Source organism: Choloepus didactylus, chromosome 20 (assembly GCF_015220235.1).
Source record: "Choloepus didactylus isolate mChoDid1 chromosome 20, mChoDid1.pri, whole genome shotgun sequence".
In the NCBI taxonomy this organism is placed as follows: Eukaryota; Metazoa; Chordata; class Mammalia; order Pilosa; family Megalonychidae; genus Choloepus; species Choloepus didactylus.
In genome coordinates this window covers 9,152,183-9,224,271 of record NC_051326.1, presented here as the reverse complement: position 1 = coordinate 9,224,271, position 72,089 = coordinate 9,152,183, and the positions used below count along the sequence as shown (strand labels likewise).

Below are 72,089 nucleotides of genomic sequence, written 5' to 3'. Positions count from 1 at the left end.
ATTCGTACAATTCTTGTGAAAACCTTTGTGGGTTTTCTGTTCATCACTTTACCATCTACTCCATTAGATAGAGTCTACACCCACAAATGTCTTTGAAATACATCCTTCTCTACGTTAGGCTCCTTGTGATGCTGCTTTGGAATAAAACACTTAGATCTGCATGGCATACCCTCAAGATCACTGGAAGGATTTCTGTCTATTTCAAAGGGTCTCTGGAAATCATCTAAGATATTTCTGTGGTCTTAACAAAGGGTTTTACAGTCACATCCACATTTCATTACATCTCTTTACTAATAGAGATGTTTTCCTGGCACCACTATGAATTTTATCTTTGTCCTGACCTGAGACCCTTTTAAAATTTGAGGATATTTTGCCACCTGGAGAGGCTAGGACTGAGAAACAGTTTTATTTTTGAAACCAGTGATTGCTGGCTCCTTAATATTTCTCTAATTTTTTTTCTTGAAAACTAAAAAAAAAAAAAAAAAGGCAAACAAATGGCTGATTTTTTTTTAGTTTCATTTTCCCTATCCATCTCTCATTATAAGAAAGAAATCAGATGGTGCTTTAAATGTTTTGCTTGGAAATCTCCTAACCCTGATTCCTCAGTTCATTAAATACATTTTCTATTTTCCATATTATGGTATGCAGCAGTTTAGCTAAATTCCTCCTACTATATAGCAGTGGTTTCCAGTATCCTTTTCTGCAGCTTCCAACATTTTCAACTTCCTTAAAGCCCTCACCGACAGCCTCCTTGAGGCCTGTCAGGTTTCCTCCAACAGTTTTTTCAAGGTCCTTCCATCCTCTGACCACTGCTTGGTCCAAAAGTCATGGCAGCACCTCATTTCTGGTACCAATAACTTGTTTCAGTTATTATTGCTACATAATAACCTATTCCAGAACTTGGTGGTAAAAAAATAACAATCTATCCAAACCTTCATGGTAAAAAATGATATTATACTCACAGATTCTGTGAGGCAGGAATTTAGACAGAACACAGCAGGCTTGGCTTCTCTCTCATTTACAATGCCTGGGCCTCACATCTAGGAAACCCAAATGGTTTTTAGGCTGGAACTATCAAACAAGTGGCTAAAAAATCCTGTCCATGTGACGTGGGGTTTCCTCACAGCGTGGTGACCTCAGGGTCTTTGGAATTACCACCTGGCATTTCAGTATTAAGCATAAGCATTCCAGTGAGCAAGGAATAGGTGAACATCTTTTAAGACACAGCCTCAGAAGTTAAAAAGAATCACCTCTGTGTTCTCTTTGTTAAAGAAGTCACAAATCTATTCAGGTTCAAGAAAAGAGGAATCAAACTCTTAATATTAAAGTGGCAAAGTCACACTGACGAAGAGAATGGGGAGAGGAGATATAGAGTTGTGGTCGTCTCTGCAAAACACAATCCACTGCACCAGTACAAGGAATAAATGGTGAAAGACACCAAGGGGCTGCTATCAACTTGGAAAACGACAGCAGGAAGAAGAAATAGCTTCAACACATGCATCTATCTTTGCTGCTCTCAAAAACCTATTAAAATAACAGGAAAACAGCAAAAAGATAAATTCCAGTGGGGAAAAAAAAGAGTGACAATGGAAATGACAGCAAATTAGCTGATGCCTATTCCGATGGTCTGATCTGGAGAGATTGTTCTGGTAGATAACTGTGAAGTCACTGTCACACCCTTTCCCATTCTCAATAAGGAGTTGCCGGCCACTCACAACCCCAAATTCACCTTCCCTTTATATCCCCTCTCCCTGTCCTAGGAAGGTGTAGTGGATTGAATTATGTACCCCAATCTAGACATACTCTTGGTCTTGATTCACATTCCTGTGGGTGCTAACTGAATGTAAATAGGATTTCTTGAAGATTTATTTTAGTTAAGGTATGGTCTAACTGAATGACCTTAATCCAGATTACTAGAGTCTTTTATAAGTAGAAGAAAGTCAAAGACAAAGAAAGCCACAGGGAGGAGCCAGAAACCAAAAGACTATGGTACGTGGAAGAGAAAGGAGAGGACATTGCCATGTGACAGAAAAATGAAATACCCAAAGATTGCTACTGGCCACAGGAGGAAGCAGGCCTTCTAGAGTCTGCAACTTCGTGAGCCAACACATTCCTAGTGTTTAAGCCAAAATCAGCTTGTGGTATCTGTGATCACAACCTACCAAGACTAAGACAGAAGTTTTCCGGATGCCATTGGCCTTGTTTTGATGAAGGTATACTTGTGTTGATGCCTTCATTTGGACATTTTCATGGCCTTCAGACTGTAACTTTGTAACCAAATAAACCCCCTGTATAAAAGCCAATCCATTTCTGGTATTCTGCATAACAAGCAGCATTAGCAAACTGGAATGGGTATTTACCCATGAGAAATGAAGATGTGTGCCTACATAAATACCTCCACTTGACTGTCCATAGCAACATTATTCTTAATAGCTAAAAAGCAGAAACAACCCAAACATCCACCAACTAGTGAATGAATACAAAAATGTGATATACGCATCAATGGAATACTATACAGCAATAAAAGGGAATGAATTACTGGTGTGTGATATGACAGATAAACAAATACTGACAGAATTATAATGAACAGACATCCTTACAAGAAATACTACAGAGTTCGGCTGAAAAGAAAAATCAATAGTTCAGCTGAAAAGAAAGTTCAAAGAAAAGAGAACCAACTAAATTGGTAAATATAAGAGTATATTAATATATGTTTTTAAATTCTTTTCATCTTTTAACTGATTTAAAAACAACTGCACAAAACAATAGTACAATTCTGTGTTAAAGGGCATATAATGTATAAATATATAATTTGTATAGCAATAATGGCACAAAGGAGAGAAGAGGAAAGGGAACTATAGAGGAGCTAAATTTCTATATACCATTCGAATTAAGCTAGTATTAATCTGAAGTCTCATAAATTAAGATATTATAATCCCCAGAATAACCACTAAGAAAATAACTCAAAAATATAGCTTTTTTGAAAGGAACTTACGTTATACTACAAAATATCTATTGAACACAAAAGAAGGCATATGGATGAACAGAAGGAAAAAACATGATATATAGAAAGCAAATATCAAACAGCATATGGTGTATGAATGAACTGTTAAAAATATCAAACAGCAAAAGTGAATCTAATCTTTTCAATAATTATATTAAATGTAAATGGATTAAGCATTTCAAACAAAAGGCAAAGTATATCAGACTGGAGAAAAAACAGGATCCACCTCTACAGTGTCTACAAGAAACACACTTCAGAATCAAAGACACAAACAGACTGAAAATAAAAGGGTGGAAAAAGATATCATGAAAAGAGAGCTGGAGAGGCTATATTAATATCAGAAAAAGATTTTAAGCCAAACAGTCAATTCAGCAGGAAGATGTAACAATTATAAACATATATGCAGCTAACAACAGACCCCAAAATCCATGGTGGAAAAAAATTGACAGAATTGAAGGGACAAATAGCAATTCAACAATAATAGTTAGAGACTTTAATACTCAATTTTTAATAATTTATAGAACAACCACAAAAATCAGCAAGGATATATGGGCTTAAAAAAAATGCTAACAACCAACTTAATATATCTATAGAACACTCCACCAAAATACTGCAGGATGCTCATTCTTTTCAAGAAAACATGGAACATTCTCCCAAATAGACCACAAAATAGGCAATAAAACAAGTCTTAATAAATTAAAAAAGACATATCATATGAGGTATATACTCCAATAACAATGGAGTTAAATTAGAAATATACTAAAGAAGGAATCCTGGGATCGCCACAAATAATGAAAATTAAATAAAACATTTCTAAACAACCAATGGATGAAAAGAATAATCTGCAAGTACAAAAGAGAAGGCATTTGGAACTGAATGAAAATATAAACCCAGCATACCAAAATGTATGGGTTTCAGGTAAAGAAGTGCTTAGAGGAAAATTTACAGCTCTAAATGCACATATTAGAAAGAAAGAAAGATCTCAAGTTTACAATTTATTAACCTTGGAAAGAAAGAAGAAACTAACCCAAGGTAGGTAAAGAAGAAAATAATACATTAGAGAAAAAAATATATAAACATAAAACATTAGAAAATTTGATGGAATTATAAGGTGGTTCTTGCAAAGGTCAACAAAAGGCATGAACTCACAAACCTTTAGCTAGACTCACTAAGAAGAAGAGAGAAGACACAAATTACTAAACAGGAATGAAAGTTTTCCATACTAAAGATCCAAAAGTTAAAATTATTAAAAGAGAACACTATAAACTGTACGCAAACATATTAGAAAACTTAGAGGAAATGGAAAAATTGCCTCTAAAGAAAATGGAAAACCATGAATAGAATTTTAGCAAGTAAAGAAATTGAATTAGCAATCAAAATCATTCCAAAAACAAACACTCAAGCCAGGTGGGTTCACTGTGAATGCTATAAAGCATTTCCAGAAGAAATTCAAATAATCTCCAAAAGCTCCCAGAAAATATATACAGACATAACACTTCTAAAATCATTCTTTGGGGTCAGTATCACCCTGATATCAATGTCAAGCACATAAGGAAAGAAACCTGGGAGCGAAACAACAGGATATCAGAGTAAGGAAACCCTGGCAAGCACACCCCCTCTCAGAAAATGTGAAAAACTGGCAGAATCTGTATGAACCAACTTTCCCAGAACTCTAGAATATGACTGAAGTTAGACAACAACTTAGCAAATGCTGAACCAGGAAAAAGCCTAAAACAGTATGAAAGCTGCAGAATGTATTCGCTTGCCCTGGCCCCTTTCCCTCCCTCAGTTTGGCACAGCAGGTTGTGAGACTAATGGCAGGTAGGTGGCCATGCTGTTCACAGTGGAGATTCCTGAAGTCTGGTTATTAGTACATCTAATGTGCAGATTTGGTGTGTTTGTGTGTCTGCCCCAACCTGCTACTTGGAGGACTGAAACAAAGCACAAATTTGGGTCACCTAGGGCAGAAGACTGAGACTGAGACACAGAGGCAGTGACTGGAGTTCAGGAGGAGAAGCTGGGGAGAGAACATCCTTTATTGGAAAGGAAATGTGCACATACTGGGGAATTCTTGAAAGCTAACACATATGCCTAGATAAAGGTGCATGCTCAGAAAGATCTGAATAGCACATAACTGTTCACCAGAAGCTGATTTATATATTCATTAAAAATTGAATTAACAACTGAAGCAAAACCTCAACACAAGGTCAATCTACATTAAAACCCTGGTGAAGGGGGAGAATGTGACTTCCAGAGTACAGACTACAACAAAAAATCAAAAGGCATACAAAGAAACAAGAAGAGCTGGCCCATTCAATGGAACAAAATAGAGCAACAGAAACTATCCTAAGAAGGCCCAGAAACTAGAACAACTCATCAAAAATGTTAAGTCAACTCTCCTAAGTTAGTTCAAAGGGTTCAAGAAAAACATGGACTAAGAACAAAGGAAATCATGAAAATGATTCATGAACCAAAGGTGTAATTAGAAATTTTAACAAGGACCAAAACAAAATCTGGACATGAAAACCAGAATAACCAAAATAAAAAATACACTAGAGGGGTTCAATAGCACATGTGAACAGGCAAAAAAAGAATCAGCAAACTAGAATATAGGATAATTAAAATTATTCAGTCTAAGGAACAGAAAGAAAAGAGTTTTTTTTAAATGAATAAAGCCTAATGGAAGTGTGGGACACTACAAAGCATACCAACATATGCATTATAGGAGTCCAAGAAGGAGACGTGAAAGAGAGAGGGACAGACATAATATTTGAAGAAATAATGGCTGAAAACTTCCAAAATGTGATGAAAGACAAAGGTATACATCCAAAAAGCCCAGTGAACTACAAATAAGATAAAACAAAAGGAGATCCTTGAGATAAATTAGTTAAACTATCAAAGGCAAAAAAACAAAGAGGGAAAAACCTAAAGGCAGCAAGAGAGAAACAATTTGTCACGTAAAGGGATCCTCAAAAAGATTAAGTGCCAATTTCTCATCAAACAGCATGGAGGCCAGAAAGCATTGAGATGACATATTTAAAGTGCTAAAAAAAAAAAAAAAAAAAAAAAAAAAACAGTCAACCAAAAATTCTATATGCACAAAGCTGTCTTTCCAAATAAGGGAAAAACCAAGATACTCCCAAATAAACAAATGCTAAGGGAGGTCATTCCCACTGGACCTATGCAATAAGAAATACCCTTTAGGGTGTCCCAGAGGATGAAAGAAAAGGGTGTCAGATAGAAACTTGATGTCATTTGAAGAAATAAAACCTATAGTAAAGGTAACTACATGGGTAAGTATAAATGCCAGTACTATTATATTCCCAATATTACCTTTACTTTTTATTTCTTATATGATCTATAATACAAATGCATAAAAATAATCATATTTCTATAATACTAAACACACAAAATAGAAAGGTGTAATTTTTGATGAGAACAACATTAAAAGAGGGGAGCACAGGAATATAGGAACAGAGATTGTGTACATTATTGAGTTAAGCTGTCATCAATTAAACTATATTGGTATAGGTTTGTTAAATGCAAACACCATGGTAAACACAAAGGAAATAATAAATATACCAAAAAGGAAATGAACAGCGGATCAATTTTTTTTCCTACAAAGGACCAACTATACACAAAAGAAGGTAGCAATGGAAGAAATAGGGAAACCTAAAAGGTATGTGAATTACAAAAAAAAAATGGAAAATGGCTGAAGTAAGCCCTGCCTTATCAGCAATAATTTTGAACATACATGAATTAACTTCTCCATTCAAAAGGCAGAGATGGATACAATGGATTAAAAAAAAAAAATGATCCAACTATATGTTGTTACAAGACCCTCAAAGACACAAATACTTTCAAACCGAAAGGATGGAAGAAAATATTCCATGCAAATATTAACCAAATAGAGCTGGGGTGGCTAAACTAATAGAGACAAAAGAGACTTAAGTCAAAAAATACTACAAAAGACAAAGAAGCACACTATATTTTAATAAAAGTCGATACACAAAAAGATATAACAATTATAACCATATATGCTTATAATAACAGAGCCCCAAATATCTGAAGCAAACATTGACAGAACTGAGAAACTGACAGTTCTATAATGGAAACTTCAATACACCACTATAAAAATAATAGAAAGAACAGCTAGAAAGAACATCAATAATGACACACAATGCTTGAACAGTACTATAAACTAAATAGTTGTAACAGACTTATATAAAACACTCCACACCCAACAACAGAAGAATACACGTTCTTATCAAGTGCATATGGGCTATTCAGACCATATGTTAGATAAGAAACCAAGACTTGAAAATTTAAAAAGACAGAACTCATGCAAACCCTCTTCTCTGACCACAAAAGAATGAACATACAAATAGTTGAAAAAAAATTTAGGAAAAAATGGAAAATTAACAAACATATATAATTAAATTGTTAACTAACAAATGGGTCAAAGGAAAAAATTCACAAGGGAAACAGGAAATTTTTAGAGATGGATAAAATGAAAACATGACCTAATAAAATTTATAGGCACAGCAAAGGCAGTGCTCAGAGGGAAATTTATAAATGTCTACATTAAAAAAGAAGAAAGATCTCAAATCAATATACTAACTTCAAATATTGAGGAACTAGGAAAAAAGCAAACTAAATCTAAAGTCAGTAGAAGAAAGGAAATAATAAAGATTAGAGTAGCTATAAATGAAATAGAGAATAGAAAAGTAATTGAATCAATGAAACCACAAGTTGGAAAGGGTAAATAAAACTGACACACCTTTAATTAGACTGACAAAAAAATAAAGACAGAGACAGATAATAGGAGAGAGAGAAGATACAAATAAAATCAGAAATGAAAATGGCCATTACTACTGATCTTCTATAGAACTGTAAGGGAACACAATAACAACTGTACTCCAAGAAATCAGAAATTCTAGATGAAATGGACAAATTCCTAGAAACACAATTTACCTAAACTGACTAAAGGTAAAACAGACTATCTCAACAGACTTATAAGATGTAAAGCTATTAATGAGGTAATCAAAATCTCCCAACATAGAAAAGTCCAGGACCAGATGGCTTCTCAGGTGAATTCTACCAAACATTCAAAGAAGAACTAAAAGCAAAAAATTCAAGAGGAAGTAACTCTAACTCATTTTATGAAGCTAACACTACTCTGATACTGATGGCAGATAAAGACATCAGAAAAAAAAGAAAACTACAGATGAATTTTCCTTATGAATTAGAGGCAAAAATCCTCAACAAAATACTAGCAAATCAAATCCAACAGCATAAAGGATTTTACACCATGACCCAGTATGATTTATTCAAAGAATACAAGGAGGTTTCAAAATAAAATCAATCAGTGTAACACCACATTAATAGAATTAAAGGAAAAAACTACATGGTCATATCAATTGAAACAGAAAAGGCTTTAACATAATCCAACACTCTTTAATGATATGAACACTCATAAAAATAGGAATAGAAGATAACTTCTTCAACATGATAAATGACATTTATGAAAAACCAGCAACTAACATTATTCTCAATGATGAAAGACTGAAAGCTTGCCTAGTAAGATTAGGAACAAGACAAGGATGCCCACTTTCATCACTCTTATTCAATACCACATTGGAAATTCTATTCATAGCCATTGGGCAAGATAAAAGAAATAAAAAAGCATCTAAATAAATAACTCTATTTGCAGATGGCATGATTATTTCTACAGAAAATCCAGAAGAATACACAAGAAAATTGAGTTAATAAATGAATTCAGCAAAGTTGTAGCCTACAAGTTTAACACTCAAAATTAATTCTGTTGCCATACACCAGCAACAAACAATCCAAACTGGAAATTATGAAAACAACTCCATTTAAAGTAGCATCAAAAAGAATAAAATACATAGGAATAAATTTAACCAAGAAGGTGAAAAATTTTACTCTTAAGAATTACAAAACCTTGCTTGAAGAAATTAAAAAAGACCTAAATAAGTGGAAAGATGTGCCATGTTCATGAATAGTAATCTACAAATTCAATGCAATTCCTATAAAAATTCTAGCAGCCTTTTTGAAGAAATGGAAAAGCCACAACTCAAATTTCTATGGAATGAGGGAGAGGACAGGGCAAGATGGCAAAGTGGTGAGGCATGGAATTTAGTTACTCCTTTAGGTTAGCTGGTAAATAGCCAGGAACTGTGTGAAACAGCCATTTCAAGGAAATCTGTGATCAGTCACACATTGTAGAACTGTCTGGAAGGGGTGGAATGACTGAGATTGCAGCAAAACATGTAAGTTTCCCCAGCCAGGGGGGCTGACACCTCTCCCCGCCCTAGCATGGCAGTCTATATTGCAGCTGGTTTCATGAGGGAAAAAGAAACAATCTGTGCTGGGAGCACGGAAGAAGGCTCAACTGGGCCCCAGTTGCAGAATTAACAAACTCAGACTGCTAAATAAAAGCTTCATGCACAGATGAGCTGAGAGCAGGCATGAAAGAATCTGGGAACAATCCACCTGACAGAGAGGAAGATGCAGGGCTAACAAAAACAGTAAAAAAAGAAAAAAAAGAAAAATCACAGACTTTTTGAGTTGGAGATGTTCAGAATTTCAGAATACTGGAAAAGGGCTGGTCTCCAACTTAAAGGGACACAGGTATCAACTCCTCTCTGCAAACTCAGCAACTTGGATCCAGCTCTGAAAAGTGGGGTTTTTTGTTTTGGTTTGTTTTTCCTTCCTCTTTTCTTGCTCTCTGACTCTTTATCTTCTTGCATTTCAATACCCCATCAGAACTCCTGCTTAGCCTGGCCCCCCTGCAAGGGCGGAATTAAAGTTGTCTCAGAGTAACCATTCAGGTGAAAGAGATAATAGCCTAAAGGGCTTATCTTTAAATAGTCTATAGTGGGATTGACAAAGCTTGGGGGCTGGGGAAGGGCTTTGAAAATGGATTTCTTTTTCTTTTTTTCAGGGGGGTGTTGATTTTTTGTTCATTTGTTTGTTTGTTTTGTTTGTTTTTTGAAATAACTATTCTAAGTAGCTCATTACAGTAAGCTACAAATATTTGCAATTGGCCATTGGACCCAGGAAAGAGCAGAGCAAAGACAGCTGAGAGACAAAGCAATGAGTCTAGTGAGGGAGACAATCCCCTGAAGGGCATAACATCTCCAAGAAAAGGGGAGAGCAGCGTCCAGCTCAAATGGCAGTCCTTCTTCAGAGAATTCAGTGTCCAGGGGCTGGAAAACAGAAACCAGCTTGAGTCAGTCACATCCCCAACAGTGACAAGGTCTGTGGAAAATCAAAGGCACCTGTGGCATCTCTTTAAACTGGTGGGGAGCTGTGGGCTGACACGTGCCACCTGCTGGACAGGATAGGAAAAGCACAGAGTCTAGAGGTTTTATAAGAGGGTTTGACAACCTGCAGGTTCATATTCTCAGGGAAAATCCATACACTCCTCCAGAGACCTAGGCCTGTCTGGTCTGGGAAAATCTGATTGGGGTCCATCGTATCAGGGGAGACCCTCTCACCAAAAGGTTACAGAGGCAGAGAAAGAACCAGAAAAACAAGAGGTGAAAAATTCTGACCAACTAAACAGAAGCTAAGTTAGAGGTCTAGAATAAGTTGAACTGAATGCCAAAGAATAGAGAACAAGAAAATCCTAGGTAAAAGAGTGAAAATGAGCTCAAGGATAAATTAATTAAGACAAACAGATGCCTAGACAGCTAAAGATAACAAGCCATAGTAGGAAACATGAAACTATGGACCTGCCAAAGGAACAAACTAACACTTCAACTGAGATGTAGGAATTGAAACAGCTAATTAAAGATGTTCAAACAAATCTCCTAAACCAAATCAATGAGCTGAAGGAAAATGTGGCAAAAGAGATGAAGGGCATAAAGACACTGGATAACTATAAAGAAGAATTTGTAAGCTTGAAAAAATCAAATGGCAGAACTTATGGGAATGAAGGGCAGAACAGAAGAGATGAAAAACACAATGGAGAGATACAACAGTAGATTTGAACAGGCAGAAAAAAGAATCAATGAATTGGAAGACGGGACATTCGAAATCATACACAGAAAAGAACAGATAGGGAAAAGAATGAAAAAATATAAGCAGGGTCTTAGGGAGCTGAACATCATGAAGCACATGAATATATGTGTTATGGGTGTCCCAGAAGGAGAAGAGAAAGGAAAGGAGGCAGAAAGATCAACAGAAGAAATAATCACTGACAATTTCCCTACTCTTTTGAAAGACATAAAATTACAGATTCAAGAAGTACAGCATAACCCAAACAGAACAGATCCCAATGGACATACTCCAAGACACTTACTGATCCAATGTCAAAGACAGAGAATTATGAAAGCACCAAAAGAAAAGTAATCCATCACATACAAGGGAAGCTCAATAAGACTATGTACAGATTTCTCTGCAGAAACCATGGAGGCAAAAAGGCAATGGTATGCTATATTTAAGATACTGAAAGAGAAAAATTGCCAACCAAGAATTCCATATCTGACAAAACTGTCCTTCAAAAATGAGGGAGAGTTTAAAATATTTTCAGACATGCAGATGCTGAGAGAGTTTGTGAATAAGAGACCGGCATTACAAGAAATACTAAAGGGAATGCTACAGGCTGATGGGAAAAGAGAGTAGAGAGAGGTTTGGAGAAGAGTGTAGAAATGAAGACTATCAGGATGGGTAAAAAGAGAGAGAAAAACATAATATATGACGCATAAAATCCAAAACACAAAGCGGTAGAAGAAAGTACTGGCCTTACAGTAATAACACTAAATGTTATTGGGTTAAACTCCCCCAATAAAAAGACATAGACTGGCAGAATGGATTAAAAAACAGGACCCACTTATATGCTGTCTACAAGAAACTCACTTTAGACACAAGGACAAAAATAGACTGAAAGTGAAAGGTTGGAAAAAGATATCTCACACAAACAACAACCAGAAAAAAAGCAGTAGTAGCTATATTAATATTAAACAAATCAGACTTCAAAAGTAAAACAATTAAGAGAGACAGAGAAGGACACTATATGTTAATAAGAGGGTCAATGCATCAAGAAAACACAGTCATCATAAATATTTATGCAGCAAGCCAGAATGTGCCAAAACACATGAGGTAAACACTGAGAACACAGAAAAGGAGAAGTAGATACCTCTACAATAATAGTTGGAGACTTCAATACACCGCTTTCATCAATGGATAGAACATTATCCTCACCATAAGAAAACAGATGTTGAATTGTATGATAAATGAACTAGACTTGACATACACTTACAGAAGACAACAACCCACACATTTTTCTCAAGTGCTCATGGAACATTCTCTAAGATAGACCACATGTTGGGACATGAAGCAAGTCTTAACAAATTTAAAAATACTGATACTATATAAAACACTTTCTCAGATCATAATGGAATGAAGTTGGAAATAAATAACAGGCAGAAGGTCATAAAATTCACAAATATATGGAGGCTAAGCAACATACTCTTAGAAAACAAATGGGTAAAAGAAGAAAGTACAAGAGAAATTAGTAAATACCTCAAGGCAAATGACAATGTAAATGACAATGAAAACTTGTGGGATGCAGCAAAGGCAGTGCTGAGAGGGAAATTTATTGTCCTAAATGCCTACATTAAAAGAGAAGAGAGAGTAAAAATCAAGGAATTAACTGTCCACCTGGAGGAACTAGAGAAAGAACAGCAAACTAACCCCAAAGCAAAGAGAAGGAAAGAAATAACAAAGATTAGAGCAGAAATAAATGAAATTGAGAACAGGAAAACAATAGAGAGAATCAACAAAACCAGAAGTTGGTTCTTTGAGAAAGTCAATAAAACTGATGGACCCTTATCATGGCTAACAGAGAGAGAGAGAGAGAGAGAGAGAGAATGCAAATAAATAGAATCAGAAATGGAAAAGGAGACATAACCACCGACCCCACAGAAATAAGGGAGATAATGAGAAGATAGTATGTGTAACTATATGCTAATAAACTAGACAACTTAGATGAAATGGACAACTTCCTAGAAAAGCATGAACAGCCAACATTGACTTAAGAAGAAACAGACGACCACAACAAACCAATCACAAGTAAAGAGAACAAGTCAGTCATCAAAAGGCTCCCAAAAAAGAAAAGCCCAGGACCAGATGGCTTCACGTGAATTCTACCAAGCATTCAAGAAAGAATTAGTACCAATCCTGCTCAAACTCTTCAAAAAAAACTGAAGAGGAGGGAAAGCTACCTAACTCATTCTATGAAGCCAAAATCACCTTAATACCAAAGTCAGACAAAGATACTACAAAAAAAAGAAAATTATAGACCAATCTCTTTAATGAATACAAACACAAAAAAAATCCTCAACAAAATACTCGCAAATCAAACTGGCAGAACATTAAAAGAATTAAACAGCACGACCAGGTGGGATTTCTTCCAGGTATGCAAGGCTGGTTCAACACAAGAAAATCAATTAGTGTAATACAGCACATCAATAAATCAAAGTGGAAGAAACACAAGATCTTCTTGATCATTGGAGAAAAGGCATTTGACAATATTCAACATCTTTTCTTGATGAAAACACTTCAAAGGCTAATAATAGAAGGGAATTTTCTCAATATGATAAAGGCAATACATGAAAAATCCACAGCTAACATCATACTCAATGGGGAAAGACTGAAGCTTTCCCTCTAAGATCAGAAACAAGACAGGGATGCCCACTGTCATCTTTGTTATTCAACATTGTGCTGAAAGTTCTAGCTAAATAAATTAGGCAAGAAAAAGAAATAAAAGGCAACCAAATTGGAGAGAAAGAAGTAAAGCTTTCACTGTTTGCAGACGATATGATCCTATATGTAGAAAATCCAGAAAAGTCTACAACATAGCTACTAAAACTAATCAATGAATACAGCGAAGTACAGGCTACAATATCAACATGCAAAAATCTGCAGAGTTCCTATACAAAAATAATGTGCAACAGCAGAAGGAAATCAAGAAGATATTTCCATTTACAATAGCAACAAAAAGAATCAAGTATTTAGGAATAAACTTAACCAAGGCCACAAAAGACTATACAGAGAAAACTACAAGAAACTGCTAAAAGAAATCAAACAGGACCTAAAAAAAAAAAAAAAAATGAAAAAACAGAAGGACATACCATGTTCATGAATTGACATCTACCTAGAATGTCAATTCTACCTAAATTGATTTATAGATTCAATGCAATACCAATTAAAATCCCAACAACTTAATTTTCAGGAATAGAAAACCAATAACCAAATTTTGTTTGGAAAGGCAAGGTGCTCTGAATAGCCAAAAATATCTTGAGAAAGAGGAGGGAAGTGGGAGGTCTCACACTACCTCACTTTGAAGCAAACTACAAAGCAAGTGGTCAAAACAGCATGGTACTGGCATAAAGATAGACATATCAACCAAGATAATCAAATTGAGTGTTCAGAAATAGACCCTCTCATCTATGCACAATTGATCTTTGATAAGGCAGTCAAGTCAAAGCAACTAGTAAAGAGCAATCTCTTCAATAAATGGTGTTTGGAGAACTGGATATCTATATCCAAAACAATGAAAGAGGACTCCTATCTCACACCTTATACAAAAATTAACTCGAAACGGATCAAGGATCTAAACACTAGTGTTAAGACCATAAGACTTTTAGAAGAAAATGTAGGGAACTATCTTAAAGATCTTGGGATAGGAGGTGGCTTCCTAGACCTTACACACAATCAAAGAAGAAATAGATAAATGGGATTTCCTCAAAATTAAACACTTTTGTACATCAAAGGACTTTGTCAGAAAAGTACAAAGGCAGCCTATGCAATGGGAAACAATATTTGGAAACCACTTATCAGATAAAGGTTTAATATCCAGAATATATAAAAAGATCCTACAACTCAACAACAGAAAGACAAACAACTCAATTAAAAAATGGGCAAAAGACATGGATAGACACTTTTCTGAAGAGGAAATACAAATAGCATAAAAACATATGAAAAGATGCGCAACTTCACTGGCTATCAGGAAATGCAAATCAAAACCAAAATGAGATATCATCTCACACCTACCAGAATGGCCATTATCCAAAAAACAGAAAATTACAAGCGCTAGAGAGGATGTGGAGGAATAGGCACACTTATTCATTGTTGGTGGGAATATACAATGGTGCAGCCACTCTGGAAGGTATTGTGGCAGCTCCTCAGGAAGCTAAGTATATTACTGCCATATGATCCAGGAATTCCATTACTAGGTATATACTCAGAGAAACTGAAAGCTAAGACACGAATAGACATTTGTAAACCAATGTTTATAGTGGCACTATTCACAATTCCCAAGAGATGGAAACAGCCCAGATGTCCATCAACGGACGAGTGGATAAACAAACTGTTCCACATACACACAATGGAATATTACGCAGCTGTAAGACAGAACAAAGTCACGGAACACATAAGAACATGGATGAACCTTGAGGATGTTATGTTGAGCGAAGTTAGACCTTATTGCTGTATTTTATATTATTTTTTACTTTTTCTTTTCTCCTTTTTGTGATTCTTTGGTTGCAATTCTTTTTTGGAGAAATGAATATACATAAGTGCTGTTGTGATGAATACACAACTATATGATGATACTGTAAACAACTGATTGTACACTGTGAATGACTGTATGGTATTTGAATACATCCTTATAAAATTGCAGGGAAAATACAGAGGGGTACAAGTGATGAAGAGAACTTGGAGAGAGAGATGTGTGTATTCACTGTTGGTGGGGAATTAGAATGGTGTAGCCTATCTGGAGGACAGTGTGATGGTTCCACAAGAAGCTAGGTATGTGGATGCCATAAGGTACTGCAACCTTTTCATGGGGTATATACTTGGAAGATCTGAGAGCAAGGACCATGAATAGACATTTGCACACCAGTGTTTATGGCAGCCATATTCACGAACTGCAATGAATGGAGGTAGCCTAAAGGTATATCGACTGATAAACAGAATGATGAACTCTGGTGTATGCATAATGTGCCAGTTTGAATGTACTGTGTCCCCCAAATGCCATTATCTTTGATGTAGTCTTGTGGGGCAGATGTTTTGGTGCTGATTAGATTTGCTTGGAATGTGCCCCACCCAGCTGTGGGTGATGACTCTGATGAGATATTCCCATGGAGGCATGGCCCCACCCATTCAGGATGGGCCTTGATCAGTGGAGCCATATAAATGAGCTGACTCAAAGAGAAGGAACTCAGTGCAGCTGTGAGTGATGGTTTGAAGAGGAGCAAGCTTGCTAGAGAGGAACGTCCTGGGAGAAAGCCATTTTGAAACCAGAACTTCGGAGCAGACGCCAGCCATGTGCCTTCCCAGCTAACAGAGGTTTTCCGGACACCATCGGCCATCCTCCAGTGAAGGTACCCGATTACTGATGTGTTACCTTGGACACTTTATGGCCTTAAGACTGTAACTGTGTAGCCAAATAAACCCCCTTTTTATAAAAGCCAATCCATCTCTAGTGTTTTGCATTCCGCAGCATTAGCAAACTAGAACACATACCATAGAATACTGAGCAGCTACAAGAAGGAATGAAGCTGTGAGACACACAATTAGGTGAACAGATCTTGAGTACAGCATTTTGATTGATGTATACCAGCAACGAGAGGACAAACATTATAATGCCTCTCTAATATGGACTACTGTAATGTGTAAACTCTGAGAATTCAATCTTAGAGCATAGCTTATCAGGGGAATGCTTATTGTAATGGTTCCTAGATTGTAAGCTCTTACAACAGTCACATCTATTCCTGAGCTGTAATAGTTATCTCTAAATTCTGAGATGCTGAGCTCCTTGTGTATAACCTGGTCGATCTCTGGAACTGTGTGACACCTGACACTCAGAGCTAGAGTTTGGCAGCTATCAATGTCAGTACTACCCCATATGGTAAGTGTTGAAAGAGCTGAAAAAGAGTTCAGACTTCAGTTAGAGATATAAATGAAGCAGATCTGGTTAGGACTAAGGCAAATCAGGCCAAAGGGTAAAGGACGATACTGACTGGGTTTTAAAACTAGAACTTTTGTGCCAGACAAAGGGAGGAGATGTTTATTTGGTGCAGGATCTATATTTTCTGTACCACACTAAATAATTTAACTTGTATGATCGTTTGTTTAAACACCATAGGTGCGTGGAGCTTTGAATGGGAAGTGGGGTTTGGCGAGTATGTACAGGCTGGCGTGAATTCCCGACACATCCCACAGTGATATGGGCAGAGAGTAAAAGCATATTTGCGTGGTCCCCTCGAGGAACTGGGGGAAAATGTGGAAATGTTGGTCTTCCCCACCTGGACTATTACTGATTTTCTCGCAAACATTGAAGACAGCCAATATGGTGGCCCGAGCCCTCGATCTTGGGGCTTTCTCTTGTGAGGCTTTTTGCTGCAAAGGAGAGGCTAAGCCTACTTACAATTGTGCCTAAGAGTCTCCCCCAGAGAGCCTCTTAGTTGCTCAGATGTGGCCCCCTCTCTTTCTAAACCCACTCAGTAGGTGAACTCACTACACTGCACCCCTATTAGAACATGACTCTCAGGGATATGAATCCCTCTGGCAATGCAGGAAATGACTCCCGGGGATGAGCCTGGACCCAGCACTGTGGGACTGAGAAAATCTTCTTGACCAAAAAGGGAAGAGAGATGAAACAAAATAAGGTTTCAGTAGCTGAGAGATTTCAGATGGAGTCGAGAGTCACTCTGGAGGGTACTCTTATGCACTATATAGATATCACTTTTCAGTTTTTAGTGTGTTGGAATGGCTAGAGGTAAATACCTGAAGCTGTCAAACTGCAATCCTGTGACCTTGATTCTTGAAGATGATTGTATAACTATGTAGCTTGCACCAGTGTGACTGTGTGATTGTGAAAATCTTGTGGCTCACACTCCCTTTATCCAGTGTATGGACAGATGAGTGGAAAAATGGGACAAAAATTGTATGAAGAATAGGGTGGGACGGAGGGGATGGAAGGTTTTGTGTGTTCTTTTTTGGCATTTTTATTTCGGAGTAAGGAAAAGGTTCAAAAATCGATTCTGGTGATGAACACACAACTGTATGATGGTGCGTGAATAATTATACACTGTGGATGACTGTAGGGTATACGAATATATCTCAGCAAAAGAATATTTTAAAAAAGTAAATGAACAATGGAGGGGAAGTGGGAAATGGTATGTTTTGGATGTCCTTTTTTATTTGTATTTTATTTTTGGAGTAATGAAAATGTTCAAATGTTGATTGTGGTGATGAATGCTCAACTATATGATGATACTGTGAAGAACTGATTGTACACTTTGAATGACTGTATGTTATGTGAATATATCTCAATAAAATTGCAATAAAAAATCCCTATGGAATGAAAGGGATCCAAATAGCCAAATCAATCTAAGAAAAACAAACTTAAAGGTCTTGCAATCCCTGACTAGTGTGATACTGGCATAAAAACAGACATATAGGCCAATGGAATAAAATTGAGTCAAAAAATAAACCCTCATTTCTATAGCCAACTGATTTTCAACCAGTGTGCCAAGTATATTAAATAGGGAAATAATAGTTTCTTCAAGCACACACTATTTGATCTAATAGAAAATTTGAGCAAGGACACAGGATATAAGGTCAACATTCAAAAACCAATTACATTCCATTTCTGTGTGAGACCAAAGGAAAAGATGTTTATTTGGTGCAAAGTCTATATTTTCTATAGAACACTATATAATTTAACTTGTATGGTCAGTTTATTCAAACACCAAAATTACATGGAACTTTGAATAGGGAGTGAGATCTAGTTGGTTTGTACAGATTAGTGTGAAGCCTTGATATATCCCAGAATAATTAGGGCAGAGAATAAAAATGCATTTGCAAAGCTTCCTTGAGGGACTAGGGAAAAATGTTGAAATATTAAACCTCACAACCTGGGGAATTCCTGATATTCTCACAAGCATTGGGAACTACCAATGCATAGATATCTAAGGTTTTGCAGCTGGAGTTCATACCACCAGAACACCAGTAAAACCTTTAAGCCAAAAGTTTAACGTGTTTGGGAATTTATTGTACCCTCAGACACCTGGCAGAAGAAAACACAAATTCTCACTGGAGGAAAGCACTTTAAACACAAGTCTTACCAAAATCCTACTGATATAGGTTCAAGGAATATAAATTTACAGTAAAGTCATCAAACATGGGGAAACAAGCCATAAAAATGTTTAAAAGTTCATAGAAATAATGAACTGCAAAATCATATATGCAAAATTCTAGATACTGGAAAGATACTGGGATTATCAGATACAAGATATACAATAAATGTTTTATATGTTAAAAGAAACAAAAGAAGACACTGAAATATGATCGAACCAGAGAGAATCAAAATTATCAGGGATAAGGGAATGAAAAGACAAGCCACAGACTGGGAGAAAATATTGGTAAAATACATATCTGATAAGGGACTTGTATCCAAAATATATAAAGAGGTGTTAAAAGTCAGCAATGAAACAAACCAATTTTAAAGCAGGAAAAAATGTGGACACATCACCAAAGAAGATATACAGACAGAAAATAAGCATATGAAAAGATACTCAACATCATATGCCATTAGGGAATTGCAAATTGAAACTATGAGCTATCGCTACACATCTATTATTACAATGGCTAAAATCTAAAACACTGACATCACCAACTGCTGGTGAGGATGTGAAGCAACAGGAACTCTCCTTCACTGCTGGTGGGAATGCAAAATGATACAACCACTTTGGAAGACAGTTTGGCAGTTTCTTGCAAAGTTAGATACACACTTACAATATCATTCATCAGTTGTGCTTCTGGGTAGTTCCCCAAACAAACAGAAATCTTATGTCCACGCAAAAACCCACAAATGAGTGTTTACAGCTGATTTATTCATAACCGTCAAGAAGTGGAAGCAAACAAGATGCCCCTCAACAAATGAATGGATAAACAAACATAGGTAGTATATCCATACAGTGAAGTATTAATTGGTGATAAAAAGAAATTAGCTATGAAGCCATGAAAAAAATACAGAGGAACCTTAAATGCATATTGCTAAGTGAAAAAAACCAGTCTCAAAAGACTGCATACTATATTATTGCAACTATATGACACTCTGCAAAAGGCAAAACTATAGAGACATAAAAATACCAGTAGCTGCCAGGGTTTGGGGGAGGGGGAGACTGATGAATAGGTGAAGCATAGAGCATTTTTAGAGTAGTGAAGCTATCTGCATGATAGAAAACGTGATATTATGCATTTATCAAAGCCCACAAAACTAGACAACACAAAAAGTGAACCCTAAGGTAAACTACGGACTTTAGTTAAGAATAATGTATCAATATTGGTTCACCAATGGTAACAAACATGTCACATTACAGCAAGATATTAATTATAGGGGAAACTGTGTGCAGGGGGAAAGAGGGTATATGAGCACTCTCTGTACTTGCTGCTCAATTTTTCCATAAATCTAAAACTGCTCTAAAAAACAATGTCTATTAATAATACTAAAAAAATCTTAAGAGCAATAAGGTCCTTCTTGATCAAAGTTGCACAAAACAAAGTTATTACCTAAACATACACAGGCATTTAAATTAATTTAATTAACTAAAATCATTAACCTGGCCATATTTTATGGTTCCAAACAGAACAAAAAGTGCCCAATGATACAACAGCCATAAACACAAAGAGAATTTTTTCCAACAGGAACCCTCTTCCAAATTCTAGTAAAGTTTAAATCCTCAAGATCTGACAGGGGGCTGGAGGTAAAATGACACAGAAATATTCACAGAGTTTAGATTTCAAAATAAAAACTTATGTGAAAAATATGCATGGTTTCTCAGTCTTCAATAACCTTCAACTTTCAGGCTATCAAATTTATACTCACACATATTCATAGATAACTGTATTTCTGGAAATTATTTCTTAACTTCAAAAAAAAATGACAAAATCAACAAGTACAATATAGATACACAGATACTGATAAAATTGACTTTACCTAGCTTGCTTAGGAAATTTCTAAGTTTTCCCAAATATTCCTTAAGTTGCCAAATCTCCAGTTCTTCATAACTATTTGACTTACACTGATTCTTAAGTACACTTTTGTAGTTTTAAATATTCTTTTATTATGGTTCTATCTTTATGCCAAACTATACTCTGAATTTGCTCAATATATATTTACTTCCAAAATGAATTCAAAATTCACAGGTAAATGCACCGACAAAATACTGATTCCCCTCATTAGAGAGTAGTGTTCTCGAATATCAAAAATATCCACCACTAATAAACAACCAAAAAATTAAAAATAGATATAATAATAAAATAAAATGAGGGAAAAATACAAAACTATGAACTAAATAGAGGAAAGAATGGGATCAAATCTGACCTCTCTTATATATCCTTCTCATCAATTTCAGTCCAGCAACTACCTGTATTTTCTAGGGAAAATGATTATATAGCATTAACTCTTTACATTATCAACCATGGTTACAGTTTTGGCTCTACAAAGTAGCAAATGAAACAAATGATTTAGTAAGGAAAGACACCTGAAAAATATAGAAAGAGAAAGATAAAATGATCTTATTTATTGATTGTGAAACCATATGCAAGGAATAATAGTTCATCGAGCAAAATATTTTCAAGATACTTTACAGTAGTAAACCACATTTCCTAAGTAATCTTATTGAAATTGAATTCATCATATAAATTGTATAAAAATTCATAATTTCATGGACATTCATAAAATTTCTACAGCATTTTAATCATTATCTCCTGACGGAATAATCTGAACAATCTAGATTACTTTAACATATTTTAATATCAGAACTGATTGTCCTATGCTTACCACGCTTTGACCTGGAGCATCAAAAACAAGGAATTACTGGGTAGCCTATGTAACATTTGTTGTCAAACTGATGCATGAACAGACTGGACTTTCATCTCCCTCTACTGAAAATAAGCAAAAAAAATAATGTATATGATGTTGTAAAATAGTTTTCAGAGCACTGTGGGTCTCACTGCAAGTTCATGAGGATTTAATTTATTTTACAAATCCTGATTATAAACAGGATTTCTTTTTACTTTTTCCTAAATTCCTTAAAGTTACAATATAAAAGTTAAAGAAGGCTCAAAATAGGAAACAAGTTATCCATATAACATATATATATATATAGTTATACATAAAGTATAACAACTTTAAAACTCTTTCTTAATCATTTACTATATATATAAATATTGGAGAAAATTTACATATAACCTACTGTATTTCAGAACTATAATTGTCTCAATATAAATCTTAACTTCAGAAGAGAAATATAATCATTAATATAACCATTACATTCCGTGTGTGTATCGAACAGACACACAGATATCACCAAATATTTCAGTTTCCTTCATAGCAGCCTCAGACTTTTAATTTACTATTTCACAAAATACTTTCAAAGCAAGTATACTAGCTTTATTAAGATAATTATTGGTATTTCTAACAATTAATGAGCACTTACTTTGTACCAGGTACAAGTCAAAATGCTTTACAAGTTATATAACCTACCAAGGTTTTACAGTTAATGAGGGATGGAGCAGGTGTTCATACTCAAGGAGTTGGGTCCCAATGCTCAACTTTTAACTACTATGCTAGATCCAATGCTGGTGATTCATAAATCTTTATCACTTAACTATCTTGTATTCTCAAGATTTAATCTGACATTTTGCATGGATGTCTAGATTTAACTCAAATTTAAAATGTCAAACAAAACTCTTCTCCAAAAAATGGGTTATCACTCCAGACTTTTTTCAAAAATGTCTTCCAGTTAAATAACCATCTTTAGGCACTGCATCATCAAAAAAGTGACTAGATTGTTTTTTGGTGGGGTTTTTTTTTTTTTGGTTTTTTTTTTGCTTGTTGGAGGGGTTACTGTAGTCTCTGGTCCCCATAATAATCTATTCTGGAATTCCAGGCAAAAATAAGCAAATAAACAAACAAAAAAACTTTGTATGGTGGGGGAGGCAACAAACTCTGTTTTGAAGAAAATAAGTCTGCAAATAAAAACAATTATCTTTAGTGGTTAAATACTATATATTAAAGCTGTTACTATAGGAAAGTTAAGCCAATTTTCTAAATGTAAAGGGCAGCAACTTCTATAATTAGAATAATATGTAGACAAAGCAAAGGAAATGCATTATACATCTAGGCATTTTCTAACATGATGACATTTTTACTATTACAGTTACTCTGAATTAAATTCTGCTCAGAATCACTACAACTCATGAGTAAGTCTGGCCTCCAAATACAAGAGGGATGGATTCTAAATATTTTCACACATGAAGTCCAGAATTATTTGCTCTCACCAAATAATCCAGGATGTTATCCACATTACTCTTTAGAGCAGTGGCTCTAACCTCTGACTATACTTTAGAATCAACTGGGGGAGATATTAAATCTCAATGGCTGGGCCACAGGCTCTGACAAATTAAAACAGAATCACTGGAAGTGGGACCCAGGAATCAGAAGATATTTAAAGCTTCCTTTGTTAATTCCAATGCAAAGCCAAGACTGAGAAGCACTGTGTTAGGGCCCGTTCTCTCTATATTTTTAATAAGGCAAGAGAGTCTCAAATACTGATTATCTCTGACCAAGAAGGACTACTAAAACAACTTTGCCCTAGACTCGCAGTACTGTAGTAAATAATAGCAGCAGCAGCAGTGGCTACTATGGCCCTTCAAGAGTATCAGAGGTGATATGAGATTGGATAATACTGAAGGTATTTAAACCACTTTTCCATATTTTCTTTTGTTCATTTTAAAACTGGGATTATAGGAAATATATCAGTTTATTCAAAATCCATAAACCATGTTTCTTTTGTTTTATCAAAGTTATGATTTTTCCTTAAATGAGACTCAATTTAAAAAAAAAATCTTTTTAGAAGTTTAATTTCAATTATGGAACTCTGCTTTTACAACAGCTACTTTAACTCAGTGTTCCACTGTGTGCTAGGCATTCAGGAGACAAGAGGGAGATGGGGATTGAAAAGTAGGGTCTTTTCTCGAAAATTTGATGGGAGGCCCCAGTCAAAACTATGGAGTGTAAAGCTTCAGGGCTCCCCGCACAGAAGCTTTGAACAACCAGCAAGAAGCGGCAGAAAACAGTTAAGAGATTGCAATAACTGGTCAAGGGCTGAATCAAGAAAAATGCAATTTAAAATCCACTAAGGCGAGGTGGAGCAAGATGGCAGCATAGGGAGATGTGGAATTTAGTTAGTCCCCTAGACCAACAAGCAAATAGCCAGGAACAACTAGTAAATAATATGGAACAAATGTTAGGGAGACTTCTGTGACCGGACAACATCATACAAGTCTGGAGTGGGTGGAATGGCTGCAACTGCAGTATAGAACTGTAAGATAAACTCCCCAAACTATGGAGCTGGTACCCCTCTACCACCAGCATGATGGGCTGAGTTGGAACACTTCCCTATGGGAAAAGAAGCAGTCCGTGCCGGGTGCAAGGGAATATAGCTTAACAAAGCTCCAATTATCTACAAGCACAGATAAATGCAGAGCAAGCAGGAAGGGAATGTGAGATTTCTACTGGCAGAGAGGAAGAAGGGCTGATAGAAAACAAAATACATAAATAAATAAAAACAGAGGCTTGTGCAGTCAGCTGAGCCCAGAATACTGGGTAAACTGGAGGACTGGGGACTGGCTCTGAAAAGGGGACATCTTGGTTTTTTCTTTTTTTTCCTCTCATTTTAAGTAGCTCATTAGAGAAAGCTTCAGGCATTTTCAATGGTCAGCACTGACCCAGGCAAGGGTGGAGTTAAGATAGAGAGTCAAAAGAAAAACTCAAGCGTAGGAGATAAATTTGCTAAAGGGCTTATCTTACCTAAGAAAAGGAGGCGGGGGGCAGCTCAAGTTGTGGCCCTCCTTCAAAGAACTCAGACCCCAGGGCCTGGGGAGAAAAAAAAAAGAAACAGCTTAAGCTTGGCTTCTGACACCCTTGGCCCCTGAACGGGACAGGGTCCATGGAGAATTAAAGGCACTTCAACTCTTTATGCCAGTGGGAAGCTGTGGGCTGACAGGCCCCACCTTCTGGGTAGGATAGGAAAAGCACAGAGTCTAGAGGCTCACAGGAAAGTCTGACAGTCTTCTGGGTCTCATGCTCAGGGAAACCTGATCCTGAATACAGCCTTCTCCTGAGATATGGTCCTGTCTAGGAAAATTGGGGGTAATCAAGGAAACCACATGCCTACACAACAAAAAATGACAAATCACACTAGTAAAAATGAAGATATGGTCCAAAGGAACAAACTTACACTTCAAATGAGATATAGGAGTTGAAACAACTAATTAAGGATCTTCAAACAAATATGCTAAATCAATTCAAAAATCAAATCATCAAGTTGAGGGAAGATATGGCAAAAAGAGAAGAAGGACATAAAGAAGACACTGGACAAACATAAGGAAGAACTTTAAAGTCTGAAAAAACAAATTGGCAGAATTTATGGGAATGAAAAGCACAATAGAAGAATGAAAAAAAAAAGCACAATGAAAACATACAACAGCAGATTTGAAGAGGTAGAAGAAAGGTTTCATGAACTAGAGGACAAGACATCTAAAATCCTGCCCACAAAAGAACAGATAGGGAAAGGAATGGAAAAAATATGAGCAGGCTCTCAGGGAATTGATCAACAACCATGAAGCACATGAATATACGTGTCATGGGTATCCCAGAAGAAGAAGAAAAAGGAAAGGGGGCAGAAACAATAATGGAGGAAATAATCACTGAAAATTTCCATCTCTTACGAAAGACATATATTTGCAGATCTGAGAAGCACGTTATACCCCAAACAGAATAGATCTGAATAGACCTACTCCAAGACACTTAATAATCAGAGTTCCAAGTGTCAAAGACAAAGAGAGAATTCTGAAAGCAGCAGCAGCAAAGTGATTCATCACACACAAAGGAAGCTCTATAAGACTATGTGTGGATTTCTCAGTAGAAACAAGGGAGGGGAGAAGGCAGTGGTATGATATATTTAAGATACTGAAAGAGAAAAACGGCCAATAATTCTTTATCTGGCAAAACTGTCCTTCAAAAAAGAAGGACAGTCTAAAATATTTCAGGCAAACAGACACTGAGAGAGTCTGTGAACAAGAGACCTGCTCTACAAGAAACAGTAAAGGGAGCACTACAGGCAGATAGGAATAGACGAGAGAGAGCGGTTTGAAGAGAGTAGAAATGAAGACTATCAGTGAGAATAAAGGGGGGGGGGAATAAAGATATGACATATAAATTCCAAAAGTCAAAATGGTAGACAGTAGACATTGTATAGAGTGAAATTAGCCAGAAACAATAGGATGGGTACTCTATGGACTCACTAATATGAACACTGATGACAGGAATTTGAGAGTTAAAGTTGAGAACACAGGTTATCAGGAGATAGAAAGAGGTTAGAAATCAGGTATTTGATACTGAAGGAGAACTTAAGGGTAAACAGGACTGATTGTATAGATCCCGAAATGGATAGAATAGTGTGTGATGGTAGCACAATATTGTAAGTATTCTGAACAAAGATGAGTGTGAGTACAGTTGAACGAGGAAGGCTAGGGGCATGCGTGACACCAGAAGGAAAGACAGAAGATAAAGATTGGGATTGTACGACTTAGTGAAACCTAGAGTGGTCAATGATGGTGATTAAATGTACAAATATAAGAATGTTTGTTTTGTTTTGTTTTGTTTTTATTTTGAAATAAATTCAAAGTTACATGAATAGCTGCAAAAACAATACTAGCCCGATACACAAAATTCCATCATACCCTGAACCCCCTCCCCCGATAGCTCAATCCACCAACTTTAAAATGCTGTCACATCACTATTTCTTTCCCTCCCTCCCTCCCTCCCTATCATTGTCATATATTTCTCTGTCTTCTGAACATATGAGAGTTAGCTGCACACATCCTTGAACATACACTGTAATTCACATATGTACTTCCCATGAACAAGAACATTGTTTTATGTAATTCCATTAAGCGCAGCTAAGAAGTATAAGAGATTCAACAATGATACTATGCTTACATTCTATATTTCCTTTTCCTTATGTCTCAACTGTGTCCCTTCGAGCCACCTGTCCTCCATCCTCCAATCCCATCCAAGTTCATCCTTAGCACTCAACTGTCGTCTAGTTAGACTCTTTTTTTTTTTTCCTTTTTTTCAATTGTGGAAACATATATACAGCCTAAATCTTCCTATTCCACCCCATCCCTAGCCTTCCATTAGTGGGATTAATCACATTTAGAATGATGTTATGCTCTTTCCCACCATCCATTGCTAGAAATTTCCCTTCACCTCAAACAGCAACCCTACACTCCTTTAACTTCCCATTGCCCCTTCCCCCATTTCTCTTAACCCAAACTCTAATTTCATCTCTATGGTTATATTCTCTGATAATTTCTTTGTGTTTACTGTGGTGCTTAAAATTAACCTCTTAAATCCCTATCAATCTTGTTTTTCTTTGATACCACCTTCACTTCAATAGGGTACATAAACTATGTTCCTATACTCTTTCATTCCTCCACCTTTATATTGAGTTCAAAACCACTGATTTGTCCTTAGAGTTTGTGTATTTTTTATCATGTAGGAAGTAAATAGTGGAGTTACAGTTCAAAAATTATTGACTTCTATTTGTATTCCACTGTGTTTGGAGAATGTTCTTTGAGTATATTCATTTTTTTTTTTTAATTTCTTGAGGCTTGTTTTATGTCCCAGCTTATGGTCCCTTCTGGAGAAAGATCTGTGATCACTAGAGAAAAATGAGTGTCCTGGTGATTTGGGATGTAAGGTACTATATGTGTCTGTTAAAATTCTCTATATCTCTTTCTCCTTTCTTTGTCTCTCTGTTGGTAGGGCTTCCTTTAGAATCTGAAGTAGGGCAGGTCTTTTATTGGCAAAGTCTCTCAGCATTTGTTTGTCTGCGAAAAATTTAAGTTCTCCCTCAAATTTGAAGGAAAGTTTTGCTGGATAAAGTATTCTTGGCTGGAAATTTTTCTCTCTCAGAATTTTAAATATGTCATGCCACTGCCTTCTCGCCTCCATAGTGGCCACTGAGTAGTCACTACTTAGTCTTATATTGTTTCCTTTGTAGGTGGTGAACTGCTTTTCTCTTGCTGCTTTCAGAACTTGCTCTTCTCTTCAGTATTTGAGAGTCTGATCAGAATATGTCTTGGGGTGGGTTTATTTGGATTTATTCTATTTGGAGTTCGCTGGGCATTTATGCTTTGTGTGTTTATATTGTGTAGAAGGTGGGGGAAGTTTTCCCCAACAATTTCTTTGAATACTCTTTCTAGACCTTTACCCTTCTCTTCCCCTTCTGGGACACCAATGAGTCTTAAGTTTGGACGTTTTATTTTATCTGTCGTATCCCTGAGATCCATTGCAATTTTTTCAATTTTTTTCTCCATTCTTTCTTTTGTTCTTTCATTTTCTGTTCTGTGGATTTCTAGGACACTGAGATGTTGTTCAGCTTCCTCTAGTCTTGTATTGTGAATATCCAGAGTCTTTTTAATTTGGTCAACAGTTTCTTTTATTTCCATAAGATCTTCTATTTTTTTATTTACTCTTGCAATGTCTTCTTTATGCTCTTCTAGGGTCTTTTTTATGGCGCTTATAATCTGGGCCATGGTCCTCTTGATGTCCTTTAAATCCGTTGCCATGTTTTCGTTCTTTGATTGTAGTTCTTTAATTAAATTTGCAAGATATAATGTTTCTTCCAAAATCTTAATTTGTGTGTTTGGAGCTGGATTCTCCATATCATCTGGTTTTATCATATGCATTAAGATTTTCTGTTGTTTTTGGCCTCTTGGCATTTCTTTTGCTTGATAGGGTTCTTTCAAATTGTATCAAAAAAAAGGGGATATCGATTTAATTTTTCAGAGACACAGTTTGGTGATGTACACTTTCTCTAAGTAACCAGCAGATGGCGTCTGTGAGCCACCTACATCCCTCCAGACAGTTCTCACGTAGTGAGGGGAAATGATTCTTGTGCGTTCAGTTGGAGAGCCCAGCCTTGGCACACTGCTGGAGTCGCCCACCCTGAATGTGGGGCGTGCGCACAGGTGGCCAGGGAGGAAGGGCAGTTCTCTCTCAGTGTCCCATAAACCACCGGACTTGGCGTAGCGCCCCTGGGTTCTCTGAGCAGATCCTCCCTCCCAGCCGCGATCCTCCCTCAGCCAAGAGAAAATGCCGTGCTACATCATCTGTGTGCACCATTCCTCTAGGGAAGCCCTGGGCTGCTTGGCTGTGCTGCGGCTCTCAGCTTGTTTCAGAATGCAGAATGTGTGAGGCAACGCCTTGTTGGCTGAGAACAGCTGAGGTTTTCTCCACAGAGAGAGCGAGAGACAATATTTCCCCCGATTCTCCCAAGGTCAGTTGTCGCCAAAAGCCTCTGTCTGCTTGTTGAGGATTCGCTGTCTGTATTGAGCAGTTATTATTAAAAGCTCACTTGGAGCTGGGCTGAGAAAGTGCACAGCACAGCTTCCGTGAGGGAGGAGCCCCCGGCTCTAGGTTCTCGGCTCTCAGCGCGGATCCGCAATTTTACTTACAGATTTTATGCTGTGATCTCGGGCATTCCTCCCAATTCATGTCAGTGGAAGTTGAGTGTACTGTCACGTTTGTCTCCCCGCTACCATTCCAGGTTATTTACTGGTTTTTTGTTCATTTATGAATTGTTCTGGGGGAGACTAAGTGTTCCACTTCTTTCTATGCCGCCATCTTCCCAGAATCCCCCCAAGAACGTTTTTAAAAGAGGGAGACCAAATGAATGTCAACATTGCAAGGTATTGAAAATTGGATGGTACAAGGGAAAAATTCAATCAATGCAAACTAGAGCCTATAGTTAATGGTAACAATGTAAGATGCTTCCATTAATTGCAACAAAGGCAATATACCAAAGCTAAATGTCTATAAGAGGGGGTTATAAGGGAGTGATATGGGATTCTTGGTGGTGGTGGTATTGTCTGGCCTTTTCATTGTATTTTACTTTATTTTTCATCAATCTTTTATATTTTTATTATTCATTTTTTCCCTCCTTTTCCTCTTTCTTTGCAGAAGAAATGTTGTGAAGGTGAATGCAATAACTATGTGACTATACCGGGAATCATTGTTTACTTAGAATGGATTGTATGGTGTGTGAATAAAACTGTTTAAAAAAATAAACAGAGGGATACAAGCACTGGAGAAAATGTGGAGAGACGGATGTACCTATTCACTGTTGGTACGGAAGTAAAACAGTGCAGTCCATCTGGGGGACAGTGAGGTGGTTCCACAGGAAGCTAACTATAGGGTTGCTATAGGGTCCTGCAACACCACTATTGGGTATATATTTGGAAGAACTGAGAACAGGGACATGAATGGACATTGCACATTGAATACTGGCAGCAGTATTCACAATTCACAACAGATGGAGGTGACTTAGGGATACATCAACAGATAAATGGAATGGTAAACTGTGCTGTATACATTCAATGGAATATTGAGCAGTGATGAATAGAAACGAAGTTGCGAGGTATGCAGCTAGTTGAATGGACCTTAAGGACAGCATGTTGACTGAAATAAGCCAGAATCAAAAAGATAAACATTATAATGCCTCACTAATATGGAATAACTATAATGTGCAAACTCTGTGAGTTGAATCTGAGAGCATAGGTTATCGGGGAAGTCTTATGGTAAAGGTTCCTGTTCTAGTTTTCTAATGCTGCCAGAATGCAAAACACCAGAGATGAACTGGCTTTTATAAAAGGGGGTTTATTTGATTACACAGTTACAGTCTTAAGGCCCAAGGTAACACATCAGCGATCGTGTACCTCACTGAGGATGGCCAATGGTGTCTGGAAAACCTCTGTTACCTGGAAAGGCATCTGCTCCAAAGCTCTGGTTTCAAAATGGCTTTCTCCCAGGATGTTCCTTTCTAGGCTGCAGTTCCTCAAAAATGTCACTCTTAGTTGCACTTGGGGTATTTGTCCTCCCTTAGCTTTTCCGGAGCAAGAGTCTGCTTTCAACGGCCATCTTCAAAACATCTCTCATCTGCAGCTCTTGTGCTTTCTTCAAAGTGTCCCTCTTGGCTGTAGCTCCTCTTCAAAACATCATTCACAGCTGCATTGAGTTCCCTCCGCCCGTCAGCTCATTTATATGTCTCCACTGATCAGGGCCCACCCAATAGGTGGGCCAAAACTCCATGGAAATTATCCAATTAGAGACATCACCCACAGGTGGGTGGGGCACATCTCCACAGAAACACTCAAAGAATTACAATCTAATCAACACTGATAACGTCTGCCCACACAAGATTACATCAAAGATAATGGCATTTGGGGGACACAATATATTCAAACTGGCACAGTTCCTAAACTGTAAGCTCCTACAGCAGTCATATCTATTCATGAGTCATAATGGTCATGCCTAAATTCTGAGATAATGAGTTGTTTTTGTATAACCTGGTCAGTCCCTGGAACTTGAGGTATCTGTGTGACACCTGAGACTCAGGGCCAGAGTTCAGCAGCTATGAATGTCAGCATTACCTCATACAGCAAATGTTAAAGAAGCTGAAAGAGAGATCAGACTTTAATTAGAGATATGAACAAAACTGACTTGGTTAGAACTAAGGTAGACCAGACCAAATGGAAAGGGATGATATTAACTGTGTTTTAAAACTTTAACTTCTATGTGAGACCAAAGTAATTAATGTTTATTTGGTGGAGAATTTATATTTTCTGTAGCACACTATATAATTTAACTTGTATGGTCAGTTTATTCAAAAACCATAATTACATGGAACCTTGAATAGGGGTTAGATATGGTTGGTTTATAAAGGTTAGCATGAAGCCCCAATACATCCCAGAGTAATTTGGGCAAAGAATAAAATATATTTGCAAAGCCCCCTGAAGGACTGAGGAAAAATTGGTAATATTAAACTGCCCCATCTGGGGAATTCCTGAAATTCTCACAAGCACTGGGGACTACCAATTTAAAGGCAGAGCACTCAATCTTGTGGCTTGCCCTTATGAAGCCAGTTACTGCAAAGGAGAGGCTAAGCCTACTTAAAATTGTGCCTAAGGGTCACCCCCAGAGAATCTCTTTTATTGCCCAGATGTGCCCTCTCTCTCTAAGCCAAGACTGCAGGTAAAATCTCCCCTACATGGGACATGACTCCCAGGGGTGTAAATCTCTCTAGCAACGTAAGCCATGACTCCCAGGGATGAGCCTGGACCCAGCATCGTGGGATTGAGAAAGTCTTCTTAACCAAAAGGAGGAAGAGAAATGAAACAAAATAAAGTTTCTGTGGCTGAGAGATTTCAAATAGAGTCAAGAGGTCATTCTGGAAGTTATTCTTATGCATTATATAGATATCCCTTTTTTAGTTATTAGTGTATTAGAATAGCTAGGAGGAAATGCCTAAAACTGCTGAACTGCAATCCAGTGTCCTTGACTCTGGAAGACAATTGTATAACTATATAGCTTATATGGTGTGACTGTGTGATTGTGAAAACATCGTGACTTACACTCTCTTTATCCAATGTACGGACAGATGAGTAGGAAAAAGGGGGACAAAAAGTAAATGAATAATGGGGGGGAAGAAGGAGTATGAGACGTTTAGGGTGTTCTTTCATACTTTCATTTTTATTTTTATTCTTATTTTCATTTTTATTTCTTGGAGTATTGAAAAAATGTTCAAAAAATTGTGGTGACAAATGCACAATTATATGATGATACTGTGAACAACTGATTGTACACTGTGGATGACTGTATGCTATGTGAATATATCTCAATAAAATTGCATTTAAAAAATAATAACAGCTGAAAATCTCCCCCACTTAATGAAAGACATGAATATACGCAACCAAAATGCTCAAAGAAATCTAAACAAGATAAACCCAAATAGACTCACACTTTTGCATACTATAATCACACTGTCAAATGCCAAAGATAGAGAATTACGAACGGTGCAAGAGGGAAGCAATCTGTCATATACAAGAGAGCCTCAGCAAGAGCACTCACCAATATCTCACCAGGAACCCTTGAAGCAAGAAGGCAGTGGGATGACACATCCTAAATTCTGGAAGCAAAAAAATTGACAACCAAAAATTCTATAACCATTAGCAAAACTGTATTTCAAAAATGAATGAGAGATTAAGATATTCCCATATAAACAAATGCTGAGAGTATTCATCATCAGCCCTACAAGAGAAGCTAAAGAGACTTCTGAATATTGAATGGAGAGGACAATAATTGAAGCTGCATGAAGAAATAGAGATCTCTGATAAGGGTAATGACAGTGGTAAATGCCAGTGCTATTTTATTTTTGGTTTGTAAGTCCACTTTTTTACCTTCTACAGGATCTAAAAGGCATATTCATAAAACGTAGTGAGAAATCAGTGGTTTTTGACTCATAAAGTATAAATATGCAATTTGTGACAAGAACTACAGAAACGGGGGCTGGAAGGGTACAGGAAGAGTTTGTGTATGCTATTAAAGTTGGGATCAAAGAAAACAGGATTGCATATAGATTAAGAATGTTTAATTTAAACCACATGGTAACTACAAAGAAAATGCCAAACATTATGCAAGCCCAGAGGAACAGAAATTAGAGTACAGTTGCCAGGGATCAGAGGTTGGGGGAAAGGGGAGTTAATGCATAATGGGTATAGGGTTTCTGTTTGGGGAGATGGGAAAGTTTTAGCAATGGAAGGTGGTGAGGGCAACTGCAACACTGTGAATGTGATTAATCCCAATGAACAGTATCCAACTAAACAGACAATTACAATTAAATGGAATACATGATCCTATATGGGGGCTAACAATGGAGGAGAAAAGGCTCAAAAGAACATTATTAGGACATATGAAAAAAATTTGGTAAATAAGACTGTAAGCTTTATATCAATGTTAAATTTTCTGAACTTGATAACTGCACTTAATATGGGTTACAAAAGTGAATATCATTGTTCTTAGGAAATGTACATGACAGTGTTGAGTGGTCAAACAGCATGAAGTACACAACCTACACTCATGTGTCCAGAAAACAGACTGACAGATAGACAGACAGATAAATGGACTGATAGAATGATATGACAAATCTGGAAAGTATTAATATTGGTGAATCTGGCATCTGAGGAGGTAGGAATATGTTGGCATTTCTGTATGGGGTTTGCATTATTTTTATAACTGTCCTATGAGTTTGAAAATAGTTCAAAATAAAAAGTTAAAAAAAAATGGAGAAAACATCAAGAAGGTAGAAATAGATATAGGTAAAGGAACAATAAAAGATATTATATAATTGCCAAAATGTATGATCTGATGGCAAGAGTTTATAGAAAACTCTTCCTCAAATTAACTACTTTTCCATTTAAGACACTTGAGTTTAAATCTCAGTTCCTTATTTACCAACTTTTAAGCCATGGGGAATTTATTTAATTTCCCTTAGCCTCATCCATAAAACAGTGATACCAACTTGGGGGGGGAATGCTTCTTCCCCCTTCCTGACATTTCCTTCCATGTGAATTAATATTTTGTAGGGCACTTTCTTAGCATAACAATCCTGGCCCCTGTGCTCCCTCAGTCACTCCTCAGGGAGTAGGGACATGTGAATGGTTCATTTGGAAGGAGAAAGGTATTATGTTAGACTAAGTCTCTTCCTCTTCTTTTTGGAGAGAACTTCCTCAGGAAGCATATTCTGCTCTTCTCCGCCATGCTATAAGATTTACAGGGGCAGACCCCCAAATGTAGAAGCTCTGCCTGTGCTTGGATGGGTGGTCTAAATAATTCTGGGATTCAGTATTAGCATGCCCATTTGCCCATAAGGTATAAGCTTCATTCTTCAGTATCTTTTTCTTTTTAATAAATGTGAAATGTTAACAATTGTCTTTCTCATTGACTATAAACTGGTTTAACATTCAGGCAAAGAAGTGGGACACTATTTATCAGGTTGCACTTAACCCTTGACATCAATCTACTTCTTAAATTTGTGGTAAGGATTAAATGAAATTAATACTTACAAAAATGCTTAGCACTGTGCCTGGGACATAGTAAGCACTCAACATATGGTGGCTGCTTCTACAACTACTACCATTATTGCTGCTATAATATCAAAGGAAGATTAAAAATTAAGGAAAAGGGTCTAATTTCAAAGCACTTATCAATTCACTATAAAAAGTCTGCATATCGACTCACATAAAGCCACATAACAATATATTAATAAAAACAAGACACTTGCACTAATTAAAAGAATGTAACTTGTTATGATGCTAGTTATAATATGAAACGTAATATAAATTTTATTTATAAAGTAAGATCATTCATTAGACAGTATTCTGTATAGTCTGCAAAATTCTCAGTAACTAATCCATACATAAAATAAATTGTAAGGTGCATAGTCAAAATCAGATAATATATAGCACATAAAATATTAGAATTTTAACAGAACATTTTAGAAACACTTTTATGACTAAGAGGTTAGAGAAGAAATATGCTAGTCAGTTTATTCTACAAATTTTACTGCATTACCAATATGTCAAAAGCACATTCAGAAAACCTAAAAAAGATATGTTTCATTTGACACATAACAAAAAACTAATACTTCAAAATGATCCCAGAAAGCTCACTGTAATAGGAAGACTTATTAACCTGAGATCTACGGGCCTTTAGGAGTTTTGTGAAGTCCTGCATATTGTATGTAAACGGTATGAATGTACGCATGCATGTATGGTTATATCCTCAACTTTTAGTACATTCTCAAAGGTTACTACACAAAAAAAAGGAAAGACAGTAAAGCATCATTTTATAATACAAGTGATCATTCCCAGTTTATCCATTCAGATTTTCTAGTAAATTTTCTTGCAGTAAAATACATTCAATTTAGATAGTTTTAGTACATGAAAGCAAACTTTCAAAGAATCAAAACTACACGTCACTTAAAACAGCACAGTTAAGAACTATTGAAAGAAAATTGCTACTTACTTTTAAAATGTTTTTCTGATATATTTTTTTCCTTAACATTCAATACTTTCACTGCTGTTCTCAAGTCCATTGTGTCACTTTTCTCCTGTGTTCCCTCAGTTGGTAGTTTTTCAAAAATATTTTCAATACAACTGGCATTATTCTTCAAACCATTAGGTAGTTTCCAAAATGAAGTTGCTGCATATGTATCAGATGTAACAGTACTCTGGAGATTATGTTTTCCACTGCCAACTTTCTTCTTCAATGTTAAATTTCTAGAATGCAACCTTTTAGAAATATGGCTTTTCTTTAAGAGGGTCTTACAGACATCTTTCTTCCGTATAGGTTTCTGCTTTTGTACCTTCTGTTTTACAGTGCATGTAAAATTTATATTTTCTTTTTTGTAACAATTTTGATCTAACAATGGACAAATAGGCTTACTTTGTAACTTATATTGGATTTCAGTAGACCCAGTAGTAGTAATTGCATCAAGAAGAGCTGAATCTTTAGAATACTTTGCAAGACCAGATGCAACCAACATATCTGCCAAATTATTTTTCTCGTAAATAATATCCACTTTAAGTTTTGTCTCAAAACTATACTCCATAAACTGAAAAATTAAGCCTGGTTTACTTAGGAAATCTTGAAAAAAACTTTTGGCTTCTTCATTCCAATGTTTCCCTTTAGCTGGTAAAATACCGTATAATATACAAGGATAACTTAGTCTTGGCAAATTCAAAAGTTCCTCAGGAACAACTTTAAGATTTACTATATCTGAATAAGATACGTAAATAGAAAATCCATAGTCAATCATCATAAGACGTACAGACTGAGCAGAGACTTCAGAAATTTCTACTCTATTCCACTGATCTTCCAAATCATATCTGAACAAACAGCTAACACCAGGAATTATAAGCTCTTGAGGCAGTGTCTGTAAGTTTTCTGGTAGATCAGAAAGCAACATAAAGAGAGATTTCATGATATCAAAGAAATCTTCTAATTGAATACAAAAGTCAGATGGATCAGAAACAGCAGTGGCAATACCAGAATATTGCCTACCATTTGGGAGCTGTGCCCAAGTAAATGATTTTATTGTACATGGTGATATAGGAGTCTTGTATTCCAAGTCAGAAATAATTTCTGAAGATACAAGTTTGTTTTCTTCAATGTGAACTGTATTTAAATTTAAATATTCCAAAAGTAACAGGCCATCTACCAGGATTTCCACTTCCCAAGTAGATTCCAAACATTTCAAGAAAAGGATGTTTAGTTCCAAATGGGCAAAAAAATACACCATGGACTCAAATGACATGTTCCTAGAATTTTCATACCAAATCCATTTACATGGCACTGCTTGTCTTGGAACATTTCTGATTTCATTACTAAGCATCCTGGTATTACATAAAGGCACTATTTCATACCTACCATGATCTACTAAAAAAACAAGCAGTTTCTCATCAACACACATTTTTTCCACTTTTGATCGATACCACATCAAAGTCTTTTTAGATTTTGCCAAGCATTCTAAGCCTTTTTCAATGTTATCCATTGACAAAAAAGAGAGTTTTTTTACTTCTTTAGTAATTAATAATGTTAAATCTGATAATATTTTTTTATTTTTAGATAATTTCACATAAAATCTCCCTCTTTCTGAAACATGAAGTATTTCAGCCTTTTCAAGTTGTCCAGGTTTTAACTCTTCAAAAGGAATTTTAACCAGCTGTGGGTATGACTGTCTAAGGATCACAGAACTTTCATATTCATTTGATCCTCCTTTCTTCATTTCATTATTGCCACCAGGGCTCACTTTTTGAGAGACTACCTTAGGCATTTTCGATACAGTTTTCTGTAGTTTTGAACATGCTGTCCATTTCAGTAGTTCATTAGTGATACATTTTTTATCACAAATTATATTTACTTCCCATTTATGCTCATGCTTTTTCAAAAATTCACAAGAAACTGTTTTGTTACTTACTCTTGAAGCAAAATAATCCACAGTTTTGCTGTCCCATATTTCATCAGGCTCATTCCATTTTACTCCACTAAGAAAAGAATGGATCCCTAGCTTAGGAATAGTTACGAATTCCCTCTTAAATTCATAGATTTTAGATGTGTTTACTATTGCCGTGTTACCATAGTCAATAAATTCCACTTCAAAAGAATTTCCTGGCAAATTTTTTTTAATAACTGCTCTGTAAATGGCACCATCACCTGAGTATTCTGCAACTACAAGATCTCCCACCAGGGGTCTAACTAATTTTCTCTTTTTCTCTATATTTGTTCTTCTTTCATTTAGAGCATCTGCAAGTCTGATGATTAAATTTTCATTCTCTGCAAGCTGAATATGGAAACTTGCTGGATTACTGATACTGGAAATATACCCTTTAACTATGGTATTCAAGTAAATTTTGGGTTGAGGAAGGTCTTTGATCTGTGGTCTAGTAAGCTTAAAGGGTTTTTGTGGAGCAACTTGATTTAATTCTCTGATAAAAGATTGTGATATAAGCCCTACTGATTTCTGGCTCATATTATTTTCATCAAGAATATGTGTGGATCCAGGGACAATTTTTATACATTTATTTTTAAGTCCCTCATTCAAAGACTTCTTCACTTCGTTTTCTGACACAGGTTCAATTTTATAATAAACTGATGGTTTTAAAAACCTAGCATATATACTTTTGGGATTCATTAACTGATCTACTTGATTTTCAGAATATTTGGCTAGACTATTTTTATTCATCATATTATAATGATGGCTGTTTCCTATTTTGCCTTTGAAAGAAGCAGCAAAACTCTCATTCTCATTTATTTTATGACCTCTTTCCACACAATCTGCTTGGTCACCAAGTTTTTTTCCATAAGCATGAAGCAACATTTTAATTTTCTGATTTATATGTTGATATCCATCATACAATTCTATACCGAGCTGGCCATCTAACTCCTTGGACAATACTACTGCCTTTAATGGTTTACCCAAGAAATTGTCTTCAAACCAACTACTGATTTCTGCTGGAAAATCTACGTCTCTGAGATCTGACAAAAAACACTTAATAGCTTGCATAGGTGTGAAGAGTAGTTCTGGAAACTGATCTGAAATAGCCCTCAATGTATTTCCCTCTACTAACTGCTTATTTCCAAAGTCTACAAAGTAGACCAGAAAGGCAGATGATGACTCTGTTGGCATTGCTAAAGCTCTATATGAGAGACCATCCTCCACATACTTAGATAGACACAGTCTCATTTTACTAGAATCATATTTTGGACAATTATTTTGGTTACTAAACTCTGTTATTTTTGTGCCTATCATCTCAAGATCTTTATTGTTTCTACTAAGTTGACAGTAAAACTTTTTGGGACTATATATGTATGATATATATACTTCTTCTTCACTTCCAACTGTTATATTAAATGAAGAATAGAAGTAACTGTAAAGATTAACTGAACATGGGAATGGCTTTGATAATGTGCTATACTGTGCAGAGCCATGATTAATAAGAAATTCTTTTGCACTAGTAAATGGGGCTTGTAAATCCACCAAATTACATACACAGTTTGGATATATAAGAACTAAGGCATAGATGATACAAGTCAATAATCCTCTAGATGAGGAAATAAAATTCCCAAAGTCTCTGCATGCCTCTCTTGTCCAGTTGAATAAGTTACAACTAATGGGCTCAACTAAATGGTTAAGACTACATCTGAAGGCCTGACATTCTAAAGAGAGAAAACGTGGGTTAATAGCACAAAGATCTTTAATTAAAACTCTTTCCTGGTAACCATAGTCAACAAACATTACATCAACTTCTTTTTTTGATACATGAGTCAAAACAGCAGCTCTATACCACTTCCCATCTTTGGAAAACCTAGCAACACAAGCAACTTGCCCAATCTGATAAGGATCAGAATGAATGCTATAATAATGCTGAATTTGTTCCATTAATATCTTTAGGTCTTCTGAATTACACTGGAGCTGGCACAAAAAGTTACCTGGGCCATAGTAATAAGAACATTTAACTTCAAGGACTGATCCTGGTTTAAACATATATTCTTTATATGGTTGTGGTGACTCAGTTCCCCTAGATGAAGTGAAAGGATTTTTTAAATCTGAGAAATTAAAAGCTGGTGACTTTGACGAAGACAAGTTATCTTCTTCCAGCTTATTTGAATAATACTTTTTAGGTCTAGGTCCTTTAAGAAGGGCAGATATGACCTTCTTAATATTTACTTTGTTTTTGGATTTTAAATTTAACAATGAATATTCATTTATGGACTCTGAGTAACACCCTGGTTCTATGTCCCAATATTCTGCATATCCAGCTTGTAACATAAGAGAAACAACATCAATATTTTCTGAGGCTTCAATACTCTGAATATTAACAGTATACTTATCATCTTTTTTGGCCACAACTTCAAGTAAAATTTCTTTGTTCAAAACAATTTTTTTAAAATAATCAGTGGCTGCCTTCACCCATAAATCTTCAACAGGAAATGTCTGTGCAAGTGAACAGCACATAGCTAAGGCAGGAAACTCACAAAACTCTGGAAGCAAAATTTTTACATCAAAAAACGGTATGGAATCAGTATTTCCATAATCCAAAAAATAAACATTAATCTTGTAACCATTAATTTCAGTAATAATGGCTCTGTAAAAATGTCCATCCTTACTATATCGAGCACAACAAAATAAGCCAGGTTCTGGATTTCTTAGAATCAGCTCATCATTTTCACACAAATCATAACATTTATTTATATTTTTCATTATATCTTGAAATTCATTCTGATGATCATTAGTGCATACCCAGAAATTTGAAGGGTTTAATACATATACTACAAAAGCTATGTAGGCAGCCCCTATCTCCATTTCTACAGTTTTAATAGGAAAACCTACTTTCAAAATGTCTTTTTCACTTAGAGAGACTATTGACCGTTCAATATTTCCACAAAAAGTCCCAACTGCAAAGCTGTTTAGGTCAGTAGCACTCATCTCTTTCAACATACTAGAGATTTTTAAATCAGACACTGGACAAAGTACTTGTATGCCTGCTGTCTTCAGCAAACACTTAGAATTAATTGTAGAATCTTGGGTTTGTAATGTCACATAATATAAACGTTCGTCTTTATTGAACCAATCAATGTGTGCGTATACTCTTTTTCCTAACAAGGCTTGTTTAAAGACATTCAATTGAAATTTTCTTGCATCTCTATCTGAACTGTGTAAATATGTCAGAGAGCATGGAAATGAAAATAATGGTACTAAAATAAAATCCTGTTTAAGTTTCTTTATATAAATTGAGGGTATAGCCTCACTACTGCCATAATCCATAAACCAAATTTTTACTTGATCATTGGGCAAGAGTTGCTGAAGGATTCCTCTATGCCACTGTCCATTTCTCCTTTTGGCAACACAAAGGAGTCCAAAATTATCACATGTACTACTCATTTCTTCACTGATAATGTCATAATGCAAAGTCATAGACATTGTTAAGTTTTCTAGCTCTGGAATCCATTTAATTAATTGACAGTAAAATTTACTTGGGCTTAATGCAGAGGATACCTTTACACTTTCAATATTGCCTACTGACAAAGATGGCTGCAAACTATCCAGAATGTGCTGAATATCAACTAAAGTATCATTATGACTTAATGACAATTCTGGTCTTTTATGTTGTTGTAATAAATCTGGCATTCGTTGGGGGAATTCTTTTAACATTTCCACAATAAGATGAAATGAATCCCCATCAATAAATCTTCCTAATTGTAATTCAAGAACCTGGGTTATAATTTTGGGCACTTCAAGAAGAATCATTTGCAGAGGCAAAATAACTTGTGCGTAACCTTTCAGTTGTAGTCCTACTAATGACCTGAAATAATTCAAAGCCTTAGGAGACCATTTCTCCCCTAATGGTAGTATGTTGGCAAAAATACCAAATACTACCCGGGGTGGGAGCTCAAATAAGTTGCCACAGGCTGAAGCAATCTGCGAACTACTAACTCTTAGTTCTTCTCCAGAATCTATGAGGAGCACTGTACAGAGTTCATTTTTCTTTTCAGTAACTCTTCCTCTTTGCCATTCTCCAGAAATTCTTTCTTCTACCAAACAAAATTCATCAATGTCCACATTAGTTTTTACTTTTGGTATACACTGTAATTCCCTTTGCAAAATGTGGTAGTCAAACTCGCATTCAGTATTATGCCTGCCTTTAAATTTCACCAGAATATCCTTGGGAAGACATTCTATATGTGATATTGTTAGATCCATATCTAAAAATTTTGGTAATAGAGATGAAGAATCCATTTTCTAAAAAGCAAATAATAAATACTAATTAGCCTTTGTACAATTTTCAAAATTAACTGCAATTGCCTTATATAAATTTAGTATGCAAACACAAACCTTTAAAATAATTCTATACCGTCTCTTTATCAAATTAAACAAATATATTGGCAAAAATTATAACCGGATAAGATGTTGGTGAGATAACCAAAATGTATCTAACTTTTCACTACCTTCCATATCTCCAAAAAAATCCCATTGAAAAAATGAGCACATAAAAAACATGTAGATTATACATCATCAAAGGTACCCAGAGATGGGTAACTTTTACTAGTCAAAAACTTTAAAAAAAAATTTCTGCTAGATATTGGACAGATGTGGTAAATAGAAGAAAGCCAAATAAGGCCCACTGGAGACTTTATTCTCCTCCTGTCAGAAGGTCACTTCCCCACATGCACACTCCTTCCAACAACCCATAATTCAAAGAGGTGAACTCCAGAAGCAACAGCAGATGGTGAACCAACAGGCAACATACTACTTGCACTCTTGGCTCTGTGTGCATTAGTAATATTTGGCCCCTAACAGCATAATTATCCAACCTCAGGATTCTTCTTTGATTGAAGGCACTAGGTTTTCCTGAACACCACTAAGGCAAGCTAGGCATGGAAATACCCATGAGGAAAATTAGGCACATTCAGGCTTTGTTACTAAATGGCTGACCATTAAAAAACCATGCGGGGGGAGTGTTAAGGTGGGAGGTGAAGAAGAAACGCTTAGCTGTGAGAGAAAGCTTTCTACTCTAGCTAACTATGGCTCCAATTTTCTCCAGATTGTTGGGATTCTAAAAATGGTATGGTAAATATTCAAGAAACTTAAAATATTCCCAAAATTCAAGCAAGAACCAGCATCTACTGTAACTGAACACAGCTCAATATTATAATTCTTAGAATATGACTATGCAAATAGTAAATACTTACTCTGTGAACACAGGATTAGGGCATCAGAAAACTTGAGTTTTACTTGAGACTCAATTAATTATGTGAAATTTGGGAAACTGTTTTGTTTTGACTTAGATTCAAATCTAAATCTGTAAAATGAGAGAGTTGAATAAATTAGGGTTTTTCTCAAACTTTTTGTACCAGAATCCTTCTAAAACCAATATAAGATGTAAAAAAAAAAAACTTATAAAATGGATTCATTGGTATTCTAACAATTTCATAAGTTCATAAAATTCACTTTATAAAATGTGAAAAATGAAGCCATTTTGATGAACACAGTCTTAAGGAAGCCTCATCATATAATCTTATTATTTTGTTTAATAACATAGTATTGAGAAAATCAGACTCAGACACATAATAATGCACCTGCTTCCACAATCATACATGATGAGACAGGTGGGTTCAAATAAACCTATGGCAAAGCCACAACTTAAATGTGTTAATCTGATGGCACAAATTGGTGCTCTTCTCTGTGTTTAAATCTAGTATATTTAAGTGTTTTATTTCTTTTCTTAAAAACAGACTATAAATACAAATCAAAAGTTCACAGACTCCTGAATTAAGTTTCAATAAAAAATCCACAGCACACAGTTCCCCTAAGGTCTGAGGAAAATACGGTCTCCAAACACTGTTCAAATTGTTATGGAAAGCCTTTCTTTCCCAAACTAAAATTCTCTGATCCTATGGAATATATATTATAGACGATGCCTATGTTTTTGAGTGCACTTTGTCTTCTATAAACTCACATCTAATAAGTCTAGACCAGTGGGGTCCAACAGAAATATAATTAAGCCATACATGTAATTTTATATTTTGTAGTAGACACATTATAAAGTAAAAAAAGGATGAAATTAATTTTGATAATGTATTTAATTCAGTGTTTCTAAAATACCCAATGAGACATTTTTCTTTTTGTAGTAAGTCTTCAAAACACAATATATATTGTATGCATATCTCAATTCTAACTGACCACATTTCAAGGGCTCAATAGCCATATGTGGCTTGTGGTTACACTATTGAATTGTAAAGGATTAGAAGTAGGCTATAAATTTTTTATGTTTAAAGTATCGTAGTATCAGACAAAAATTTTAAAACAGGTTATAATAGCTCCTTTTATTTGCATAATGCTTCACATGTTTTTAAAAAGGCTTTCAGTACATTATTTTAACTGATCAGAGTAAAATTTTCATTTTTTGAATTTAAAAAATTTGAATCAAAGAGATTTAGGAACTTGAATTTAGGTTTTCTGATTACCAGTCCAGTTCTCTATGTACATCACTCCCACCGCTTCATGCTCCTCTTTCAACGAAACCTCGTAATCATGGACAAGGAACTAAAATAAGAGTAAAAGGTATAAAGCCAAAACAAAACACAAAACAAACAAAAATAAATCACCTATACAGACTAAAATAATTTCAACAACTTCTGACACCAACTGCAAATGACTGCAATAACTTTAATCGCAGCTACAATATAATTCAATTCTGACTCTACCAGGGGGTTAGGCCAGACCCCGTAGACTCCAAAGGCCAATCCTCTGTAAGAGTGCCCTTTAAGGATGAGGCGCAAGTTTGGGGGCCCAGGACACCAGCACTTCTGACTAACTGGCTACAAATTCAGGAGTTCCTACCACTCCCTCAGGCTTAATGATTCACTGGAAGTGCTATATTTAATAACTATAGTTTTTAGTGAAAAGGACACAAATAAGAAGACATCCAAAAAAAAAAAAAGAGAGAGAGAGAGATGCGTTGGGAAAGGTTTGGGAAGGTCTCAAACACAAGCTTCCGTGTCTTCTCCATGTGGAGTCAGAAGGTGTCACCCTCCCAGCATAATGACATATCTTCTTAATCATCAGAGCTCACCGAAGCTTCGAGTGTCAAGTTTATATGAGGTTTCATTATGAGTAGTGGAATCAATGACCAATTGATTGAAGTCCATCCATCTTCCCTTCAGAAACTGGGAGGTCAAGGTGATGTGACATGGCTCAAAGAGATCCAGACTCCTAATCACATGGCTGGTGCTTCTGGTGTGGCCAGTCCCCATCTTAAGACTATAGGTGTGGCTGGCCTCACCCTAACATCTCAATGGAGTTTGAACTATCAAGTGTGGTACTGGTCCACTGTACATAAGAAAACATTCCAAAGATTTAGAGGATATCTCCCAGGAACTTGGACAAGTATCAGCCGAGTTCTTTATTATATAGTAGAGCACCCTACCGGGATAGAATCTGCTTATTAGTTCTTTCTTTTCCAAAATTTTAGGATAGTTCTTGTGAAACTGTGGCCAGTACTCTGACAAGGTCACCATGTTCCAAAAGATTAATGACTCTTTAAATCAAGTTGAAGCCTATGAAGAATTCTTCCATATTCTTCATTTATTAAGGGTTGTTTCTAAATTCAGGTCTTAATAACATTCATGAGGTGGAAATAAAAGAGTGTACGTTATTTTTAACTGAAATATTTGAAAATCAGGGCTTCAATATTTTAACTAAAATCGATTTAATTTTAACTTCAATCCCTTAGTGAGGTGTTTCTAAACCAGGAGCAATTTTGTCCCCCAGGGGACACTTGGCAATGTCTGGAGACATATTTGGCATATTTGGTTGTTTGTCAGAACTGGGGGTCAGGGTGGATGCTACAGGTGTCCAGTGGATACAGGCCAGGGAAGCTAATAAATATTCTATAACACACAGGAAAACACCCCCACAACAATGAATTATCTGGCCTAAAGTGTCAATAGTACTGCAGTTGAGAAACTCTGCTTTACTGAAAACAAACTAAATACCAGACAGATAAAACAACTAATTTTTTTTAAAAACTACCTAAAAGAATTAGGAAAAAATATATAAGAATTTTGTTATAATCTTAAATTAGGAGTGCTTTCTTTATCAAAATACAAAACCCAAAGGCCATTTAAAAAAAAAAAGGGAACGGAAAAAATAAAGAATTTTTAAATGAAGCTATAAATGAAGTTAAAATCCTCTTTTACCACCAGAAGATTTGCTCAGGCCACATACTTTCAATCATCCTTGACTCTACTCTCTTGCATCCCATACACAATCCATCAGGAAATCCAGTTGGGTCCATTTTCTAAACAAAAAATCTGACACTTCCTACCATCTCTCTTGCTACAACCCTGGTCAAAGCTATCTTCTTCTGTCTCCAGCCCACCCGCACCCATGACTTTTCTCAGAACTGCAACCACAGTGATCCTTTTTAAACATAAGGTATAACATACGCTCCTCTGCTTGAAAATCTGTGGTTCCCAATTTCACTCAGAGTGAAAGCCAAAGTCACCACAATGGCTTACCAAGTCCTACAATATCACACCACAACCACCACCAAGACCCCCACATATTTTCTCTTATTTCCTATGACTTCCACTTACTACATTGCAGTGACACTGCCTTCCTTGCCATTCCATAACTCTCCTTGCCCCTGGGATTTTTGGGCTTATATTTCCCGAGCCTAGAAGCTCTTCTCTCACAAAAGAAGACAGCTTGTTCTCTCATCTCCACATTTTTGTCAGAATGTTTTCTTCTAGGTGAAGCATTCCCTGATCATTCTATTGCAATTCTAGATAGTACTCCCTATACCACCCTCTAAAGCATTTCTCTTTCAAAAGCAACAAAAAAGTTCTGATAAACCAGTGGCTCTCAAATATTTTTTTGTCTCAGGACCCTTTCTTACTCCTAAAAATTAATAGGGATCCTGAAAAGTTTTTGTTTATGAATGACATATCTATCAATATTTAGTACATTAGAAATAAAAACAAAAATTTTTAAATACTTTAGTAATTCTTTTAAAAATAGCAATAAACCCATTAAGTGCTTACATAAATGTTTTCCTGAAAGATAATACTTTCCAAAACCAAAACATTTAGTAAGAAAAGAAACATGGTTTTACAATTTTTACAAATATCTTTAATGTCTGCTTAATATGAAATAGCTGGACTTTCACACCTACTTCTGCATTCAATCTGTTGCAAAAGATTGTTTTGAGTGAAGAATGTGAAGAAATTCTGTCCTCACACTGGAAAGTACTTAGAAAAAGGATGGTCAGTTTTCTTACAGGTTAGTGACAACACATGATGTAAAACCATATAAATGAACTTTTTATAGTCTATAACCTTAAAATCCATGCACCTGCACTATGAATAGAATTTTTAAACATACATGATTTTGTAACATGCTACGTTGATTATTTTGAAAATATTGGTTCACTAAGCTATGCAAATCTTCCAAATGTTGACACATTGCATTATACAACATCCCCAAATCACATTCATTAATATCACCACCAGTCTCATAAGAAAAGTCATTAAATACTGGAAAGTTGTCAGGCTCATAGTAGCAGACACAAGTTTTCCAACTTCCTAAGTTTTGCTTTAATGTTTGATTTTTATCATTGACAAATACTAACGTTCTTCCTGAAGTGACAAGTTTCATGAAAATATCTGCCACATACCCAAGTCTGAATAACTGTAGTTTGTCTGTCAGTCTTTCTTTCAAGCAAAAATGGTATTGCATGAAAAAGCTAGTTCAGCTTGCAACTCAAAGAATTACACAAGTGCTTTTCCTCAAGTCAACCCTCATATTACACTATGCAGAAGTGCTTTATGCATACTTCACATTTCACTGCACAGAATATTAAAAAGACATTCTCAAGGGTCAGATTTTAATATTAATTCTTATTGCTCCATCAAGGTTATTCTTAAGTGAAACTGGCACTTCTTTTCCTTTTTTACTGCCAAGTGTTTGATGGTGAGGAATACAATGACTACTAAGACAGTCTGGTACCACTGCCTTGATTCACTGAAGGTGCCAGCAGTTTCACTCACTGCTGCTTTTGCAGCATCAGCACAAATGTTAATACAATAAATATTGATAAGGTGCCAAGACAATTCAATGGAGGAAAAAACCTAATCTTTTCAACAAATGGTGCTGGAACAAGTGAATATATACATGCCAAAGAATGAAGTTGAACCCTAACCCATGCCATATACAAAAATTAACTCTAAGAACTAACTACATGATATATAAAACTCTTAGAAGAAAACATAGGAGTAAATCTTTGTGATCTTGGTTTAGGCAATGGCTTCTTTTTGTGAAACCAAAAGCATATATGACAAAAGAAAAGTACATAAATTGGACTTCATCAAAATTAAAAAGTGTTGTGCTTCATAGGACACAATCAAGAAAGTGGAAAGATAACTGACAATGGGAGAAAATATCTGCAAATCATATATACAATAAGGAATAGTATCCATAATATATAAAGATCCCTTACAACTCAATATTAAAAAGACAACCAAATTTAAAATGGACAAAGAATCTGAATAGACATTTCTCCAAAAAGAAACACAAATAGCCCATAAGTACATAAAAGGTGCTCAAAATCATCAGTCATTAGGGAAATGCAAATCAAAACCACAATGAGATGCTAATGCATACCCAGTAGAAAAGCCATAATCATAAAAATGGACAATAAGTATTGGTGATGATGTAGAGAAATCAGAACCCTTATACATTGCTGTCGGCATTATAAAATGATGCAACCAATTTTGAAAACAGTTTGGCAGTTTCTCAAAAAGTTAAACAGAGCACACAAACATACACAGATAAGCAATAAAATTTAAAACGTATGTCTATACAAATACTTGCACAAAATGTTCACAGCAGCATTGTACCTAATAGCTGAAGAATGTAAATACCCTAAATATCCATCTGCTGATGAATGGATGAACAAAATGTGGTATATTCATACAATGTAATATTATTTGGTCATAAAAATGAAGTACCCATATATGCAAGCTTCGACATGGATGAACTTTAGAAACATTATGCTAAATGAAAGAACACAAAAGACCACATAGTGTATGATTATGACTCCATTTATATGAAATGTCCAGAATATGCAAATCCACAGAGACAGAAAGTATTTAAATGTTGTCAGCAGCTAAGGAGAAGTGAAGACTGGGAAGTGGCTTCTAATGCGTACAGGGTTTCTTTTAGAGTTGAAAAGATTGTGGAATTAGTGGTCGTGGTTGACTAAAAACCACTGAATTGTTCACTTTAAAAGGGTGAATTTTATGGTTTGTGAATTATGCCTCAATAAAGCTGTTATTTTCAAAAAGGTGAAAAAAAATCTCAGTACTATTATGAAAGACTTTGATCCCATAGATCACTTAAAAGAGTCTTGGGGACCCCAGCAGGTCTATGGCCCATACTTTGAGAGCCTCTGTAAAAGACTAAATAATTTACTTATTTATCCTATTTATGGTCTTTCTCTTTTTCCAATCACTTGAATTAATGCCCCATAGGGACAAGAATTTTTGTCTGTTTTGTTCACTGCCTATCTCCAGCTTCTAGAACAATCCCTTCCACATAATAGGCACTTATTAAATATTTACTGAATAGATGACTCAAGGATCAATGCCTAGATTACAGTAGGTAGCTATAAATTATTGCAAAACTACAAACAAGCCAATAGAAAAATGGGCAAAGAATATGAAAAGACAATTCATATAAGAAGAAATACAAATGGCAAAAAAATTTTAAAAACAAAGATGTCAACTTCACTGGTTATCAGGGAAAAACAAATTTAAAAATGATTAACATTTTGCATCCATTAGATAGGCAACCATTAATAAGTTTGATCATACAGAGTATTAACAAAAATAATGGGAAAATAGAAACTTCTGTACATTGCTAATAAGAGACTATCTACCTTGGAAAGCAATTCTGTAATACCTAGCAAAGTTGAAGATAACCCTGTAGATCTATTTCTAAATACTTCCATTAGAGAAACAAATGTACAAATATGTTCCTTGTACCTCTATTTATGAAAGCAAAACTTTTCAGAGGAGTAAATAATTTCATATAATGGAATACCATATAGTAGTTAAAATGAATAAACTAAAGCTATATGTAACAACTTACATACCCATACAATGCCATATCAATTGCATATTTTTATTATATTATTTTAACAACAAAGATTATAGTCAAAGTTTAAAAACAAGCATGAAAATGGTATATAGAGCTAAAACAAAACAAAATATAGCAAAATTTCCATACCTGTTAATTCTGGGTGTTGAATTCATGGGTATATCATTACATTACTTTATGTACTTTTCTGCATGTTCAAAATAGTTTAAAATAAAAGTAAAAAAAAAAAAAAAAAAAAAAACCCACACATCAAATTGTTTGGTCATGGGTTATCTTTGCCTGGGAATAATTTTTCTTTCTTTCTGATTTTTCAACTTCCCAACTTTTTCCATAAATGATCATATATTTCTTCTCTGACAGTGAAAAAATAAACTGAAACAAAACTCTTTAAAATATCATAAATTTAGAAGGAACTTTAGGAATATATTGGCAAAACTTCAGGATACAGTAGACAATATTAAGTCAGACAGCAACCCAAAGCTATAAAAGGAATGATGAACAGATTGAGGTACATATACACAGTATAAAATTCTTGTACTGAAAAGAGTATCACATGAATAAACAAATAACAAAGATTTTTTTAAAAACTGTGACATGTAACATAGATAAAAGATTAGTATCCTAAACAGAAAAAGTTTCACATCACTAGTGAGGGAATATAAATTTTAAAAATTCTGATTCCTTTTTCATCCACTGAATTAGTAAAAAATGTAAATGAATGATTATATCCAGAACAAGAGAGGGTTTGGGGAATGAGCCCTCACAGGTGACAGGTGGAGGAATAAACAGTCGTAATACTTATGTCACATAATCTTACAGTATCTATTAAATCTTCAAATCTCCACAACTTTGATATAAAAATCCCACTTTGGTAATCTCTCCTAGTGTACATAAGGATGTATGCACCAAGATGTTTACTGCAGCATTGTCTGTAATGGCAAAAACTACAAAACAATGCTGATAGAAATCACAACTGACCTAAATAGAGAAAAGACATTTTCAAAGATCTGAAGACTCAATATTGTTAAGATGTCAATTGTCCCAAAATTCATCTATAGATTCAACACAATCCCAGCATACTTTCTGAGACCTATTGAAAAGCTGATTCTAAATTTTATGTAGAAATTTAAAGGAACAGAATAGGAAAAAAAATCTGCAACAGAACAAAACTGGAGGACTTACACTACCTAATTTCAAAACTTATAAAACTACAATACTCAAGACACTATGGTATTGGCATAGAAACATTATTCTACAGAATGAGAAAATTTAGAAATGAGATCCACACTTTACACACACACAGAAGGTCACGTGGTTTTTTGAGAAATGTGCCAAAGAGATTCAATGGAGATGGATAATCTTTTCAACAAATGATGCTGTAACAATTGGATACACTTCACCAAAGAAGATATGTGGATAGCAAATTAGCACAAGAAAAAGCACTGTCATTACAGAAGTGCAAATTAAATAACACCAAGGTAACACTACATACCCATTAGAATGGACTAAAATTAAAAAGATGACCACATCACACTTAGCAAAGGGCTTGCTGTGACTGAAATTTCATAGACTGCAGATGGCACTGTAAAATGATAGAATAACTTTGGGAAGATAATTTGGCAGTCTTAAAAAGTTAAATATGCACCTTCCAAATGACCCAGTCAATCCACTCCTAGTTATTTACCAAAGAGAAGTCAAAGCATGCGTCTGTAAAAGATTTGTAGTAGAATAGTCACAGCAGCTTTATTTGTAATAGTCAAAAATTGGAAATGACCAAATGTCCATCAACAGGAGAAACAAACTGTTGTATAACCATACAATGGAACATTATTCATCAATAAAAAGGAACCAGTATTGGCAGACATCCCAACATGGATGAATCTCAAAATAATTATGCTGAGTTAAAGAAGTTACGCTGGGAGAGAAAGAGACTGAGGGCAAGGGGACAGAGAGAATGACTATTTAGCTTTTATCATGGGACCATGTGATTGTTAAAACCTTGTGAGGGCCATTCCCTTTATCTGGTGAATGGGCAGATGAGCAATAAACTAAAGACAAAAATACATACATACTAGGGGAGGATAAGGAGTATGGTATGTTTGGTGTGATCTTTTTTATTTTTATTTATTTTTTCTTTATTTTGGGGTAATAAAAATGTTCTAAAGACGACTGTGGCAATGAATGCACGACTATATGATAATAACTATGAGCCACTGATTGTATACTTTGGATGGATTATATGGCATGTGATAAAATTGCCTTAAAAAAAGACTGTGTGGGAGGAGATGAGAGTAATGTATACGGAATACGGAAATCCTACATATGTACATGACTCTGTTCGCATGCAAATTGAGGATGGTATGATGGCTGCACTTTAAACAGATAAATGAGAAGCTAGAATAGGGAGAGGAGGAAAGAAAAGGAAGGCAACACGCTGCAAAGAGCTTGTATTCCTTTTTTTTTTTAAATACAATAAAGTAAAAAATTACTTTTTGAATGTAAAGTATCAAAACAATTAAGTGACTCATCAAATAAACGTTTCTTCAGAACAGCAAGCACTTCCATACTAGATTTTCTTAATCTTTTGATCTCCTCAAATAAAAACAAGCAGGCATCAGGATCGGCCGTCACTGAAAGCGCCTGAGGGAACGCCTTCCCTGACACTTAGCTGCGGTTCCTAGGTGGGCACTAACTTTGGGCTGAGCAAGAGACGCCGTTACCAGGCGACGGGACTGGCAGGCGCTGAAAGGATCCCACCAGAGTCTGCAAAAGGACCGGCCCTTGCTCTTCTGGGGCCAAAGTCACCACAAGGGAAGCAAGATGGAAAACCAATATTGCTCAGGGCGGATCTGGGTAGAGTTTGGACTTACCGAGAGCCCTGGCGCCGGTGGGGCAGTTCTTCCGAAAACGCTAAGAACATCGCAGCGCCCAAGATGGCGGCAAACTCGAGGCCAGTTCAGGCTCTCTGAAATGCACACACGGCCCCCAGGGGGGCGCATGCGCAGAGTGGCGATGCGCGTGCGTGGAAAGGGGCTCCAGTGGGGCGCGGCCGTCTCCAGCCCCGCGATCGCGCCTTCCCAACAGGCTAAGCCTTGGTGGGCCGGGGGAGGGTCTCGCCCTCCAGTGCGCTGTGCGTGGGTCACTGCTGCTCTGCTGAGTCGCTTATCGTAGGGAAGGGCTTAGGACTGAATTAGAGCTTTGATCTTGGTTTGTTTATTGGAGGGTTTTGCAGAGGGCATGGTTTGCTGTGTGGTTCTGGCACATTTAGGCAGAGTCACCCCAATTCTTTGGTTTTGCACGGGGCGCAGAGCACGGGAACTGATCTACTTGAAGCCTGCCTGGAATGGAGACCCAGGAGCCTCCAGGGGGGTTACACCTTGGTGGAAGGAATAACCGTTTACTGGTCACCCGTGAACTGATTTTTTATATGTTTTTGGATTTAATTTTTTGTTGTTTTTCTGTTTTTTTTTTTAAATTAGAGAAGTTGTAGATATACAGAAGATAATGCAAAAATACAGAGTTCCAATATATACCCCCCCATTATTAACACCTTACATTAGTGTGGTACATTTTTTACAATTGATGGAAAACTATTATTATGATTGTACTGTTGTCTATAGTCCATGTTTTACATTAGGGTTCACTGTATTGTACAATCCTATGTTTTGTTTTGTTTTTAAGTTTATTCTAGTAACATGTATATAACCTGAAATTTTAATTCTCTATTTGGGAGAAACTTGCACTGGCTGTGTGTTAGAAGGTAGTAATGTATGGTGTTAATTTCCTCATCCTAATGGCTGTATTGTGGTTGTGTAGGATAAAGCCCTTCTTGTAGGAAAGAAAGACACTGAAGTTTTGGGGATGATTGCACATCATGTCATCAACTTATGCTCAAATTTTGGATGGTAGCTTATCCTTTCCACTCTTCTTGTAACTTTTCTGTAACTTTGAAATTATTTCAAAAGAAAAAAGTTCATTTTAAAAATTACCAATATACCAAAGCTGAATGTCTGGGAGGAAGGGGTGTAGGAGAGGAGTACGGGATTCTCGGTAGTGGTGTCGTTGACTGACCTTATTATCGTATTTTATTTTATTTTTACTTTTCCTTTTATCCTTTGTATTATTCTTTGTTTTCAATTTTTTTTTTTTTTAGTAATGAACATGTGTAAGTGCTAATTGTGGTAACGAATGCACAACTGTATGATGATACTGTGAACAATTGGTTGTACACTGTGGATGATTGTATGGTATTTGAATATATCCCTATAAAATTGCAGGGAAAAAAATAAACAGAGGGACACAAGTGCTGAAGAGAATGTGGAGAGAGAGAGATGTATGTATTGCATTGTTGGTGGGGAAGTAGAATGGTGTAGCCTATCTAGAGGACAGTATGATGGTCCCACAAGAAGTTAGAAATATGGGGGTTTCAAGGTCCTGCAACCTCAGTATGGGATATTCACTTGGAAGACCGGAGAGCAGAGACATGAATGGACATTTATTCACTGGTATATATGGCGGCAGTATTCACTATTTGCAATGGATAGAGGTGGCCTAAGAGTACATTGGCTGATGAACAGAATGGTGAGCTGTAGTGTATGCATATAATAGAATACTGAGCAGCTACAAGAAGGAATGAAGCTGTGAAACATGCCACTAGGTGAATGGATCTTGAGTACAGCATTTTGAGTGAACTACGCCAGAAACAAGAGGACAAATATTGGAAGACCTCTCTAATATGGACTAACGATAATATGTAAACTCTGAGGACTGAATGTTAGAGCACAGCTTATCAGGCAAATGCTTATTGTAATGGTCCCTAGATTGTAAGCTCTTACAGCAGTTGCATCTGTCCTTGAGTTGTAATGGTTATCTCCAAATCGTGAGATGCTGAGCAACTTGTGTATAATCTGGTTGGTCTCTGGAACTTTAGGTATATGTGACACATGAGACTCAGAGCTAGAACTTGACAACTATGAATGTCAGTATTACCCCATACGGCAACTGTTGAAAGAGCTGAAAAAAAATTCAGATTTTAATTAGAGATATGAATGAAGAGAATCTGGTTAGGACTAAGGCAAATCAGGCCCAAGGGTAAAGGATGGTACTGACTGGGTTTTAAAACCACAAATTATGTGTGAGACCAATGGAGGACATGTTTATCTGGTGCAGGATCTATATTTTCTGTAGCACACTAGATTATTTAACTTGTATGATCAGTTTGTCTGAACACCATAAGGGCAGGGAATAGTGAATGGGAAGTGGGATTTGGTGAGTTTGTACAGGCTGATGTGAAATCCCAAAACATCCCAGAGTGATATGGGCAGGGAGTATAAGTGTATTTGTGAGGCCCCCTGAGGAGCTGGGGAGAAATGCAAAAGTATTGGACATCCCCACCTGGGCTATTGCTGATTTTCCCACAGACATTAAGAACTGCCAGTTTAGAGGGCCGAGCCCTCTATCTGGGGGCTTTCCCGTGTGAAGCTAGTTGCTTCAAGGGAGAAGCTAAGCCCACTTATAACCGTGCCTAGAAGCCCCTCTCCCCCTCCCCACAGACAGCCTCTTTGTTGCTTAGATGGGGCCCCCTCTCTCTCTAAGCCCACTCGGCAGGTGCACTCACTGCCCTCCCCTCTACGTGGGACATGATTCCCAGGGGTGTGAATCCCTCTGGCAACGTGGGAAATGACTCCTGGAGATGAGCCTGGACCCAGCACTGTGGGATTGAGAGGATCTTCTTGACCAAAAGGGGGAAGAGAGATGAAACAAAACAAGGTTTCAGTGGCTGAGTGGTTTCAAATGGAGTTGAGAGGTCACTCTGGAGGGTATTCCTGTGTGCTATAGATATCACCTTTTAGTCTTTTGTGTGTTGAAATGACTAGAAGGAAATACCTGAAGCTGTCAAACTGCAACCCAGTGACCTTGATTCTTGAAGACGAGTGTATAACTTGTAGATTGCATAGTGTGACTGTGTGACTGTGAAAACCTTGTGGCTTACACCCCCTTTATCCAGTGTATGGACAGATGAGTGGAAAAATGGGGACAAAAAAAATGGGAAGATTTAAGTGTTCTTTTTTGCTTTTATTTTTATTTTGGAGTAAGGAAAAGATTCAAAAATTGATTCTGGTAATGAAGGCACAAATGTATGATGGTGCTGTGAATAATTGATTGTACACTGTGGATGACTGTAGGGTATGTGAATATATCTTAGTTAAACTGTATTAAAAAAAGTAAATGAACAATTGGGGGAAGAGGGGAATGGATGTTTTGGAAGGTCTTTTTTATTTTTTTTATTTTTTGTTATAATGAAGATGTTCAAAGTTTGTGGTGATGAAAGCACAACTATATGATGATACTGTGAACAGCTGATTGTACACTTTGAATAATTGTATGTTATATGATTTATCACTATAAAATTGCATAAAAATTACACTAGCCTCATAAAATGTGCAGCTTTCACTATTTTCTCTATTCTGGAGGTATTTGCCTAACAGAAGAATAAACCATTCCTTGGAAATTTTGGAATTCATCTATAAAGTCATTGGGCATGAGTATTTGGGGGAAGGGAAAATCTTTGATTTCCATTTCAATTCTTTCATGCTCACAGATCTGATTAAATTTTCTATTTGTTGCAAAAATTTTGTCATTTTATATTCTTCTAGAAATTTATCCATTTCTTCTTGGTTTTCAAATTTATTAGTATATAGTTTTAATAATACAAGCTGTTCCGGTTTGCTAGAGCTGCTGTTATGCAAAATACCAGAAATGGATTGGCTATTAAAAGAGGATTTATTAAGTTACAAATTTACAGTTCTAAGGCCATAAAAGTGTCCAAACTAAGACATCAACAAGAGGATACCTTCACTAAGGAAAGGCTGATGGCATCCAGAACACCTCAGTCAGCTGGGAAGGCATATCACTGGCATCTGCTGGTCCTTTACTCCTGAGATGCATTTAAAAATGGCTTTCTTCAAAATGTCTCTGGGCTTCTGTCTCTCGGCTTTTCTCAGCTTCTGTGCATCTTTACTCATTCTACCAGGATGTTTCTCTCTAAGCATCTGGGAGTCCTCTCTTAGCTTCTCTGGGGCAAGTGTTGGGCTTCATATCTTAGCTTAGCATCTCCAAACATCCTTCTGTCTGCATATCCAAGCATCAGCATCAGCTCTTGAGCTCTCTTAAGTACTCCAGTGAACTAATCAAGACCCATCCTGAATCAGTGGGGTCCACACCTCCATGGAAATAATTTAATCAAAGGTCTCACCCACAGTTGGGTGAGTCACATCTCCATGGAAACACTCATTCAAAAGGTTCCACTCTAATCAAAAGACTAATAAGTTTCCCCCCACGAGATTGCATTAAAGACCATGGCTTTTGTGGGGGACATAATAGTCAAACCAGCACACAAACATACTACTTTTAAATCCATGTCTATGATCATTCCTTCCTTTACTCTATATTTTAATTTATATCTTCTCTCTTATTTTTCTTGAGAAGTCTTTCCAGAAAATTGTCCAAATTATTAATCTTCCCTAAGAACCACCTTTTACATTTATTGATCTCTGTTGATTTTTCTTGTTGTAATTGTTCTACATTTTCTATTTCTTACATTTGTTCTTTCCTTTTTGTTTCTTTGAGTTTGTTCTATTACTTATTTTCATCTTCTTGAGTTGAATGTTTCCTTTGCTTATTTTTATCCTTTCTGGTTTTGTAATAAATGTGCATACACTATGAATTCCCCTTTAGGTACATCTTTGGTTGTATCCCTTAAGTTTCTATGGCTTAATTGCCTTACTATTCAGATAAAAGTTTTTAAAACTCCAATTGAGATATTTTTGTCACTGATGAGTTAAAGCTAATTTTTTAAATTTCCAAATATTTCAGTGTGTTCCATTGTTTTTTGGATATTGATTTCTAACATAATTGCATTAATTGCTTTGTGGTCAGAGAATGTGGTGTCTATAGTACCAATTACTTGAAATTTACTAACACCCGCTTTATTGCCTAGTACACTGTCATTTGAAAAGTATATTCCATTTGTGCTAGGAAAAAAATAGATTGGTTGCAAGGTTCTTCATATGTCTATTAGATCAAGTTTGTTAATCATGTTCAGGTGTTTTATATCCCTACTGATGTTTTTATCAGTTTTATCAGTTACAGAAAGTGGTGATTTTTGTCAACTTCTTGTAAGTCTGCCAAATTTTCCTTTATATATTTTGAAAGTATGAAGTACAAAGAGGCATAGAATTTCTTTGATGAATTTACCATTTATTCAATATGTAATAACCTTCATGTCCAGAAATTTTTGTCTTAAAGTCTATTTTACCTGATAATGATTTAGCCATGCCAATTTTAATTTGGCTGGTATCTGCTTTGTCCTTCTACCTCCTACTCTTTTATCTCATGTTTTAAAAAGTATATCTGTTATAAATACCCTGCAGCTTATTTGTTTACTCATTTTTTGTTTGTTTACTCCATGTTCTTTGTTTATTCAGTCTTAGAAACTTGTATTTACATTGGTGCATTGACTTGATTGTGATTTCTGATATTTTGTGATCCATCCCTATCATTTAATTTCATATTTTACGTTTTGCTGTTTTTTCTAGGTTTCCCCATTAATGCTTCCTTTTGAATTGATTCAATTTTCTGCTCTCATCACACACCCCATTTCCTTCTCTACCACTTGGGAACAGTGTTCACTCTGGTACTGTCCTTTTGGTAATTTGTAATTGTTTCAAAAAAATGTAAATTTTATTTTAAAATGACTCCTATCCATCTCTAATAAATTCTAATAAAAATTTTCTATTAAAAATGTTTCTGAAACTAAGAGATACCAATGTTCAAATTCCAACTTGCCCCAATGTTCTGACTTTGTTTAAGTTACTTAATGAATCTGGCCCTTAGAATGTATATGTGTTTTCTAATGGAGATAATATAATACATAGCTCATAAGGTGTTGGGAAATGCAAAGAACGGTACTTGCCTCATGACAGGTGCTATGTAAATGGTAACTACTAATATTGTGGTCATTATTAAAATTTTAATTTCACACAGTGATTTTGATGATTATTTGATTGAGAAGGAATTCTTTTGTCACTTAGATGCTTACATTCACAGGGAATGAGGGTTTTTAAATTTCAAGGTATATACATCTTTTTGCTTATGTGATTAAAGTCCTTCAAGAATAAAAATGCATTACATTAGGATAAAATTTGGTGGGTAAAATACAGATTTGAAAAAGAGCAATATCAAATGCACAATTTTTAAAGAAGATATTGTTCATTTTTAAACTTTTTTAATGTAAAATAAAACATCAGTACATGAAACCACTGCAAACAAATGAAAAGCTTAATGAATTATCATAAATTATATATCCTTGAAATCCCTGCTATTGGGAATTGAATCATGTTTCCCAAGACATGTTCATATCTGAGTCTCCATTTATGTGGGTGTGAACCATTTGTAAATAGGAACTATTGAAGATGTTGTTATTAGTTAATGTGTGGCCATTCATGTGTGGAATCAGGGTGGGTCTTACTCCATATGACTAGAGGCCTTATAAATAGAAGAAATTCAGACACAGTCAGTGAGCAGAAGCCCAAACTCAAAAGAAGCCAGAGAGAGAGAGAGAGAGAGAGAGAGAGAGACAGAGAGGGAGATCTCCATGTGACAGAGGACAACCATCGCCAAAATGCTACCAACCCTGAGAGAAAGCATGGGCTTGCCAACATCTTGACTTTGGACTTCTAGCCACCAAACTGTGAGCCAATAAATTCTCATTGTTTAAGCCAACCCATTGTGTGGTATTTGTTATAGCAGCCTTGGCAAACTAAGACACTCGTCTATGTCAAGAAATAGAATTTTGCCACCTGTCCCTGAAGCCTTTCCATATGGCCTATTCCAATCACGACCTTCTCCATTCCCCCAAAAGCAACCATGATCCTGACTTTTACAGTAATCACTTCCTTGCCTTTATGCTGTTATCACCCAAGCGCATGGATCATTGCACACTTTATTTTAGTACTGCCCATTTTTTTATTTGTTTTGTCTTTTAAATCCCTTTTAGTCTACAGGTTTCCCCTTCATCCCTTTCTTTTCTTTTCAGTTTATCAGTTGAAGAGCCTGGGGCATTTAATTTGTATGCTCGTGCACAATCTAGATTTTGCTGATTGTACAACCATAGTACAGGTCAACGTTTCTCTGCCTTCTGTTTACCTTCACATTGTCCTCGATCCAAAGGCTCGATCCGGCTCAGATTAAATCCCTTTAGTAAGACTAAGTGATTTGTTCTTTCATCTTAGGAACATAATGTCTTTTGTTGCTCTTGTTTTGTGATGTCAGTAATGATTGATGCTGAATGTCTGGGTCCATGCATTCACTGGGGGTTGCAAAATGGTGATACTCTAATTCTCTCATATTCTTTTCATATTTCAGCTGTAATACTTCTCTTTCCTCAGCTATTATTTGGTTTCCCAATAGAACCATTTGTATAAAAAGTCAAGTTAAATGCTTTATTATTTACCAGTTCTCAAAAAATGAATCAGTTCTCTGTCATCTTCCAAAAGTGACAAATTAGATTTATTTTTAACTATCATGGATTAAACATATGTAATGGGTGTCAACTCACTGTTATTATCCCTACTGAAGCCCAAACGGTCCAGTCTTAGGCCAATAGGCGCCTCTTCAAGCTGGTTTTTGAGTCTTTGTGACATAATCCTTCTTGTCTTTGATAGCTTCCTTACCATCTGATATGACAACACATTCCAGTTTATCCAGCACATTTCCTGCCTCAGACTTGGACTCAGCCATTTCTCCAAGAAGCTCTCCTTTCTTTTTATGGGAAATAGTACTTCAAACCACCTTTGGGATGCCAGGGGTACTTATTGTTGCTGGGTTGGTCATTGTTTCTAGGCCTTTTCAGTAAACAGAGCTAGGAAATATAACATAGCATAGTATAGTATATAATATTATGTTATGGTATATATTATGTACTTTATTTTATTTTACTTTATTTTGAAATTCACAAAGTTCCCTCTTCTGTTGTTCCATTCCATTTTCTCCGTGACATCAGCTGGCTTTCTAAGATTGTATAGCTCTGGTTCCATCTCCACTTTTATTCACCACTTGCCCTATTTTGACTGCAGCCCCCGTGGAGTCTCCTCAGTGGGGAACGTGCTCTGCAAGGGCGATGCTGAGAGTTCTCGGGCTAGTCTGCTCCGGCCACCTTGTATTCGCCCAGACTTCCACTTCAGCTGCTATTCTGAAGCCAGCCTGCCTGCCAGCGAATGCCTGCTGGCTCCTTGGGGGTTCTTCTGTTCTCAGCTCTGCCCAACACTGCCCCATTGCTGCTTCTGCTTCCTGCACAGGTTCTGACACCTTATCAGTCTTGTGGCTGTTGGTCTCCGCCTGCTTATAATATGTGGTTTGTGAGGATAACGTGCCACCTAGTTTTATAATAAATATTGTCCAGAAGTACTTGGTTTTGTTAGCTGTTGCTCTGTTTTTATGTGGAAATTCTGAGAGTAAAAATCCATGCCACCACCACCATCTCCTTCTCCAATTGTTCATTCGTGGATGATGGTGGGTATCAAATTGTTATGGTAGTTACATTTCACTAGTTACATTGTAACGTGAAGTAGTCATGTTCCTTTAAATGGCAACATTAAATTAAACGAAAAATTACCACCTTCTAACTATTTAGAATTATGACACATTTTAATGGATATAAGAGCAAAAAGGGTTAAGAACTGCTGACCTTAGTTCTACTTTCTCATAGCAACCTGAAATTTTTCTCTACTAGCATGTATTATATGTAAATATACATTATTTATGTGATTATTCGACATCTGTTTCTCCTACAACATCAAAAGCCGTAAGGACAGAGATACAATGCTGAGCCTGTTGTGTACCTTTAGTAAATCTTCAAGTGAAAGATTAAATGAACAGATGGATTTCACTGCAGGTGATATTCCCAGTCCGGGGAGTAGATGAGGTGACCCAAGAACATATGTGCAGAGGAAAGTAGGTAGAAAGCCAGGAACTGCGTGGACTGGACACCACAGAGCAATTTGACTTTGGGCATACTTCATACAACACTCATGAACACATCGAACTGCTGAGATCAGCAAAATCTGTAAGCTTTTGCAGCCAGGGGACCTGCGCCCCTCCCTGCCAGGCTCAGTCCCATGGGAGGAGGGGCTGTCAGCGCCAGGAAGGAGAAGGGAAAACTGCAGTGGCAGCTCTTATCGGAAACTCATTCTACTGATCCAAACTGCAACCATAGATAGACTGAGACGAGACATCAGAGAATCTGAGAGCAGCCAGCCCAGCAGAGAGGAGACAGGCATAGCAAAAAACAGCAAGAAAAACTCCAAAATAAAAGCAGAGGATTTTTGGAGTTCTGGTGAACATAGAAAGGGGAAGCGCAGAGCTCAGGCTCTGAGGCTCATATGCAAATCCCGAAGAAAAATGATCTCTCTGCCCCCTGGATCTTTCCTTAACGGCCCTAATTGCTTTGTCTCTTAACATTTCAATAACCCATTAGATCTGCAAGGAGGGCTTTTTTTTTTTTTATCTTTTTTTTTTCTGTTTCTAATACAATTACTCTAAGAAGCCCAATACAGAAAGCCTCAAAGACTTGCAATTTGGGCAGGTCAAGACAAGAGAAGAACTAAGAGAGCTCTGAGACAAAAGACAATAATCCAGTGGCTGAGAAAATTCACTAAACACCACAACTTCCCAAGAAAAGGGGGGTGTCCGCTCATAGCCATCATCCTGGTGGACAGGAAACACTCCTGCCCGTCGCCAGCCCCATAGCCCAGAGCTACCCCAGACAACCCAGTGTGACGGAAGTGCTTCAAATAACACGCACACACCACAAAACTGGGCGTGGACATTAGCCTTCCCTGCAACCTCAGCTGATTGTCCCAGAGTTGGGAAGGTGGAGCAGGTTGAATTAACAAAGCCCCATTCAGCCATCATTTCAGCAGACTGGGAGCCTCCCTACACAGCCCAGCAGCCCAGAACTGCCCTGGGGGGATGGCACTCACCTGTGACATAGCACAGTCATCCCTCAACAGAGGACCCGGGGTGCACGGCCTGGAAGAGGGAATCACTAGCAAGTCTCAGGAGCCATACGCCAATACCAAGGACTTGTGGGTCAGTGGCAGAGACAAACTGTGGCAGGACTGAACTGAAGGATTAGACTATTGCATCAGCTTTAAAACTCTAGGATCATCAGGGATATTTGATTGTTAGAGCCACCCCCCCTCCCCGACTGCCCAGAAACACGCCCCACATACAGGGCAGGCAACACCAACTACACACGCAAGCTTGGTACACCAATTGGGCCCCACAAGACTCACTCCCCCACTCACCAAAAAGGCTAAGCAGGGGAGATCTGGCTTGTGGAGAACAGGTGGCTCGTGGACGCCACCTGCTGGTTAGTTAGAGAAAGTGTACTCCACGAAGCTGTAGATCTGCTAAATTAGAGATAAGGACTTCAACTGGTCTACAAACCCTAAAAGAACCCTATCAAGTTAAGCAAATGCCAAGAGGCCAAAAACAACAAAAATTATAAAGCATATGAAAAAAACAGATGATATGGATAACCCAAGCCCAAGCACCCAAATCAAAAGATCAAAAGAGACACAATACCTAGAGCAACTAATCGAAGAACTGAGGATGAACAATGAGACCATACTACAGGATACAAAGGATATCAAGAAGACCCTAGAAGAGCATAAAGAAGACATTGCAAGACTAAATAAAAAAATAGATGATCTTATGGAAATTAAAGAAACTGTTGACCAAATTAAAAAGATTCTGGATACTCATAGTACAAGACTAGAGGAAGTTGAACAATGAATCAGTGACCTGGAAGATGACAGAATGGAAAATGACAGCACAAAAGAAAGAATAGGGAAAAAAATCGAAAAAATCGAAATGGACCTCAGGGATATGATAGATAATATAAAACATCCAAATATAAGACTCATTGGTGTTCCAGAAGGGGAAGAAAAGGGTAAAGGTCTAGGAAGAGTATTCAAAGAAATTGTTGGGGAAAACTTCCCAAATCTTCTAAACACCATAAATACACAAATCATAAATGCTCAGCTAACTCCAAATAGAATAAATCCAAATAAACCCACTCCAAGACATATTCTGATCACACTGTCAAACGCGGAAGAGAAGGACAAGTTCTGAAAGCAGCAAGAGAAAAGCAATTCACCACATACAAAGGAAACAGCATAAGACTAAGTAGTGACTACTCAGCAGCCACCATGGAGGCGAGAAGGCAGTGGCACGATATATTTAAAATTCTGAGTGAGAAAAATTTCCAACCAGGAATAATTTATCTAGCAAAGCTCTCCTTCAAATTTGAGGGGAAGCTTAAATTTATCACAGACAAACAAATGCTGAGAGAATTTGCTAACAAGTGACCTGCTCTACTGGAGATACTAAAGGGAGCCCTACAGACAGAGAAACAAAGAAAGGAGAGAGAGACATGGAGAAAGGTTCAGTACTAAAGAGATTCGGTATGGGTACATTAAAGGATATTAATAGAGAGAGGGAAAAATATATATGACAAACATAAACCAAAGGATAAGATGGCTGATTCAAGAAATGCCTTCATGGTTATAACATTGAATGTAAATGGATTAAACTCCCCAATTAAAAGATATAGATTAGCAGAATGGATTAAAAAAAATGAACCATCAATATGTTGCATAATAGAGACTCATCTTAGACACAGAGACACAAAGAAATTGAAAGTGAAAGGATGGAAAAAAATATTTCATGCAAGCTACAGCCAAAAGAAAGCAGGTGTAGCAATATTAATCTCAAATAAAATAGACTTTAAATACAGGGATGTTTTGAGAGGCAAAGAAGGCCACTACATACTAATAAAAGGGGCAATTCAACAAGAAGAAATAACAATCATAAATGTTTATGCACCCAATCAAGGTGCCACAAAATACATGAGAGAAACACTGGCAAAACTAAAGGAAGCAATTGATGTTTCCACAATAATTGTGGGAGACTTCAACACATCACTCTCTCTTTTTTTTTTTTTTTAATCATCATTTTATTGAGATATATTCACATACCACTCAGTCATACAAAACAAATTGTACTTTCGATTGTTTACCGTACCATTACATAGTTGTACATTCATCACCTAAATCAATCCCTGACACCTTCATTAGCACACACACAAAAATAACAAGAATAATAATTAGAGTGAAAAAGAGCAATTGAAGTAAAAAAGAACACTGGGTACCTTTGTCTGTTTGTTTCCTTCCCCTACTTTTCTACACATCCATCCATAAACTAGACAAACTGGAGTTTGGTCCTTATGGCATTCCCAATCCCACTGTCACCCCTCATAAGCTACATTTTTATACAACTGTCTTCGAGATTCATGGGTTCTGGGTTGTAGTTTAATAGTTTCAGGTATCCACCACCAGCTACCCCAATTCTTTAGAACCTAAAAAAGGTTGTCTAAAGTGTGCGTAAGAGTGCCCACCAGAGTGACCTCTCGGCTCGTTTTGGAATCTCTCTGCCACTGAAGCTTATTTCATTTCCTTTCACATCCCCCTTTTGGTCAAGAAGATGTTCTCCATCCCACGATGCCGGGTCTACATTCCTCCCCGGGAGTCATATTCCACGTTGCCAGGGAGATTCACTTCCCTGGGTGTCTGATCCCATGTAGGGGGGAGGGCAGTGATTTCACCTTTCAAGTTGGCTTAGCCAGAGAGAGAGGGCCACATCTGAGCAACAAAGAGGCATTCAGGAGGAGACTCTTAGGCACAAATACACGGAGGCCTAGCCTCTCCTTTGCAGCAACCGTCTTCCCAAGGGTAAAACTTATGGTAGAGGGCTCAACCCATCAAACCACCAGTCCCCTATGTCTGTGGTCATGTTAGCAACCGTGGAGGTGGGGTAGGCGAATACCCCTGCATTCTCCACAGGCTCCTCAAGGGGGCAATAAATCTTTTTTTTTTTTTTCCTTGTTTGTCTTCTTTCTTTCTTTTTTTTTTTTTAACTTTCCCTTCTTTTTTAAATCAACTGTATGTAAAAAAAGTTAAAAAGAAAACAAACATACAATAAAAGAACATTTCAAAGAGACCATAACAAGGCAGTAAGAAAAAGACAACTAACATAAGATAACTGCTTTACTTCCAACATGTTCCTACTTTACCCCAAGAAAGTTACATAATATAGCAACATTTCAGTGAACTTGTTCCTACTACATCCATCAGAAATTAACAGACCATAGTCATTTCTGGGCATCCCCAGAACGTTAAATAGCTTATCTGTTCTTCTTGGATTATTGTTCCCCCTTCCTTAATTGCTCTCTACTGCTAGTTCCCCTACATTCTACATTATAAACCATTTGTTTTACATTTTTCAAAGTTCACATTAGTGGTAGCATATAATATTTGTCTTTTTGTGCCTGGCTTATTTCGCTCAACATTATGTCTTCAAGGTTCATCCATGTTGTCATATGTTTCACCAGATCGTTCCTTCTTACTGCCGTGTAGTATTCCATCGTGTGTATATACCACATTTTATTTATCCACTCATCTGTTGAAGGACATTTGGGTTGTTTCCATCTCTTGGCAATTGTGAATAATGCTGCTATGAACATTGGCGTGCAGATATCTGTTCGTGTCACTGCTTTCCGATCTTCCGGGTATATACCGAGAAGTGCAACCGCTGGATCGAATGGTAGCTCTATATCTAGTTTTCTAAGGAACTGCCAGACTGACTTCCAGAGTGGCTGAACCATTATACAGTCCCACCAACAATGAATAAGAGTTCCAATTTCTCCACATCCCCTCCAGCATTTGTAGTTTCCTGTTTGTTTAATGGCAGCCATTCTAACCGGTGTTAGATGGTATCTCATTGTGGTCTTAATTTGCATCTCTCTAATAGCTAGTGAAGCTGAACATTTTTTCATGTGTTTCTTGGCCATTTGTATTTCCTCTTCAGAGAACTGTCTTTTCATATCTTTTGCCCATTTTATAATTGGGCTGTCTGTACTATTGTCATTGAGTTGTAGGATTTCTTTGTATATGCAAGATATCAGTCTTTTGTCAGATACATGGTTTCCAAAAATTTTTTCCCATTGAGTTGGCTGCCTCTTTACCTTTTTGAGAAATTCCTTTGAGGTGCAGAAACTTCTAAGCTTGAGGAGTTCCCATTTATCTATTTTCTCTTTTGTTGCTTGTGCTTTGGGTGTAAAGTCTAGGAAGTGGCCTCCTAATACAAGGTCTTGAAGATGTTTTCCTACATTATCTTCTAGGAGTTTTATGGTACTTTCTTTTATATTGAGATCTTTGGTCCATTTTGAGTTAATTTTTGTGTAGGGGGTGAGGTAGGGGTCCTCTTTCATTCTTTTGGATATGGATATCCAACTCTCCCAGCCCCATTTGTTGAAAAGACCATTATGGCTCAGTTCGGTGACTTTGGGGGCCTTATCAAAGATCAGTCGGCCATAGATCTGAGGGTCTATCTCTGAATTCTCAATTCGATTCCATTGGTCTATATGTCTATCTTTGTGCCAGTACCATGCTGTTTTGGCAACTGTGGCTTTATAATAAGCTTCAAAGTCAGGGAGTGTAAGTCCTCCCACTTCGTTTTTCTTTTTTAGAGTGTCTTTAGCAATTCGAGGCATCTTCCCTTTCCAAATAAATTTGATAACTAGCTTTTCCAAGTCTGCAAAGTAGGTTGTTGGAATTTTGATTGGGATTGCATTGAATCTGTAGATGAGTTTGGGTAGAATTGACATCTTAATGACATTTAGCCTTCCTATCCATGAACATGGAATATTTTTCCATCTTTTAAGGTCCCCTTCTATTTCTTTTAGTAGAGTTACGTAGTTTTCTTTGTATAGGTCTTTTACATCTTTGGTTAAGTTTATTCCTAGGTACTTGATTTTTTTAGTTGCTATTGAAAATGGTATCTTTTTCTTGAGTGTCTCTTCAGTTTCTTCATTTCTAGCATATAGAAACATTACTGACTTATGTGCATTAATCTTGTATCCCGCTACTTTGCTAAATTTGTTTATTAGCTCTAGTAGGTGTATCGTTGATTTCTCAGGGTTTTCTAGATATAAGATCATATCATCTGCAAACAATGACAGTTTTACTTCTTCTTTTCCAATTTGGATGCCTTTTATTTCTTTGTCTTGCCGGATTGCCCTGGCTAGCACTTCCAGCACAATGTTGAATAACAGTGGTGACAGCGAGCATCCTTGTCTTGTTCCTGATCTTAAAGGGAAGGCTTTCAGTCTCTCACCATTGAGTACTATGCTGGCTGTGGGTTTTTCATATATGCTCTTTATCATGTTGAGGAAGTTTCCTTCAATTCCTACCTTTTGAAGTGTTTTTATCAAAAAGGGATGTTGGATTTTGTCAAATGCTTTTTCAGCATCTATTGAGATGATCATTTGATTTTTCCCTTTCGAGTTTTTAATGTGTTGTAATACATTGATTGTTTTTCTTATGTTGAACCATCCTTGCATGCCTGGAATGAACCCCACTTGGTCATGGTGTATGATTTTTTTAATGTGTCTTTGGATTCGATTTGCAAGTATTTTGTTGAGGATTTTTGCATCTATATTCATTAGGGAGATTGGCCGGTAGTTTTCCTTTTTTGTAGCATCTTTGCCTGGTTTTGGTATTAGATTGATGTTAGCTTCATAAAATGAGTTAGGTAGTGTTCCATTTTTTTCAATGTTTTGAAAGAGTTTGAGTAAGATTGGTGTCAGTTCTTTCTGGAAAGTTTGGTAGAATTCCCCTGTGAAGCCATCTGGCCCTGGGCATTTATTTGTGGGAAGATTTTTGATGACTGATTGGATCTCTTTGCTTGTGATGGGTTGTTTGAGGTCTTCTATTTCTTCTCTGGTCAGTCTAGGTTGTTCATATGTTTCCAGGAAATTGTCCATTTCTTCTACATTATCCAGTTTGTTGCCATACAGTTGTTCATAATATCCTCTTATAATTTTTTTAATTTCTTCAGGATCTGCAGTTATGTCACCTTTTTCATTCATTATTTTGTTTATATGGGTCTTCTCTCTTTTTGATTTTGTCAGTCTAGCTAGGGGCTTGTCAATCTTGTTGATCTTCTCAAAGAACCAACTTTTGGTGATATTTATCCTCTCTATTGTTTTTTTGTTCTCTATGTCATTTATTTCTGCTTTAATCCTTGTTATTTCTTTTCTTGTACTTGGTTTAGGATTGGTTTGCTGTTCATTTTCTAGCTTCTTCAGTTGATCCATTAGTTCTTTGATTTTGGCTCTTTCTTCCTTTTTAATATATGCGTTTAGTGCTATAAATTTCCCCCTCAGCATTGCTTTTGCTGCATCCCATAGGTTTTGGTATGTTGTGTTCTCATTTTCATTCGTCTCTATATATTTAGCAATTTCTCTTGCTATTTCTTCTTTAACCCACTGATTGTTTAGGAGTGTGTTGTTTAACCTCCAGGTATTTGTGAATTTTCTAAGTCTCTGATGGTTATTGACTTCTAATTGTATTCCATTGTGGTCAGAGAATGTGCTTTGAATAATTTCAATCTTTTTAAATTTATTGAGGCTTGTTTTATGTCCCAGCATATGATCTATTCTGGAGAAAGTTCCGTGAGCACTAGAAAAGTATGTGTATCCTGGTGATTTGGGATGTAATGTCCTGTATATGTCTGTTAAATCTAATTCATTTATCAGATTGTTTAGGTTTTCAATTTCCTTATTGGTCTTCTGTCTGGTTGATCTATCTATAGGAGAGAGTGATGTGTTGAAGTCTCCCACAATTATTGTGGAAACATCAATTGCTTCCTTTAGTTTTGCCAGTGTTTCTCTCATGTATTTTGTGGCACCTTGATTGGGTGCATAGACATTTATGATTGTTATTTCTTCTTGCTGAATTGCCCCTTTTATTAGTATGTAGTGGCCTTCTTTGTCTCTCAAAACATCCCTGCATTTGAAGTCTATTTTATCTGAGATTAATATTGCTACACCTGCTTTCTTTTGGCTGTAGCTTGCATGAAATATTTTTTTCCATCCTTTCACTTTCAGTTTCTTTGTGTCCCTGTGTCTAAGATGAGTCTCTTCTATGCAACATATTGATGGTTCATTTTTTTTGATCCATTCTGCGAATCTATATCTTTTAATTGGGGAGTTTAATCCATTTACATTCAACGTTAAAACCGTGAAGGCATTTCTTGAATCGGCCATCTTATCCTTTGGTTTATGTTTGCCATATTTTTCCCTCTCTCTATTAATATCCTTTATTGTACCCATACCGAATCTCTTTAATACTGAACCTTTCTCCAAGTCTCTCTGTCCTGTCTTTGTTTCTCTGTCTGTAGGGCTCCCTTTAGTATCTCCAGTAGGTCAGGTCTCTTGTTAGCAAATTCTCTCAGCATTTCTTTGTCTGTGAAAAATTTAAGCTCTCCCTCAAATTTGAAGGAGAGCTTTGCTGGATAAAGTATTCTTGGCTGGAAATTCCTCTCACTCAGAATTTTAAATATATCGTGCCACTGCCTTCTTGCCTCCATGGTGGCTGCTGAGTAGTCACTACTTAGTCTTATGCTGTTTCCTTTGTATGTGGTGAATTGCTTTTCTCTTGCTGCTTTCAGAACTTGCTCCTTCTCTTCTATGTTTGACAGTGTGATCAGTATATGTCTCGGAGTGGGTTTTTTTGGATTTATTCTATTTGGAGTTCGCTGAGCATTTATGATTTGTGTATTTATGTTGTTTAGAAGATTTGGGAAGTTTTCCCCAACAATTTCTTTGAATACTCTTCCTAGACCTTTACCCTTTTCTTCCCCTTCTGGGACACCAATGAGTCTTATATTCGGACGTTTCATATTATCTATCATATCCCTGAGGTCCATTTCGAGTTTTTCAATTTTTTTCCCCATTCTTTCTTTTATGCTTTCATTTTCCATTCTGTCATCTTCCAGGTCACTGATTCGTTGTTCAACTTCCTCTAGTCTTGTACTATGAGTGTCCAGAATCTTTTTAATTTGGTCAACAGTTTCTTTAATTTCCATAATATCATCCATTTTTTTATTTAGTCTTGCAGTGTCTTCTTTATGCTCTTCTAGGGTCTTCTTGATTTCCTTCATATCCCGTACTATGGTCTCATTGTTCATCTTTAGTTCTTTGAGTAGCTGCTCTAGGGGCTGTGTCTCTTCTGGTCTTTTGATTTGGGTGCTTGGGCTTGGGTTATCCATATCGTCTGGTTTTTTCATATGCTTTATAATTTTCTGTTGTTTTTGGCCTCGTGGCATTTGCTGAACTTGATAGGGTTCTTTTAGGGTTTGTAGACCTATTGAAGTCCTTATCTCTAATTTATCAGATCTACAGCTTCGTGGAGTACACTTTCTCTAACTAACCAGCAGGTGACGTCCACGAGCCACCTGTTCTCCACAAGCCAGTTCTCCCCTGCTTAGCCTTTTTGGTGAGTGGGGGAGTGAGTCTTGTGGGGCCCAATTGGTGTACCAAGCTTGCGTGTGTAGTTGGTGTTGCCTGCCCTGTATGTGGGGCGTGTTTCTGGGCAGTCGGGGAGGGGGGGTGGCCCTAACAATCAAATCTCCCTGATGATCCTAGAGTTTTGAAGCTGCTGCAATAGTCTAATCCTTCAGTTCAGTCCTGCCACAGTTTGCCTCTGCCACTGACCCACAAGTCTTTGGTATTGGCGTATGGCTCCTGAGACTTGCAAGTGGGCCCCTCTTCCAGGCTGTGCACCCCGGGTCCTCTGTTGAGGGATGACTGTGCTATGTCACAGGTGAGTGCCGTCCCCCCAGGGCAGTTCTGGGCTGCTGGGCTGTGTAGGGAGGCTCCCAGTCTG

The 72,089-nt window shown here is 36.6% G+C and overlaps 1 protein-coding gene across 1 annotated transcript; it reads right to left on the bottom strand.

The window, feature by feature from the left end:
• Positions 1-36,033: 36,033 nt before the first annotated feature.
• On the bottom strand, positions 36,034-42,315 carry TDRD15 (tudor domain containing 15). The gene has a single exon (XM_037812762.1). It carries the CDS (start codon positions 42,313-42,315, stop codon positions 36,034-36,036), a length of 6,282 nt encoding a protein of 2,093 aa, XP_037668690.1.
• Between the last annotated feature and the right edge of the window lie 29,774 nt (positions 42,316-72,089).

Excerpts from the sequence above, each read along its gene's own strand:
- TDRD15 (XM_037812762.1), bottom strand. The coding sequence starts at position 42,315 with ATGGATTCTTCATCTCTATTACCAAAATTTTTAGATATGGATCTAACA.